Source organism: Nuphar pumila, chromosome 10 (assembly GCF_984573655.1).
Source record: "Nuphar pumila chromosome 10, dmNupPumi1.hap1.1, whole genome shotgun sequence".
Classification (NCBI taxonomy): Eukaryota; Viridiplantae; Streptophyta; class Magnoliopsida; order Nymphaeales; family Nymphaeaceae; genus Nuphar; species Nuphar pumila.
Genome location: NC_143258.1, coordinates 78494343 through 78566431, shown reverse-complemented (window position 1 = coordinate 78566431; position 72089 = coordinate 78494343). Strand labels below are relative to the sequence as shown.

At 37.5% G+C, this 72089-nt stretch overlaps 2 protein-coding genes and 2 pseudogenes across 4 annotated transcripts; 2 read left to right on the top strand and 2 right to left on the bottom strand.

Moving 5' to 3' along the window:
- The first annotated feature begins 18057 nt into the window (after positions 1–18057).
- LOC149826952 (E3 ubiquitin-protein ligase SIRP1 pseudogene) lies at positions 18058–19950 on the top strand (annotated as a pseudogene). The gene is made up of 2 exons (XR_016434824.1): positions 18058–18157; positions 18538–19950. The product of XR_016434824.1 is annotated as an E3 ubiquitin-protein ligase SIRP1 pseudogene (transcript).
- LOC149826951 (pyruvate kinase, cytosolic isozyme-like) lies at positions 19436–28659 on the bottom strand (annotated as a pseudogene). Its single transcript, XR_016434638.1, has 3 exons — positions 28497–28659; positions 21116–21490; positions 19436–21023 (listed from the first exon to the last, which is right to left on the bottom strand). The product of XR_016434638.1 is annotated as a pyruvate kinase, cytosolic isozyme-like (transcript).
- Positions 28660–45885: 17226 nt separating this feature from the next.
- On the top strand, positions 45886–48833 carry LOC149826950 (cyclic dof factor 1-like). The gene is made up of 2 exons (XM_090020179.1): positions 45886–46355; positions 47267–48833. Exons 1-2 carry the CDS (start codon positions 46209–46211, stop codon positions 48608–48610), a joined length of 1491 nt encoding a protein of 496 aa, XP_089876305.1. The 5' UTR covers positions 45886–46208; the 3' UTR covers positions 48611–48833.
- A 2199-nt stretch (positions 48834–51032) lies between these two features.
- On the bottom strand, positions 51033–55939 carry LOC149826949 (zeaxanthin epoxidase, chloroplastic-like). Its single transcript, XM_090019065.1, has 5 exons — positions 55554–55939; positions 52997–53061; positions 52850–52910; positions 52265–52411; positions 51033–51283 (listed from the first exon to the last, which is right to left on the bottom strand). Exons 1-5 carry the CDS (start codon positions 55801–55803, stop codon positions 51141–51143), a joined length of 666 nt encoding a protein of 221 aa, XP_089875191.1. The 5' UTR covers positions 55804–55939; the 3' UTR covers positions 51033–51140.
- Positions 55940–72089: the final 16150 nt, after the last annotated feature.

Here is a 72089-nt window from a genome sequence, read left to right as displayed (position 1 = left end):
TGCATAAGCAACTACCTTTCCGTTTTGCATCAATACAGCACCATAACCAGTTCCTTTTCTTAGCAACTTTGTCATGGGTAAGGCTATTCTGGAGAAGTCTTGAATAAATCTTCTATAGTAGCCAGCTAACCCCAAAAAGCTTCGGATCTCAGACACAGTGGTAGGTTGCTTCCATTGTTGTACAGCCTCCACCTTGCTAGGGTCTACTGCCACGCCATCCTTCGATATAGTGTGACCCAAAAAGCTCACTTGACTCAGCCAAAACTCGCACTTGGAGAATTTGGCATACAATTGATTCTTTCTCAACTTTTGCAGAACCATTCTCAGGTGCTCCTTATGTTCTTCCTCATTCTTGGAATACACCAGTATGTCATCTATAAACACTATAACAAACCAATCTAAATAATCAATAAATACTTTGTTCATTAAATCCATAAATGCAGCAGGTGCATTCGTTAATCCAAATGGCATCACACGGAATTCATAATGGCCATATCTAGTACGGAAGGCTGTCTTCTGAATATCATCTTCTTTTACTAACAATTGGTGATATCCTGATCTCAAGTCAATCTTTGAGAACACCTTAGCTTCTTTGAGTTGGTCGAATAGATCTTCGATCCTGGGAAGTGGATACTTGTTTTTAATCGTTACTTGGTTAAGCATTCTATAATCTATGCAAAGGCGCATAGACCCATCTTTCTTCTTCACAAATAATACAGGCGCTCCCCAAGGCGACACACTTGGTTGTATGAAGCCTTTGTCTAATAGCTCCTGAATTTGTTTCTTTAGCTCTTCCAGTTCAGCTGGCGCCATACGGTAAGGTGCCCTGGATATTGGTGTTGTTCCGGGTAACACTTCTATTCTAAACTCTACTTCTCTCTTTGGAGGTAATCCAGGTAGATCTTCTGGAAATACCTCGGAAAACTCTCTCACCACTTCTATTTTACTCAAGTCGATCTCCTTATCAAAAGTCGCACCAACACTAACTAAGAATGCGGTACATCCACTATTTATATATTTTTCTGCCTTGACAGTTGAGATTACCATTCCACTGTCCAGTCTTCTCCCCATAGCTTGGTACTCAACCGGCTTTGCATTAACTGTAGATAGGATGACCTTCTTCCTTCTACAATCGATGTTTGCATAATGGTGGTATAACCAATCCATTCCGAGGATTACATCATACCCAACCATCTCCATAATTACTAATTGTGCCAGTAAATGGTGTCCCTGTATTTCCACATCAACATCTGGGAGATAGTATTGGCAAGCATCTCTATGACCCAAGGGAGTTAGGACATTTAGTGTGTATGGCATTCTTTGTTCCTTGATCTCTAAGTTCTTAGCAAAACAATTGGCTATAAATGAATGTGTAGCCCCAGAATAAAAAAGAACACGAGCTAAGTGTGAGTTTACAGGACATGTACCTTCTACTAGCTCATTCCCCTTAAGTTCCTCCACCGTGGTGGCATAGACCCGACCTTTCACTTTATTCTCTGTTGGTCGCCCTCCTGTTGGTTTTTTTCTTTCTGCTTCTTGCTTCTTAGGACATTCCTTGATGAAATGTCACATTTCTCCACAGAAGAGGCACGCTCCTATCTCACGGTAGCACGGCTTGCCTGGATGTGATCTTTTGCATGTCGAGCACAGCTCAACGGCTTTGTTTGCTGTAGAGTCTGCTTTATTTTTCTTGAACGGCCTCATGGATCGCTTCTGTGTTTGAAATTCACTTCTTCTTTTGAAGCCATTTTGGTCTTTGCCCCTCTTTTGGGACTTGAGCCAATCCTCTTCCAATTTTGTCGCCATAGTGATTGCGTCGTCTAAGTCTCGCGGTCGACTACTCATGACACGACTCCTCAATCCATCACGAAGTCCCCGAACGAACTTGTTAGCCCTTGTCTCGTCGGTTGTATATGTATTTGGGCAATATCTCTCAAGGCTTCTAAACTTGGCCGCATATTCTTCGATGTTCAATCCTCCTTGTTGCAGGTCTAAGAACTCCTGCATCTTCCTCTCTTTAATGTGAGTTGGGTAGAAAGCGTTGTTAAATGCTTTCTTGAACTCGGCCCAAGTCGCCCGTACATTAGCAAATTTCACTGCCTTCACCATACGCCACCATCGGTCAGCGTCACCTTTCAGGAGGTAGGTCCCAAAGTTGACCTTGCTCCCTTCAGGTACACTCAACACCTCAAATACTCATTCTACTCGGTACAACCACTCTTCAGCCGCATCACCTGTCATTTCTCCTTTAAACATTGGTGGGTTCATGCTCATGAATTGTTTATAAGTGACAGCTCTAGCTTCACATGGCGGAGTTGTTCGCAGTGTAGCAGATCTTCCTTCCATGTTAGTTCCCATTACAGTTTGCATGAACGTCGCCATTGTGTGCAATGTGTTCATGATGAAAGCTTGTTGTTGGGCAGGATCTTGTGGTGGTGGTTGCGATGGTCCTTGTTCGTCACTCCGATGGCCTCGGTAATTTCGCTTCCCAGTAGTTGACATGGTATGAGCTCCTCTCGTGCGAACCATCTATACAATTATATTACGCAAGAGTTTGTTATACTTGATGCATTATGACATAGAAACTGTACAAAACCAACTTTCCATTATTAGTCCCATGCTCCCGATCCTATTTGGTGCAAGGGTCCAAGCACTTTCACAGTTGATTGATAGTTTTTTTTTAAAAATTGTCTATCATTAACTTTAGTAATAATTACCTGATAGGTGGACGTTGAACAATTCCTGACGGTGTGTTAGCTCGTAGGTTGCTTTGATACCAACATTGTAACGCCCCAAATTCATCACAAAATTTTGAACCATTTTTTTTTTGTCGAAACACACGATAGATTTGGGCTCGTTACAAACAAATAACTAAACAAACCATCATATTGAAAGTTCAAGTTCATAGTTTAGGAATCAATAGAATAAGTCTCAAAACATAACAAAACAACCCCAAAACCAAATCCCTAGAGCAACACACTCATCGAGCCTTGTCCAACGCCTCGCCATCAATCAAAACCTGTAACATTTTCAACGGAGAGGTTAGCCTCTCAAAGTACGATAGTAAAGATCAAGGCATATGAAAACATGGCATTGGAGAAATCATTTGTACGTATATAAATATGTTCAATTGCAAATTCATTTTTTTTCCATGTTGTCCCTGGTCCACAAAAGTTAGGGTTGACCATTAGTCAAAAGCCAAGCCATCAATTCCAATAGTCACATACAGAGGACCGCGGTACCCACGGCCGTTGCTCCCACTAGGGCGATCAAATGACCGGGAGGTCCCATAGTGAGCCTTTCAAATTGAGCTCAATCAGTAGGGCTAGTCACCGAGCTTCCCCGTGTAACTATCCAGGTCCCCCTAGGACTACCGGGCTGGGTGGACCAAGGAGACGCCTTGCTCTCCCAAAAGTACAACAAAAATCCCGGAGCCTGGTACCACCTACCCTCTCTGTAGGCAAACAGAAATCCTGACTTATTATACTCCCTCAGGAGGAGTTCCAATTCCCCATTTAGGGTACACGACATATGTACAACTTGGTCCAGGGTACAAAGGATAAGGTGTTTTCACAAACACAAGAGATTTATAATAAAGAAACAAAAGTATAGCACAAAAAAAAAAAGACACATTTTTTTTTCGTGCACATTATCCAAACACCCCCATATAAATTGTCATTGGGATTTTGTTTCAAATTTCCTACTTTATATCTGAACCATAATGAATCGCTTTCAAATATACAAAACCTTTACCAGAGATTTGAAAACAACAACTTTGGTCATTTTAACATAGTCTCATAAAAACCCAGTCAAACGGTCATAACTGAAAAGAAACTGCACCTTTCAAAAACCTTTAACAGATTAAATCTGTCCAAAACAGAGTCGCTTGAGAAACTTTTAGAAAGACTATGTTTGCTGAAAGTTAGAACTCAAACCCATCCAACATCACTCAAGCAACAATTAAGGATTATCTCGATGTTTCCAATGGGCCAAGGCATGCCATAAATTTCATCGGATCGTTGAGATTTGCATGTCGCAAGGTGACCTAGGTTGTATTCATGTTCCTACAGTCTGACAGAAACCAGGATGTCCTTAAAACCATACAGGACCCAATCCGGTCTGTAAGCATGCTATCAACGTCCCTGCCATGCCAAATCATCTACCATCATATGCTATTGATATAATACCCAGCCATCTAATTAAGGTAATACAAAGTACCTGTATTCACTAATGTACTAGTGATACTTATAACTCACGGCTACACAGGAAATCTATACTCATCAAAACAGTTATGTCATAATCTGTCTAAACAAGATATCTCTTGATGACCTCTAAAAAAAAGACTATATACATTTTTTTTGTGTTATATGAAATTTAGAAATTTCATTCTTTCCTTAGTTTCATATTCAAGTTTTCATTAAAAACTATATATATATATATATAACCTGAATCGGGTCCAAAATCATAAAATCAAGCCTCTGTAGTGTTAACCATCCACCATCATATGTTATTAATACAGTACTAAGCCATCCCACAAAGTTAATAAAATGCTTGCCTTTACTAATGTAATAATAATAATAATATCTATATCTAATACATGTTTGCAACCACTACTTTGTACAGATCTTTATTATTAGAATACCTACATGACTTCAAACAAGGTAGTCTAACTGCACCTAACGTCAACCAAGGTCTTATGTTCTTATATATTTTTTTCTATGTTTAGTGACATCTGTACCAACTTAGACATATGTGTACAAAGTCACCAACATACTGAAAACACACCCTCACGTATGGTCCAGTATCCATTAACGTATAGGTCAGACCTTTATTTTTCATTCTTTTGAAACCCAAATGCTTTAAATGCAGAATTACGTTTTAAAAAAAATAAGTAAATAACCCAAAACCTTTCAGTCATATACATGCTGCACATAGTCATAAACCTCAATCTAAACTGTCGTACTTTATTTTTTTTCCTTCCAGATCGAGCTCCGGTTCTTCGATTCCCTATGCAAGAAGATGGCGCACAACCCGTTTCGTTGCACCAGCTCCTCTGTTGATCTCAGATTCTTTTTTTTTCCTCTCTCCTTTCTTTAAAAGTTTGATTGAGGATGAAATTTATTTCCCCTTCTCTCCTTTTTTTTCTGTTTCCACGTTACATCCTTTTCACCACTTTCTCTCTCTTCCTTTATGATCACCTTTCCTTTACTTTGTTAATTCTATGAGTGAACCCAATCTTCCAGCCACCTCTTTTCCTTATGCTAGCCATCAATAAAATCTTATTTCATAAAATTTATTGTTGTAAAGAATATAAAATTTCCCTTGTTCTTAACTACAATAGCTCCCTTCCTAAATGTATTTTTTTTTCAAAACGTGTGCTACTTACCTCCTTAAAATTCAACCTTCTATATTCACCTCCTTAAATTAGGTTTCATTCAATCACTAACCAAAACCAGATTTAATTACTTATTTTTAATGGATCAAACAAGGAAGGAAAGGAATTTACTATTCCAATCATACTGGCCAGAATTATTATCATTATACATATATATATAGGTATATTTATTACACCCATAAACCTTAAAGACGATTTTACCCCCCAATGGTCGATCCATGTAAATATATATATATATATATATATATATATATATATATATATATATATATATATATATATATATATATATATATATATATATATATATATATATATATACATGTGAAAATTCCTAATATGGTTTATGTGAGTTTTACCTCTATCGAGATTCGAACTCCGAGCCTCACCTTTGCTTGTCTCGGTGGTCCACCCAAATGGTTGCATCCACTCTTGCTGATAAAACTTCCTTATTAATATAATTAACTTAATTGAGATATAAGCTCACCAAGTCAAGGTCTAGCTCCATGCCTTAACTATCCTCTCAACATCTCGTCGTAACGATTACACCTCTGCTAAACAATGTACATAAGCACTTAACATTGACAATTAATTTCATAATAAAATAAAGAAAACCACAATGAACATCGGGTTTTTACAGTTCTGACCTATAAGAATGAGGTGCATATAATAATGATTCCTATAATAAAGATAACCCTTAAGACCCATTCTAAAGTGATATCTACCTTGGAGAAAGTAGAAGGTACAACCTCGAGTGATTTCGATCTTTTCTTGAGAGCAAGGTGTCCTAGTGGTCTCCACTCACTCGTAGGTTTTGGAGGCTGAAGTTATCAACATATTCTAGGTGATAGATCCCCAACTATTGCAATTAGTCCAGGATGCATCCTATTTCCGTTGTGCCTTAGTGGTGATTTCTTCGAATCATAGACCGCACACTTTGGATTGAATTCAGTCAGGTACCCGAGTTAAAATACTTGAGAATAATATACCCCAGGAATGCTTCGATCGTCTGCAATGATCATCCCCCATGTACCAAGGTGAATGTTTAAATATCAAAACAAAGACCTTTAAATCATACAATTTGAGGTGAAAATATGTCCTGATAATACAAACAATAACTAAGTATGTTCATTTTCATGTGTTGTCAATACCTTTCTGTGTAATGACTCTAGCCTTAGCTACAGATGAAATGTGACATCTGAGTTGCATGAGTAGAGCTACATTATGGTACTTGAATATGTTTTTAATATTCTGAATTACTTGAAGTTGGTATAAACTTATCAACTGTCAGAAGTTTGACCCTTTAATGAGGTTTTGTTCAGGTATAGGACAATGAATGCAGTGGGGCGGGAGTGACATCAAGAACTAGAACTCTCTGAAAAATCCAGGGCCCAGTCAAGATTTTGTTCATAATATTTTGTTTTTCCCAAGCTCTATATTTTTTAACACTACATTTGATAGTGATTATGTAATAATATTTTAGTCTCACTCTGATATGTTGGATGTTGATTCACTTCTGTTACCTGCCCAAAATTATGAAATTTAGTAGCAATAACATAAAACTTTATTTTCTGCTGCCTATATTCAAAAAGAAAAAAATGAGTTTTTTTTTATAAATTTTTGGGTTTTCAAATTCTGGGGCATGACATTTTATCACTCTGGTTTGTAACCAATTTAACTCTTGTATTTTGAGCATTACATTTGATAATGGATTTGAATATTTTTCAAACTAAATGAGATCATATCTTAGTGAAAAAGGGATAAACACCAACATAGTTGTGTTGGAACGCCACAACAAAAATGGCATTGTCGAACACAAGCACAAAGACCTTCTCAACATTGCTCGTGCCCTTAGATTCCAAGCTGATTTTCTCATACATTTTTAGGGAGAGTGTATTCTTACCTCTGCCTTTCTCATAAAATGTCTTCCCTCCAAACCATTATCTAAAAAAACTCCTTCGAGCTTCTTTACAACAAAAACCCCTAGTACAATCACATCAAGGTATTCAAGTGTTTTTGCTATGCTCATAATATGCATCATTTACACAAGTTTGATAGCAGGGCTCAAAAATATATTTTCATTGGCTATTCTCATGGTCAAGCTGCTTAGAAATATAAGATGTTGAAAAACAAGAAATGTTTTCTAGTAGAGATGTGTTTTTTTATTAAAAGATTTTTTCATTTTCAAAACCAATGTGACAAGGACAATAATGAGAATAGTGTCATTCCTATGGTCACTTATGAATTAGTTGAAACATATCCTAATGTGGAACTAGCTCCAAATTCTGTTCAAGAATTTGAAGGACAAAGTCCTCTAAAAATTAAAATTTTGAAAATCAAGATCATGACAAACAAATCCGGTCAATATAAGAGTCTGAAAACCACTCCAAGAGACACACAAGAAAATCTCAACGAATTCATATAATCTTATCTTTGAGATTATCAATACTACATTGTAGCCCCCATTCTTCAATTAGACTATTCGGGTGATGGGGACAAGAGCCTACGCCACTCTCACTCTCAATATTTGAGTTATGAGTCTTTTTCAGTAACACAAAGTTTTTCTCACCGTCTTTACCCAAGTCCTTGAACTTGAGTCCTTCAATCAAGTTATAAAGTACAAGCATTGTCAATATAGCATAACTACTGAGATTCAAGCACTAGAATTAAATGATACTTGGATTATTACATATCTCTTAGAAGGTAAAAGGACTATTGGGTGTAAACGGGCCTATAAGGCCAAGTAGAGATCTGATGAGTCTATTGAGAGGCACAAAACCCATATCATCAAGAAAGGATATTCATAAGTTGAGGGACTTGATTATAATGAAATTTTTTCTCTTATTATTAATCTTGTCATGGATAAATGCCTTTTGGCCATAGTAGCTTTTCAAAACTAGCACCTCTACCAAGTAGATGTGAATAATGCCTTCCTATATGGGGATCTAGATAAGGATGTATACATGCATTTGTCACCAGGCCTCGATAATCAAAGAGTGTGTGTTGTTTGTCGGTTATGAACTAAAATAATTCTCATGTAATTGGTTTTTTAAGTTAACTTCATTAGCAGAGTTCAGGTATATACAGTCAAAGACAAATTATTCTCTATTTTCAAAGATGACAGGGACCTCCTCTCATGTACATTTTTGTTAGTTTATGTCGATGATATAATCATAGCAAGAAACAACATTGACAACATTGAAAGGTTGAAAACAAATCTCAATGCTAAATTTAAATTGAAGGATGTGGGTCAGCTCAAATAGTTTCTTGGGATTAAGGTGGTCAGATCAAAGCAAGGAATATTTTTATCCCAGAGAAAGTATGGTATTGATATCTTGAATGATATGGGATATCTAAGAGCATGCCCATGTTATTTTTCAATGGGACAACAATTGAAGTTAAACAATGAGGATGAAAAATTTTTAAATGATGGGACATTGTATCAAAAGCATGTTGGTCGCCTTTTATATCTTATAATCACTCGCTCAAATATTGTATATCGAGTCAAAATCCTCAGTCAGTTTATGAACCAACCATGAAAACCATATTTAAATATTGCCTAGCATTTATTGAGATATATTAAGACAACTCCTGAGTAAGATATTTTAATGTCAACGTCAAGTTAGATCCAAATAAAAGGCTACTACGATCAGCATGTCCCATGATTTGCATATTCACATAAGGTTACTACATTATGATGAGAGACAACCCAATATCATGGAAAATGAAGAAACAAAGCATTGTGTCTCAATCTTTAACAGAAGCGGAATATAGATCTGTGACAGTAACCACATGCAAGATGACATAGATAAGATATCTACTTCATGATTTTGGCATCAACCATCCAGAATCAATGGTCCTATATTACAACAATCAAACAAAAATTCATATAGCTACAAACCTTGTTTACCATGAACATACACGTAGAAGTGGATTATCATGCGATTTGCAAAAGTTCCAAAAGAGAATGATCCAGACCGAGTATGTCCACACCAAAAATCAATATGCTGACAACTTCAACAAGGCTTTAAAATGAGATCAGTTCATTCAACTAAAAGGCAAGGTGGGCATGATAAATCCACACGCTCTAACTTGAGGAGAGTGTTAGATTTTATCCCATTTTTACTTCCTAAATTACTTTGTTTATTATTTATTTTTATGCATGGTAAATATGAAAAATGTACATTGTTGTAACTAAAGTTAGTTTAGGATTTCAAATTGCTTAAGTCAAAGAGGAGATAGGTGTAAGGCTATATGCCCATAAGGAGACTGTTGGGGGCTATTCCAACAATAATTATGTTTAAAATACAAAGAGATGTGTCTCTTGGGGCTGAAGGGATTTCTCTCAGGGAAGTGTCCCAAACTTGAACTCTTTACAAGATTATAAATGCAGTGGAATAGTATGGAAACATACGGTTACAAAAAGGCATTCAAATTGTAAGTGAGTTGAGAGTGTGGACCTCCCTGGCGTTTTTGAGCATAACTGCATATACTTCACCCCACAATAATTTTGCATATGTGCATTCAAGGGCTTACATTGGTATCAGAGCAAGTATGAGAGATTTCTGACGGTGCCGAAAGTAGTATGTGTGTGCGGGTGTATTGACGCAGGAATCAAACTCGGCAAAAACAAGAGAAAGAATATTTTAGCAAAATATGGTTAGTAGAAAATATTGTTTTCTGACAAACAAATAATGAAAAGAAAAATCTTGTTTGTGAAAAAGCCAAAGGGTGCTTGAGAACAAACTCTATCTGAACGGTGCCGAAAGTTCTCGCCACTAATTGCCCTGGTGTCGCCAAAAAATCGAGCATCGTTGGAGTCATTAATGGTTGTCGATAAGGGTAAATCGTCCAAAACCGTTTTTTGAGCATAGAAAGCCACCATTTGTGTGGTAGTGTCTGATTGCCCAAGAAAGGGTCAAATCCTCAATCTTAAAAGGAAGAGACAGAGGGAGAGGAGAGTGCCACCCATCGTGACCCTTTGTTGTCCCCTTAAATATCTGCCCTTGCAGAGATCACCTGAATCTGACGAAATCGTCGGTGTTGTGAGAAGAAGGTTGCAGCCATAGGGCTGCCAACATTACCGAGAGGAAGGCTTGAGGTGGTCAGTGCACCGGAGGTCGCTCATTGTGAGGAGCGGTCAAGAGGGGATGGAGCCCCTTGGTCGCATTGTCGAAGGAAAAAAAATGAAAAAGGGGGAAATGGGCTTTTATCTTTGTCGGTGATACCCCAATCCTTAGGCATCGCTGAACAGGCCACCATCAATCATCGAAGGAGGTAGCCAAACCTCCTCGTCCTTGTCTCTACCATTAGCCACAACAAGAGGTGGTCCGTGAGTCACTAGAAAACTCATGCAGTTCTGGCTGCTCACCTTCTTCTACTATCGATGCTCCTCCGAGCAATGGGTGGTTCGATTCAACCCAGAGGCGGCGGCTCACCGAAAAACTTTCACAGATTTTGGCTGCTCGTCGTCCTCTCTCTCATTTTCTCTCTCTAAAAAAAAAGAACAAAGAGGAAACCCTAATTGGGTTTTCCTTATAAGCTTCAATTAAAAAAACAAAAATTTTAGTTTGAAACTGAAATTTACTGAAAATTTCTAAAAGCAGTTTTTCTATTTTTCATAAATTCCAAAACAGTATCTGAAATTTTCAATTCAACTTAAAAAAAATAGATTTTCTGTTTAAGGTTCTGATCTATAAAATAGTACAATGACTTTTCTAAAATTACGAAAAAGTGGTTCTCTTCTTTTCTGTTAAACTCGGGAAATTTTAAATATATATAGCTTGCTGGATAATTAAAAAAAGCTACTGATATTTTCTAAAATTACAGAAAGAGGGTTAAATCTTTTTGTTTAACAAAAAAAAATCAGTTTTAAGTTTTTGTTTTTGTTTTTGTTTTTGTTTTTGTTTTCATTTTTGCTTAGAAAGACTTTTATTTTTCTGAAAATTGCAAAAAGGTGGTTCATCTTTTTTGATAAACTCAAAAATTTCAGAAAGTGTTCTGCTTTATTGAATTTTTGCATAACAAAGCATTTGATATTTTTTTATATTACATATAAAGAGGGTTAAAAACTTTTTGTTTAACTCAAAATTGCATAAAGAGGTTTATGTGTTTTTGCTTACATAAAGCCTCTTCTTTTATTTTTTAAAATTACAGAAAAGTGGTCTTAAGTTTATGAAAACCACCTAGTGCTAAAAGTATTTAGAATTTAGCATTTTGTTTTTGCATATTCTTGCACATTTAATTATCTTATTACATGTTAAACTTATTTAAAAGGATCAAAACTAGTTATATTAATAAATATTAGTTAAAATAAACTTTATTAATTCTAATATTTGTTTATAATTAGAAAAATGGCAAATCGAATAGTCATGTCTGAGTTATCCAAAATTGAAAAACTCAATGGGATAAATTTTGGAATGTGAAGAAGGAAGATGAAATATCTATTAACATATGATAAGACTCTATATGTATTGAATAATGTCAAATCTTCACTAACTGATAAATCAAGTGAAGAAGAGAAGAAAGCTCATAATAAATTTATCAAAGATGATCAACTTGCTCAAGCAACTCTTCTAACATTTATACACGATGACCTCATCTGAGTATTTGAAGACTTTGACACTATGAAGAAAATGATGGAAGAAGTTAGAAAAAAGTATGATATGACTTTAGAAACCCACATTCAACTTCTTCCGGAGCAATACAATTCATGTAGGATGAAAGAGTTAGACAATGTAGTCGATCATATGAATCGAATGTTGGTAATGGCTAAGGACTTAGCCATAGATAGAAATTATATACCTAAGTGAATGCAAATATTCATCATACTAAACAACCTTCCTCCAACTTGAAAGATGGTGTTAATTGTCATGAGATTAAATAAAAATGTCTTACTTTAACTAAGCTTCCTTTGCAATTAGCCCTTAAGAAAGAACACATGTCAAAAGACAGGAAGGGAGAAGTCATGAATACCCAAGAATCCTTCCCAGCAACCTCTCACAAGTTGAAGCTTAAAGGCACATTATTTAAGAAATTTAAGAAAAATAAATTCAACAAGAAACGTCCAGTGCAAACCAAAAACTTCAAGTCAGCAACCAGGGGAGCATGTTTTTCCTATAGAAAAGTTGAGCATTTCAAGAATAATTGCCCAAATAAAACTAAGAAAGAGAATCTAGGAAAATAAGTAAATGGAGAACGAGAAATAGTATGCACTGTGTCTGAATCATTGATCATAGATATTGATCTCTCAAGATGGTGGATTGATTCAGGGGCGACGTGACATGTGTCTAAGTCAAAAGAAGGACTTGTGAAGTTAAAGGAGATAAAGCCTGAAGATCACAAGGTGTGCATGAAAAATAACACCTATAGTGATGAAATCAGGCTAGGGACCTATAGGCTCCAAGTAGAAGAAACCAGTCTCCTACTAACAAATGTACTTTATATATCTTACATGAGAAGAAATCTTTTAGCAGTAAGAGATTTTGCTAAAAATGGTTTCAAAATTTGCTTCTGGGGTGACATGGTTACTATTGAGAAAGATGAAAAAGTGAAGTTCGGGGGTCGCTATGATGCTGACCATGGTATCTTCCATTTAAATGTAACTCCTTTTATAAATAATGCAATAAATATTTCCGATTATATTGATTGTGCATTTAATGTTGATACAAATTTATGTCATTTAAGGTTAGGATATATAAATGTTAATAAAATGAAAAGAATAATTAGTATGAGATTACTACTCTCTCTTAAAAATATAGAATTTGAAAGATGTGAACCATACATATCAGAAAAAATGACTAGAAAACATTTTTCTAAGGGAAGTTGATCATGTGACTTACTAGTTTTGGTATACACAGATATTTGTAGACCCTTAACAATAGAAACACATGAAAAAAAAATCATATTTCATCACATTTATAGATGACTATTTAAGGTATGGATGCATATACCTAATCTCTAAGAAATTTGAAGTTCTAGAAAAGTTTAAGACATATAAATATAAAGTTGAAAGATTACTAGAAAAGAAAATCCAAGTTATTAGATCTGATAGAGGCGGTGAATATAACTCTGACGAGTTTAAGACCTTTTACAATGATAATAACATAACTCCCCATACAACTATGCCTTATACACCTTAATAGAATGACATAGCAGAACTAAGGAATATAACTCTAATGGATATGACAAGGTCCATGTTGGAACATGCAAATCTTACACCCCATGTATATCCTAAATAAGGTTGCTTGTAAAGTTGTAGAGCTTACACCCCATGAATTATGGACTAATAGGAAGCCAGATTTGAGTTATTTGTGAAAGTGTAGGTCACCTACTTATGTGTTGATTCCTAGTCAAATGAGATACAAGTTAGATAGCAAGACTATCAGATGCATCTTCATGGGATACCCAAAATGATCAAAGAGATATTGTCTATATAATCCTAAAAAAAGATTTATAGAGAGTAGAGAGGTAGAATTCCTCGAAACTAAAGAAAGTAATTTTGATCCTTAAAATGATGGTGTCTTTCTGTATATCATAGATGATCCTGGGGTACCTACTCAAGAGTTAGAGCATAACAATTCAGTTGTGAATAATGAGCAAAACTCATAATCAGTAATTGGATCGAAAAGAACAAGAACTCCTCCATCTTATTTGAATGATTATTATACATTCTTGAGTGAGAAATTATGTTATTCTATGAATTTGGATGAAACTCTTAACAACTTGAGTTTTGAAGTTGCAGTTGCTTTCAATAAGTCTGAACTATAGAAAAGATGAGTTGAAATCTATAAAAAAGAATGGAGTTTGGAAACTAGCCACACTGCTTAATGGATATTGGGTAAATGATAGTAAATGGGTTCTCAAAAAGAAACTCAAGGCAAATGAATCTATTGATAAATTCAAGGAAAGACTAGTAACAAAAGACTATTCTCAATAAGAAGGGATTGATTATGAAGAAACTTATTCTTCTATAACCAAACTGACATTTATTCAAATTATTTTGGCATTGGTAGCTTATTTTGATCTTGACCTATATCAATTGGATGTAAAATTGACCTTCTTAAATGGTGAATTAAATAAAATTATTTTCATACAACAACTAGAAGGTTTTGAAATTGAAGTTCAAGAGGATAAAATATACAAGTTAAATAAATCCTTGTATAGACTTAAGCAGTCATCAAGACAATGGTATTTGACTTTTCACAATGCTATAATTGAGTTTGGTTATGAGGCAAATAATCTGGATTACTGTGTATATGCCAAGAATAATCAGAGTAAGTTTACTGTATTATCTCTCTATGTTGATGATATATTAATTGTAAGAAATGACATAGACATGATAAATATGACTAAATCATGGTTAAGTTCTCGGTTTGAAATGAAAGATATGGGTGAAACTTCATATATCCTTGAAATTAAAATATAAAGAAATAAAAAAATGATATTGCTATATCTAAGTCAAGAAAAATATCTTGACCACATTCTAAAAAAATTTAGAATGGACAGTACCAAGGTAAAGGGTACTTCTGCGGTAAAAGGTCTAAAACTAAGTAAGAATGATAGTATAAAAGATTGACAAAAAAAATTAAATGTTCTCTATGCCCAAGCAATCGGAAGCCTGATGTATGCAATGCTTTGCACTAGACCTGATTTAAGTTTTGTTGTAAGTCTAGTGAGTAGATATCAAAGTAATCATAGACTTTCCCATTGAGAAGCAGTGAAAATATTTTTTTGATATCTAAAGGGAACTAAGAAACTCAAGCTATGCTATCGGATAATCTAAAGCTTGTGGGTTATTCAGATGCTGACTTTGCTGGAGATAGAGATGAAGCAAAGTCCACCTCTGGTTATGTATTTATGTTAAGAAGTGGGGCAATTGCATGGTCATGCAAGAAACAAGGGTGTGTGACACAACTTACCCAAGAAGCTGAGTATATTGTCTGTAACATGGCAGCCATATTTGGAATGTGGATAAATCACTTCCTAAATGAGTTGAAATTGGATATTCTTAAAGATCCAGTTCAACTTTATCGTGATGATAAAGTTGCTATAAAACTAATACAAACATGAGTTAATAGCTCGAAAAGTAAGCATATTGAAGTTAAATATTAATATATTCATGATATGCTTATAAAAAATAAAATAATAGTGAATTATATTCGTTCAAGTGACATAGTAGCATATCCGCTAACCAAAGCAGTCACTAAGGCTGTTTTCACTAGACATGTGAGTCAGATGGGACTCAGATATGTCTAAGTGGTGAGTGAGTAAAGATCATTCAGAAAGTATGTATGCAAGGTTCTGGTTGAGAACAAGCATATAAACACAGGATATCCCTTATGGCCAAGTGGGAGATGTAAGGCTATATGGCCATAAAGTGACTCCTGGGGGTTATTCCAACAGTCACTATGTTTAAAATGCAAAGAGACGTGTTTCTTGTGGTTGGAGGAATTTCTCTCAGGAATGTATCCCAAACTTCAAATCTTTACAAAATTATAAATGCACTGGAATAGTATGAAAACATACCGTTACAAAAAGGGGCATTCAAATTGTAAGTAAGTTGAGAGTGTGGACCTCCCTGACGATTTCGAGCATAACAACGTATACACCCCACATTAATTCTGCATCCGAGCATTCAAGTGCTTACAATAGAGAAAGGGATATTGTGAATCCCTTGAGTCAAGGCTACTATAGAGATCTTTTGTAATAGCTTTATGTAATGTATATATTTTGTATTTTTTTTCAAATTGATATTGAAAAATAAGATCTTCTCTGTTGTGTTGTCAACCTCACCTGTTATCATTTATGGAAAAAAATTGACAAATAAAGCCTAAAATTAGAAACTAAGTGATACACGCTATTCTAGATGATGTATGCCATTGTTCAAGAAGCCAACTATATATATATATATATATATGATTCAAAACAGTGATTTTAACCAAAAACACTCCGAATATGTAAATCTAAATGGATATCAAACCAATGATTTATACAAATTCAATTCATTTTTTATCCAAGTACCCAAACACTTTAGATCTGGGTCATCCAATTGAATATGAGTCTATTCAGTTAGAATTGGTAAAAACAAAGACAAATTTGATATCTGTATGATATTCAACCTAGATATAGATTTTATATAAAGAATTTAGGTCCTGATATGACTCCAAATCCAATAATTTACACCTGATCCAATTTGATAATGTTATAGAGCCTGTAAGATTTGTTTTTTTTTTTTATCAAAATCCAATGTTTCACCATTGTGTGGGATCTGGGTTACTCAGTTTGAAACTGAACCTAAAATAATTAACATGAGAAAGAGAGAGAGGTAGGTGAACCCATTTTGGTAACTACCCACCAGAATCTCTTCAAAATGAGGAATTGTAAATACCTCTTTATTGTGAAAGGAGTTGAAAGCAGGTAAAATAGGGATGGCAGTGGACTGGGAGAAAGCGGGCCCCTGCCCCGCCTCGCCCCGTTTGGACCGGGGATGAAGGGTATGAAACGGGGATGGAGGCGGGGGTGGAGGATAAAATCCATCCCCGCCGCAGAGGCGGGGCGGGGGTGGACGTGCACTTTTCCCCGCCCCCCGTCCTCGCCACGATCCCCGCCTAATCCCCGCCCCGACCACTTTTCCCCGCAATATCCCCGCCCCGCCTCATCCCCGTTTGGACCGGGGATGAAGGGTATGAAACGGGGATGGAGGCGGGGGTGGAGGATAAAATCCATCCCCGCCGCGGAGGCGGGGTGGGGGTGGAGGATAAAATTTTGAGGCGGGGCGGGGGTGGAAACCTTGTCCCCCGCCCCGCCCCACTGCCATTCCTAGGGTAAAAGTGAGGATTTAAAACCTTCTGAATCCCAGCCTAAATTCACCATTCCATGCATTCCTTCTACTGAATGGTCATAATTGTCTGTTATCCTCCTAATTCCACCCACAACAACCTCCCAAACACGGCCTCGTGGGCAGTGATGTAGGACATATATCGACACTAAGAGTTTTCTTTTTTAACGTGCATTAAAAGCCAAGCTCCTGTACATACAGGGCTTTCCCTTGGTTTTAGACCGCAAAACATGACCGGCCATAGAAAAGGAAGTTTCTAAGAAAAAACCCATCTAATCCTTAACGACTTTCTCACATCAATCAAATTTTCATTTCCCATGAATAGTCGTGGGTAGGAGTCCCAATTTGTTTAACAAAAACACACAACAGAACAGGATGATCCTCAGACGTCCAGATTGCACATGACAGCATTTGCATGGGGCCCACAGCAGCAGATTGCAGGCCCCACATTGAATGCTGTCATGTGATTGGCTGCTGCCACATACTCGGGGGCACTTAAGCCCTGGATCTCCTCTGGTGGGATGACCCTCGACGTGCAGAATGGTCATATGACTCGCATGAGGAAAAGGTCAAAGCGAGCGCAGTGTGTGGTTTTGTAATAAAACAGCCAAGGCCATCCTATCCAGGTCTTTTTGCCCATTGGGCTGGGATTGGATTCCCAATTTTCTTACAATTTCAACACCAAAATAAATCATCTCGCCCGTCTATTGGTTCAAGTTTTAACCAGGGAAGAGACAGAAAGAGTCGTGTCCTATTTTTACAGTGTAGGGAAAACGAAATTCCAACTCCCTGACGCGTCTCATAAATGAAATGAATAAAAAAAAGGGGGAGGAAAATGGATGCTTCCCCTTCTTTCTTCCTTGCAATCGTTCTCTCTCTCTCTTTCTCTGGATTTTGAAGCAAACGCAGAGCTAGAACAAGAGGTTTATGTTTCTTCTTTATCTCATTATGAATCTATATACGTATATTTTCTGTGAAACTAACCGAATCCCATTACTTTATGGCCGTCACACACGGCTTACTTCATTGTTGCTCTCGAATTCCACGCCAATCATTGACTTCTGGATTCATCCATCGTTATTTCCTTTTATGTTGTTTTTCCTTGTTCTCTAGCTTTCTTAGAATTGAATCTTCAAAAATTTTGCTTTTCTCCATCGTTCTAATGGATGGATGAACACGGAAAAACTTGGGTGTTTTGGTTTCTGATCCTTTGGGCTGCGAGACCGTGATCGGCCTTTTGTGGGGTGGTCGTTTTGTGGTGTTGAAACTTTTTGTGGGTTGTTGATTGTTGTCCGGTCTGCAGTGATGGGTGACGCCGCGGTTGGAAGATATTGGTGCCATGCGTGCTCTCGGATTGTGAATCCAGTGATGGGGGTGGAGATGAAGTGCCCTATCTGTGATAATGGGTGTGTGGAGGACATGGAAAGCTTGAGAGGGGATCATCAGGGTGATGAATCAGAGTCGGATCGCTCCCTCTCCCTGTGGACTCCCATCCTGTTGGGGATGATGGGACCTTCGAGGAGGCGGCGGAGGTTCAGGAGAAGACATGAGGAAGGCGAGGAGGATGAGGAAGAAGAAGAGCAACATCAAGCAGAGGAAGATGAACAAACAGATGGTGGTAGTGGTGGTGAATCGGAAGCCAGTCAAAGGAGGAGGAGGAGGAGAAACGGGCTTGCCATCCTTCAGCTGCTTCAGAGCCTAAGAGAAGGAATGGCACCAGAATCAGATAACGCAGATGCCAACGATCAGGATCGGTTGATACTGATCAATCCATTCAATCAGGCAATAATCCTCCAAGGATCTTTTGATTCGACTCGGTCACAAAACCAAAATCGTAACTCGGGTTTGAACACGATTGGTACTTCATTGGGAGATTACTTCGTTGGGCCTGGCTTGGATCTGCTCCTGCAGCATCTAGCAGAGAATGATCCAAGCAGGTACGGGACGCCACCGGCACAGAAGGAGGCAGTAGAGGCAATGCCCACGGTTAAAGTTAGTGAGAACATGCAATGTCCTATATGTCTGGAAGATTTTGAGACTGACTCAGAGGCGAAAGAGATGCCCTGCGAGCATAAATTCCATTCAGAGTGTATTCTGCCATGGCTGGAGCTTCATAGCTCCTGCCCTGTTTGTCGGTATCAGATGCCGGTCGATGAGCCTAAGGAGTCGCAGGGCTCTGGAAACAATGACAATGATGGTCGCAGGGTGGAGAACAATGAGACAGGTAACATACTGGAGAACAATGAAGCAGGTAACAGGGTGGTGAACAATGAGACACTTAACAGGATGGAGAATCGTGAGTCCAGCAACAGGGTGGAGAACAATGAGACAGGTGCAGAGAGTGGTAGGGAAGAAGGGACTGAGAATGGCAGGAGATTTTGGGTACCTATCCCATGGCCTTTTAACGGGTTGTTCTCTCAGAGCGAGAATTCTTCTCCTACCAGTGCTTCTTCGCCTGGAAATTCTTCTCAGACAGATGAGAATTGATGTTTCATATAAAGCTATACAGTACCCTTTTGATTTCCTGCTTACTCGTCTGTACATAAAGTTTTCTTTGATGTGGATTGCCCAATAACAAAGTGTGTCAGCTTTTACTCCCATCTGGTTTGGAGTTTCTCTGCTTTATATGAATCATGAACAGATCACTAGTATATGTTTTGTCTGTCTGCATGTTTCACTTTTATTAGAAACCATGGAAAAATCATTTTACCTGCTACCTTTTCTTCAGCTGATGACATGCACATGACATTAAATTTTCTTTGAATTTTTATGATTTTGTTTTTTAATTTGCTTAGCTTGCAGATACGTAATTTTGCTTGAATTACACAACTTTTACTTGCATTATCTAGATGACACAACGTGAAGTTAACGTGTGATGACTGAAAACAAGAACAAAAACCTCATGTCCATCTCTTAAACAAAAACTCTCAATCACACAGAGGACTCGCACTTTTGAAATTGTCACATCTTCACTCAAAGTCAAATTTTTTACAAAGCACTCCCTTCATGCTACAATGCAATAATAGAATCTCCATGATTGTAAAGGCCTTCATCCTTGGAGTATTGAAGGGTGAATTTAAGTGCTTGCTCTGCTGATTAAGAATGAGAAGCCTTGTGCATGATGGAATCTCCATGATTGTAAAGGTCTCATCCTTGGAGTATTGAAGGGTGGATTTAAGTGCTTGCTCCGCTGATTAAGAATGAGAACCCTTAGCCAATCCTGCACCCGACACTTGGATCAGCCCTCTAACAGTCAGTCTCTGCCTAACTGGTGATTCATCATTGCAGTGTTACAGTACCAGTTGAAGGAGTTCGTTGTTATCTCAGGTACCATCACTGAGAGAGGTCTTTGGTTTGCTATTAGCTTTGCAGTGCTCAATACTGCCTTCTCTGAACTGACGGTTTTCACTTTTAACTGCTGAAGAAGTCTGATGCATTATACTTTTTAAGACCGAATCATAATCCAATGATGATTCTGCTTGTACGCATATCTTGGCCATGATCTTCACAGCAAGCTCATGATAAGCCCCAGATAATGTTTCACCAGTAAGCATAACACAGTACCATCAAGTACTGGATTTGCTTCTGCATCAGTTGGGCAAGATGACCTGATCATCGACTCCTACTCCTATAACAACTGGTTTTTCCCGGACATTAAATTTGTATGTCATGACCTGCTGCACTAAGAAAAATTACTCAGTTTGGATTTCCAGACCCAAATCTCCTTGAGCCACCATGAATGGATCCAAGTTAGAAAGGATGTCATCAAACTTGGTGACTTTCCTGATTCTCAATCTGTCCTGATCATAATAGTTCCGATATAAAGACTTCATAGGTGATGGGGACTTGAACAGATAATGCAGTTAATATTTTGGCTAAACTTAGACATCAGAAGGATATTCTTGGCAATCCATCCTCAGCAGGTTTCTGACCTCAAAATTTTGAACCTTTCAGAATGAAGGAAGCACCAATCATATCGATCCTGTTAGTAACACCCCATTGTAGGATATCTTCTTTGTTTTTTCTCTGTTAGTGTGGGGTGGTCAACAATGGTGGCTTTTTCCTTTCTTCCAGAGTTGTCACATGACAAAACAGTCAAGAATGATGGTGCCATCAGCGCATAATATGTTGCTTTGGGGCTTCGCATCCTCTGCTAATTTGTCATAACTCATAGATATCATACATTCATCCCTCGATCATGTAATCTGTGGTAATTGCAATCTCTTGCCCCTTCTTGAGATGTATTGGCCCCCATACTTGAGAAAACCACTACCATTAGAAGCAAAGCTAGAACCTTGAATACTTTCTTATATGAAATTCATCATGTATATACCAAATTTTCATAAGACACACATGGAAAACCAAAATTCTGTGTACTGTTTTTATGTAGTAATTAAGAAACTAGCTGATATAGACTTCAATGGATGGAGAAAATCAAACTTAAAGAGAAGGCTATGTATTATGAGGAATTAACCTACTAATCGGCATCCTTAATGTTTGCAAAAAAAAATATTTAAAATAGAAAAGATGAATCTAGACATCGCTAGCAAAAGCAATGGCAACAAGGAAAAAACAAAGAATAACCACGCAAAAATAACACCAACAATTTATATATTGTTAGAACCTCATGCTTGTCCAGTTCTGACAAAAAAAAGAACACTGCTTCAATTGAGAATGCAGACATGAGACAATCTTGTTTATTAGGTCCCTTATTGCTTTTTTTATTTGCTCTATTTGATTTATAGATTTCATTGTCATAATGTTCATTTTTACCTCATACACTGTTACCATATGCTTAATTGCTTAGAGCATAGGCTCTATTTCTATACTGTTCTTTAGTCATAACTTGCAAGTGAGTTTCCTTGTTAGTAATCATGTCCTCTTGTCATTTATCATACTATTTGTGCTGTTCAAGGTGATGCCCTAGCATTCTACTCTGGAGTTTTGCACCCTGAACTTTAGAAGCAAATGAAAGAAAATGTCATTAATGTTTTCCTTCATTATGTTTTCTTTGTTCTACCTTCATTGACCATGTATCTTTTTTTGTTTTAGTGGAAGAAATTTTTATGCACTGGAAACACGAAATATCTCTTTTAAGCAACATTGATGTTACTTTTTCAGATGAATGCTGAACAAAAATGAATTTCTTCTATTATATCAGTCCAATCTTCTCCCGTTAGCATTCATAGCTAAGGCTTCTCACAGGTCATTGTGGCCATATAGTTGATCTATTTCATCAGATACACGGTGTGCTCACTTTGACCCCCTCCTAGAATTGAGTTTTGCAACTTTACATGACAAATAGTCTATTAACAGTTTAACCAGCTTCGCTACTGATACTATCGGTCCATTGATAACTTGGACCTGATCTAGCTTGTGATGGGCTTCTTCCCTACAAACATTCTGGATGCTAATGTTCAATATAATATATTTCAGGTGCTTATTAGGGCTGAACACTGGGCTGGGCTGTTTGTGGCCCGGCCCCTTGAGCTGATTCTAAGTGAGGCTTTTGAGCTCCAGCCAATCCCAGCCTGTGGTCTGCCGGTATCAATATCTCAAGCCTATTTGGCTCCCCTGCTGCTCTTTTTCACTTTGTTTCTCCTCCTGTAGCAAGGCTCCTAGCATGTTTGGAGAAAAAATAGTAACAAGGTTTAATCAAAAAGTTAAAATTCTCTCATAGAGGTCCATGCCAAATAAGATAACAACTGGAACCAAAAGGCAGAAGTTGCAGATATAAATCCCTTACTGGTTTGTAGAAGTATTTTGCTCATAGCTAGCGTAGTTTTAATAAGTTGATTATGTCCTAGAGCTTTAATTTGCCCTGTATCCCTTCATGTTAACGCCAAGTATTCCCAAGTGATTGTTGTTGGGAAGTCTGATTCATGACACTATAGTTCCAGGAATCATCAATTCATCACAAATGAACAGATCATCGTTGGGTAGCTTGAAGCATAGCATGGTTTGATGAATGATTGCAGATGAACAGATCAAAGTGTTACGAGGTTCTGTCCAGTTTGTGGATTTGTGACTTCATCACAGTTGTTGGCTTCATGTGGCACTAATCAGCTTACCACCCGATTTTTCCTGATTCCTAGCTGAACCATGCTGACTATTGTTGGCCTCCAGGTTCCATTGATTCAGGGGGGTCTCAGAACCATAGTGACAGATATCACGAGATTTATGAAAATCTCGCGATAATATCGCGAGAAATTGCCTGAAATTTTAAAACGGCAATTTCTCGCAAGATTTTCAAAATATTGCAAGATTTATTAAAAAAACATAAATGCCATGATTTAAACGTGCTATTTACGCTTTAGACGGCTATTTATCGCAAAAAAAATCATGTATTTTTATTTTTAAATAAATTTTATTAATATTTTCTTATAAAAAATAAATTTTATATTTTTTAATTTATTTTTTTATTACCGAGATTTTGTTGAAAAAAACACGAGATTTATGAATTTTTTCCAATTTCTCGTGAGTTTTTGAAAAACGAGAAATTGCCGATAAAAACGTTTGTCACTATGCTCAGAACTTAGATTTGAAGGGGGGTATCTCTACATCACTGCATGTTGCCTTGGGTGGAAGAGCTGTTATGGAGTTGGTGTGTTTCTGTGAGAATATTTCCATATGTTCCTTGAAAACTGTGATGCTATAATCCAAAATATTTATCTCCAACCAATTTGGTGGAGCTTAATGAGACAGCAAGGAGGGAGGGAGTAGAACGTAGACACCTTGGATGAGAAAGAAAAAACACAATTTGCCATTTTGACGATGGGTTTACAGGTCGATTTAGGAGTCTGCAAGGAACCATTTTTCTGGTTTTTAGACATGTTTTTGTGCTGAATGTCAGAGCATGCGTGACCTCGCGGTTCTCAGTATTCATGCTTTTTGCTTAGCTTCTCATAATTTACATTACGATCAAACTACCAGCACATACTTTTTTTTTTTATGGATGGCATAGGTACGGTACGCTTTACTAAGCCCCTCAACGAATAACCGTCATCATGGGACGGGAATCGATTGAAACAAACGACGGAAAAAGGAGAACACGTGATTATTGCACCATACTCAAATGTGCTTTTGTTGAAATGCGTGCCTTGAGCAGCTTCTCCTGCATATCTACTGACCTTGGATGCCAGATCCGAGGTGCAGAGACCATCTCAGTCTTTGGCCTCATCTGTTTGTTCTTCTCCATTTTCCGTGTTAGCTGTTAATCTTACAGCATTAGGAGAAAGGGAGAAGTAACCGTGTTGTTCAGGAGGCATTTTCATTAGGACCCTGGAAAAAATCATATTTCCGGGAAATTTTGCTTAATCTGAACCTTGTTGCTTATTTACTAAAAAACATATTTTCTCTATCAAGTTTTAGTGGGGTATGCTTACCATCGTTTTTTTAGGTCTATTTAAGACCACATCTGAGCATGAAAAACATAATCTAATACATGTTTTCCACTGTTTGCACTATGATAAAGACATCTTGTAGATTCAGATTAAGCAAAAATTGCTTGCAACTATGATTTTTTGCAGGGTCCTAAGTAAAGATAGGTCCTAATGTTGAAAATCAGGTCACAACTTGGACTGGGAAACATAGAAAGACATGCGCTTACAAAAGGGATGCATCAACTCGAATGCTGAGTTTTTAGTTTTTGTGGCTCACAAAGGTGAAGAATTTTAGAACAGTAGATAGTTCTTGTAAAGAGTAAAGACCCCGACCTGTTCAACTCGTGGTAGTCGTGTCTATTCCCTTGGGCCTTGGTTGACTAGGGTTGCTCGGCTGTGTGCATTCAAATGAGAGTCAGTAGCAATGACCTTGTTCAGTTGGTGGATGCCTTAGGACTCCAATGTTGAAAAACACGGTAGGATATGATCTAAAAAATAACCTATAAACTTCATAAAATTCAAATGCTACAAAGAATATTATTAATCAATTATGACATATCCATATATGATTACAATTAAATATAAAATTTCATTACTTTATTTATGAGAAATAATTACATATCTTTAATCTTTATTTTTTATTTATTTAAAATAATCATAGTAAAGAGATTAGTTATATACTTGTATATAGGATCCATATGGCATGTCAATTTAAATATGCAAATAAAATCTTAATGACCAAATCAACGTTCTAAATTAGTATATATGATCATAACTAATCAATTGAAATATTTAAACATATTGAAATGAATCAAATTTCAAATAATAAAAACTAGCAATTAGAAACATGTAATTATAATCAACAATCATAAATATATTTTAGTTAAGATTAGAAATATGTTCAACCTTATATAAATAAGCAACTAAATATGCCAAAACATAAACCATTTTGATTGTTATGAAATTTTGGACATCAAATAAGAACAATTTATTTTTAGCTTAAAAAAACAGAATTTAGAAAATTAAATAAGCTTTTTAACACATCAAAAATCACTAAATTCAAATATATCGTTGCAAAGTTATGGCTTTCGCAAGCTATGTCAAGTACTATCTGACTTCGAGTATGATCTGACTCAAATATATGGAGAGAAACCAAGTATGAATTTGAATAAATAATATATATAAATCAATAATGATATTAAGAAAGAAAAAAAACAAAGCGTACATTTCACCAATCAAAACTCTCAAATCCATATTGATTGAAAAAGAAATAAAATTTTAAGACACTGCTAGATCAAGTTACTTTAACTTGAACCACTATCAAAATTAAGACACAAGGTTATATCAACTAACTTTAACTTGCACTACCATCAAATATTGAATCAAGCTCAAGTTTTTGTATCCACCCTAAGTTTAGGAACACACAGAATAGGGTGGACCTAAGCACAAGGCTATTTAAAAGGAATTCTTCATTACTCCTCCATAAGGAGAAACCTTTTATTTATAGAGTATGAAAACTTCAATATCTCATTAACAAAAAGAGTCTGTTGATGTCAACCTCCAACCATACTTTTCTAATTGACAAGGTCATCCCTTATTAGGTAATAGTTTTAATAAAAATAACACTCTAAAAGTTATAAAAATCTTAAGATAAAAAAATAAAATTTAATAAACATAATAATTATAAACATATCCCAAAATATGATTTACAAAGAACTTGTTTGGCAAATCATGACTTTCACTCAATATATTCATATTTACTAGTATACTATTTGGGGCCACATTAAAAGATGTATTAAAAATCTGGCCTTAATATAGTGTGCACACACTAATTATCATTATGGCCATCAAAAAATCTTTACTCACCCAATACATACACATACGACATACAATACCAATATAGGTGTCACTGATTATAAAGTTCGAGCAGTCAATCCTATCTTAAAGGCTACTAACGAGTGTAGTTATTAACCATTGTCTCTCAATAGAGCTACTTGTCATCAAGCATATCAAATTGCTTAATTGGCAGAGAGAATGTCAAATCTATGATTTTCTCATGTTGGCATTGTAAGTAGGTCTATCTCTTGAATGTCTTATGTTTAAGAGACTCTACTGAAAAAAAGAAAAAAGAATAAGATGCACTACATCACCGCAATTCACTCAGATTCATACCCATAACACTCATAAATTAAACTGTGAGACATCAAAAACATTGTATCCAAAGTTTTGAGATAAGTTTTTTCTCGTGTCCAAATTGACACAACTTATATAAGTTTTTAGATGAGTTCATCATGCAATCAAAACTGATAAAACTATGATAAGATCGACATTTCATGAACATAATCACTACCATATTTGAATATCCATGAATTGCGTCAAAAGTTGTGCAAGGCCATATAAAATATTCAACATCCTGACTAATGGCCTCCTTTGAGACCCTATAGTTTGTGTTTAATTAATCACACTTGTCTCGGTTTGATCAGGATCCGGTAGAGTCACATGGCTTTGAAGTCATTTAGCAAGGAAACAAATGCATTTAAGCTATGAGGCCCTGGACGAAGTTGTAGTGCAACTAAAGATTTGTCGAGGCCCTCCTTTAGTTTGATGTAGAGCACCAATATCTAGAAAACCTTGACAGGGAAGGTTAGCCCCTCCAAAAAAAAGTAGACGATATAAGGTCAGAAAGGTGCATAGTGGATATGGATTAAAGGGGGCCAAAATCAAAAGACATAGGTAATGGGGAATGAGGCCAGTCTCTCACAAAGCTTCACAGCTCAAGTTCTATTTTCAGACACAATTATCAAATAAAGTGGCGGATGCGTCCAATCTTCCCAGTACTTAAATGGCTATGTTGGGATAATTTTCATGTGTTTAGTCATGGTTCAAAATATCAAGTTTATTCTAAATCATAATATAGAGAACCTGCATCTGAGAGAATTCAAAGAGACAGATCTCATTGAGACAAAGATAAACCATCTACTTGGAAACTCAAGTCAAGTACAGCTGAGTCACGAGCTGCATATTTTGTCTCCCAGCCCTATTCGACTCTATATACCATCTACTTGGAAACTCATAGGTGCAAGTTGAATCTGCTCAATCTGCTTCACAGATTCATTCAACTAGTAATCACACCTAAGACCATGTTTTTCCAATGTAAATATACAATTTTGACTGATGAAATTTTGGTAGATTGTGCGCCTTTGAATTCTGAAGTCCTTGAAAAACCTTCACATTGAAAAAAGAAAGTCTCCAAAACCAGTAAATGTGTTTCTACTAGATGACATATATAATCAACCGTAAGGTACACACAGAGTTACGCACATATTCAACATAAGCTAGACCCATCTAGGAAGAGAATGGAAGCCAGAAGCATACATCATATCTAATGGGGCCCAAAGTAGCCCAAGTTGTCACTATATATATATATATATATATATATATATATATATATATATATATATATATATATAAGAGAGAGAGAGAGACTGGGTCTGGGGGCATACCTGCCTAAACCCTACTTTAGCAAACACAATGGATGTGCAAGGGGTGTCTGAGTGTCCCACTGAAAGGCCTTCAACGGCAGTTGCAGTGCAGCTAAAGCCCCTTTCAGCAGCTGCTTTTTTCTTTCTTTTGTCATTGGATCTGCACAATCCAACAGCAGGGGCGTGGCCATTTTCATTTGCTCATTTTTATACACTTAGGGCACGTTTGGAGGTGGGAAAGATGCAAGAAAGGTAATACAAAATGAAAAATCCGTATGGTTTTTCCAACCCTTCCAAACGAGAGAAAATTTCTCCACTTTTTAATAGGAAACATTCATCCATGGGGCGGGGGAGGAATGTTTCCAGAAAATTTTGGTGGGCTCTCTGCATCGCACTACCATCACCACCACCCATCTCACCACCACCACTACCGCCTACCATCACCCACTTCCCAAAAAACCGCATCAAAGAAGCTCCATCACTATTATCCATCTCACCACGACCACCACCACCATCACCCACTTTCTGAAAAACCGCCCCCTCACGATGATTTTTCACCATCCATCTCACCACCACTACCACCCATCATCAAGTACCTCCCAAAAAACCGTGTCAGAGAAGCTCCACCACCACAACCACCCCCATGATGATTTTCCACTACCACCATCCATCTCACCACTTCCTCTCTCTCATTTTTTTTATATTTTCTATTTTATTTTTCTCATGCTAAGTAAAATAATTCATTGCATAAGCAAAACAAGTAAAAAAATGCATTTAGAAAAATTATCATATCAAAACTTCTCATAGTCAATTTTTTTTTTGTAAAAATGATCAATACTGTACGACAAATGATGTGTTTCCCTAAAAACCCAACACTTTGCCAAAATCTGCTCAATTACCAAAACCACAAATAGAACTTTGTTAAGACCTTTTTACCCTTCACATATGTGAAACTCATGAAGTTTGCATGATATATCGCTCCGCTTGTCAGGTATCGCAAATTCTCACTTAAAAGGAAGTGCACACAATTTTTTTCCTCAAGAAGCGCAAAAAAATTTTGTTATTTATACGGTCTTCTCTATTAATCGTAAAATCGCAAGTACTTTAGTAAAATCACATATTTTATTCCAAAGTCGTGGAAAAACATGTGAGCCTCATTTTTTTTCTTTAACACACTTAAATGTATGTTCGCACATTTTTTTTTGCAGTCTTCACAAAGCGTGCAAAAACAAGTTTTGTGAACCTCCTTATGATCGTAATTTTGCAAATACCTTAGTAAAATCACATATATCTGATACCTATAAAATACAATTTTTATGAGGCAAAACACTTATTTTGTCTTTTCTTATACTTGTCTTTAAAGGTAGTTGCTAAGTGACCACTTTCAATCTTTTCTTGCTTTAACCTTTCCTCTTCTTGCTCACAATGAGAAATGCGCTCATTTATCCTTTTGATAGTTATAACTGACCTTAAATTTACTTTATTGTGTAGGAAGAGATATCAAAACCAGATACACGAGTAAGTCCTTAGACAACTATAACTTTAGTACATTTAGTTTTGAAGCAAGATAAAATATTTTCATAATTTACTCCCCTATGTTTCTTTTTCCTTTATACTTCATTGAAACAAGACTTACAAGGAGAGTGCTTGTCTCAGCATTTTCATTTTTAACAAAATATTTCTCAATTTCCTTAAGGAACTTCTTGGCATTAACTTCTTTAGACATAGAGCCCCTGAAAGTTTTTGAAATTGCATGTTTCATGATTATAAGACTCATGCGATTGGATCGACCTCACTTTTCATGGTTCCTTTTATCCTCAGTGAAACTCTTATTTGTGAGAGCAGGTGGTTGATTCTTTTGAAGTGCAAGATTCAAATCCACACACCCGAGAACAATCATAACATTCTCTTTCCAGTTTTTAAAGTTTGTGTCATTCAAAACCGAGATTAAATTGCTGTTTGCAGATATTATAGAAGCAAAAGCATTTACTGAATCAAGAACAAAACAAACACACCACAACAAGCTCACAGTCAATATATAAATCCACATGTATTAACTTTAATTAACAATTTCAAACTATGGTTAACCCCTTCACAAGATACCCAACATAACATTGATAATTAGTCTTTGGACAAAAATGTCAACTTGTAAGTGGTATTCTTTTTACAGCAATCAAACATAGACAATTAATCATGTCAAACAACAAGTCTTTCTTTAAATCGACTCATTATTCATATGAAAAACTTGATAATCATCCCATATTGATTACTAAATGTACATTTGAACTTGGCCAAATAACAATTTTTCTTTAATTAGGCTGATCACTATTCGCATGAATTTTAAATATACAATTATCTTAATATTTCAAACAAATCAATCTACACAAGAGAGGTTACTTTGGTAACATGTTTCAATCATCTCATTTTAGAATATTAGACATTTATACCAAAAAAGAATACCAAAGTTTGAATTTTACATATATTTGCATGCATATGTATGTATAAAAATACATAAATCCTTAATCTAAATGGTCATATCCAAATTGGGTCAAAAATATTTGAAGTCAACCTACTAAAATGACCCAAAATAGACTTCACAAGCCCTCAAAATGACAAACCTAATGGCTTGAATAAAAAAAAACTTTATGGATCTAAAACTTATGCCTTAAAGGTCCTAGGACTAAAGCTGGTAGGTCGGGTCGTACTAGACCCGATCCAAATCCTGCTGAATATCTTAAAACAAGAGGGAGAGGGGGCGGGTGAGCCGAGTGGGTTGGGTCAGGCTTGACCTGACCCAGGTCCTGCATACCCGATTACAAAGAGAAGGACAGATAGGCTCAACGGGTCGGGTCAGACCAGACTTGACCCGGGTCTGGTCTCGCATGACCCTGAAAGAATTAGGGTCGGGCGGAGGCCAGACTTGGCCTCCCGCCATCGGGTCCTAACCGCCCGATGGTGGCTAGGGTGAACGGTTGGCCCCAGCCAATCATCATGGCATCTGATGAGGGCTACCCGGTGAGGGCCATCCACCCCTCCCTGTCGTCGGGGATGCATCGAGGAGGGTCGTCCAGCCCTCCTCCTCTACCTCCTTACTATGCAGGCACCCAAAGGTGCCTTCGCTCTGTCAAATGACATTTGGCAGTTAGTCAAACACCTTCCATTGATCTTACCCATCGCCAGAAGGAGGAGGGAGTCGTTGAGCCCCTTTTGTCAACGGTGAGTAACTGGGGAGGGCCATTTGGTCCTCCCTCTCCTTCTCTTTCTTGTGCAGGGACCCGATGGTGCCTGTGCAAAGTTGAACGGCGTTCGACAGGCTGCCCAACGTCGTTCGGTGGCCTAGGGGCTGCCAGAGGGGTGTGCCCCCACTTCGGTTGCAGTCCCTCTCTGCCCTCTAAAGGGACTGCCGGCTCGACAATATTAATTTTTTTTAACAACCCCTAATGTCGGCAATCATGGGGGGGGGGGGGGGGGAGGGGGAATCTAATGATATTTCATCTCTCATATGAACCAGACAAAAGTGTTCTCATGTAATAAGAAATCCTGAATATCTCAATGATTCAACAAGAATAAGGATTTTGATATCAATTATTGGAAAACTTAAAAAAATAATCCTTATTTATCCTTAATTTGTTCATGCTAAATCATTAAAAAACCCAAAATAAAGCATAGTGTGGAAGACTACCCGAATCCATCGTTATACTGGTAGATCTTGATGGAGTTTTGATCTTCCAAAACCTCTATTAGTGACTTTTCCTTATTCTCTAATCTAAATGATAGAGGAACAATCTCTTTCTTGATTGAGGAGGGAAAAGAATCTGCCACTATGTATGGTTTTGGGGACCAAAACTCATTTGTAACTGCCACATTGTCTTTTTTCCAATTCAGCCCATTATAAAATTGAAAATTGACATATGAGCGCACATTAAGTATCTACAAATTATTATAACCATACTCTATGCGATGTTATATGGCCCAACCATATAAGATCACTTTAAATGGGCCCATACCTTAGATAATTTATAATGAGTGATTAATTGCATATATAGGCACACACAAAAATATCTAACAACAGAGAGTTCGACAATAACCTCTGGCCCTTCTGCAGGTTCATGATTGGTTCAAGCGTAGAGAGCGAGGGTAAGTGCAGCAAGCTTGTCGTCCAGCATATCGCCTATATGGAGGACACCGCAGTCTTCACGTTCTCTACGGCCATCAACCTCAGCATGGATGCTTGTCGACCTTTCTCTCAAAAGCTCAAGAAGGAACTTTGTGTTAACACGACAACTCTTCTTCTTCTTATTTTTCATTTTTTATCGGGAGTGGTTTTTCTTACTAACAATCATAATGAGAAACTTGATTTGCAAAACTGAACATATGGCCAAGGCTATTAGCGGCTTTATTTGTTCCTTCTCTCTTGTATATTTCATTCACGTTCGTATTTTTTCTTGTTTTCTTTTTTTTATCATGTAATAAGAAGAGTGAGCGAAGTTTCTTTGTTTCATTCATTCTGAAACATGTGTTTGTTGGGCAATGTAAATAACAAAAAACAAAAAAAAAAGTCAATGTCGACGATAAATATCATCAGGTTTTTAAAAAGAATTATAGTCAATGTTGATAATAATTGTCACTGGCTATATGATTTTTAATATATATGATAATAATTATCATCGACTTAAAATAACATAGGGAACAATATTTATCGTTAGTTTTAACTAATATAGCAATGATATTTATCGTTGGCTATTTGAACATATATGATTTTTCAATATGAATATGATGATAATTATCATTGTTTTTAATAGAGAACCGATGATAAATATCATCGTTGATATTAAATATAGTTGAATATTTTTATCATTGAATTTAATTAATATAATCGACATTGATTATCATCAGCTATTTGAATATATATGATTTTTCAATATATAAATGATGATAATTATCAATGACTTTTAATATATAACTGACAATATTTATTGTCAGCATTAAATAATAAAGGCGATGATATTTATCATCGTTTTTAACTAATATAGTCAATGACAATTAACATCATTTTTAAATACTATTACTGATGGCATTCTAGAGCTGGCCGTTTTATACCGACTATATTATATCATCAATTTTTTTTATATAAAAATAGCGATATATAAATATCATTGAAGATAGTAATATAAAGGACTGTGAAAAGTCGATGCTTGGAGCGACGATAAATATTGTCGTTTATGTTATTGGTCACCATAAATTATATATTGTCGACGATAAATATCATTGGCAATGACTTGTTTTTTTATAGTGGTAAAAGGTGAATGTAGGGTCTCTTTGTGTTTGTTAACTTTACTAATACAAGTTATTGCATTATTGTCTTCTATTCTTTTTGTCTTAGCGCTCTCTTTGTGTGCTTGCGTAACTGCGCCAGTGCGCTTAATGAGCGACACTTAATTTACATTATGCACTTGGAAGGTTGTTCCGGTGTTGGGATGCATCGAAGAACGTGAGGCCTTCGCTTTTAGCCAGTGACAATTGGTGTCACGAGCTTACTTTTTCCAATAAGCTAGTGTGGCCAGCGTGACAGTCCTTCCTTACCGCTGCAAGCCTTTCTATCACTTTGTCACGGGCATAGAATGCTTTGCAAACTTATGACGTGCTAAGTTGCCCAAGGTGGCTAGCCTAACGGCTAAAGGCCGCATACCAACATCTTTCTATGTGCTGAATCATTTTCATTGGCCCTATGCGCAGCTGCCTAGCGAAAACTGATCAAGCGTATTTTCAAATGTGCATTTCATGTAGTCCATGCCGCTTAGTGCATAATCTTCTCATACCAACTATTACTTCCGAAAGAGGCAGAAACTTTGCATTAGCCTTACATGCCATGAAGCGTATTGCAGCTCCATGCGTACGACATTGCAAAACCTCACCACTGAAGAAACAAGACCTTGTGGCCCTCAGTGCGAAGATCAGTTAATGATTAAATACCATAGCGAAAAGTACTACCTAGACTCATTTGCCGGTGCCTAAGCATTCACTCGTCTAGCCCTGAGTGACCATACTCAGTTGGAATCACCTAATGTGATCTCTGGAAGAATTAGCCCTAACCCACATGAATCCCCGTATGTCCAACCGCTATGAGTGAGACAATCTTGCAAGCTGAGAGGTCCTTAATCAAATCTCAAAAAGCAACATCTTCTAATCCGTTGGCATTGCTTAATCGAACAACGCTCCACGTCTATGTCGCCACACAACGATGCACTAACGATGAAACTGATGCATATCGCATGTCGTGCTATCACCGCACATTACCGATTAAGCAAACACATACCGCCGTTCCTACACTCGATGCATTTTCCACTCAGTAGAGCTCCGCACTACATATGTCTCATTCTGAAAGATCGGCCCAGGACAATTGGTGCCCTTCGTATTAAAAACAAATGAAAGTTTATATATTTTTTCAGTGATTATACTCTGCAAATCAGAATTTGTTTTCATAAATAAATAAAAACGTGGGGGCCGCTGTAGCTATATTTGCACACAAACTTATCCATACTATTTTTTCAGTCCAAATGTGGACATTCACACTACATTTACAGTAACCGCTAGAGAAGAAAAACTAAAACAGTGTTTCTCCAAATTATCGCAAAGTTCCCTTCAATAGTAGGCAATTGCATGTGAGTGCAAAAAATTTTGACACCATCGCATCGAAACTTGTGGGTTGTGTGGTAACATGTGCTAACTAGCTTTGAGGCTGTTGGTGTAGTGAGGTGAGGGCTTGGCCATTAGACAGGTGGTCAATGGTTCTATTCTCATGGGCTTCACCCTCTTTGCATATTGCCAAAGCATGACGACTCTCGGGGGCGAGGGATGCGCCCAGTTTTTCACCGCCAGAGAAGTGACTGTAAGCTGGCAGGGTTGACCAGTGGCCAGGTCTCATCGAAAAACAAACAAACAAACATGCGCTACGATTTCATCATCATAGGTAAATTCATGGCACAAAGGCATCAAATGAGATGGGTGGATGATGAGGTCGCACTAACCTCAACGAGGGGTCTTGGGTTCGGATCCAACGGGGATTATCCTCTCACCTAGCCTTTATTTTTTTTTGTTCGATGAAGAAGCAGGGGGAGTAGGCTCCCTTTTTTTGTTCAACTTTGAACTTTGCAACACGCTTTTTAGCCCTGGTAAAGTGAGCCCCTTCACTTTCCAACCATCCCTCTTGTCATTGGCAGGTTCATCAAAAGGGAATTCATACCCTAACCCACCCTCCCTCTTGTTTTCAGTTCCTCTCCCCAACACACAAAAAAGATATATAAATCAATGGAGGAAAAGGCAAAACTACGTTTGGACCCACGTGCCACTCACAACCCCTCCGCAAACCTCTCTTTTTTTCATCTTTCCAGCAACAATGAGAGAGTAGAAGGGATGCTAATGGTGGGATGCCTGCTTTTCTGAGGGCCTGTTTGTCATGGAAAGTCGGTGCTTTCAGTGGAAACACATTGATGGGCGTGCATTTCTGTGGAACCCGTTGTGATCAAACAAACAAAGGACTCTCTTTTCGCGAGGAAAGAGAGTCCAAAATATATGGGATCCCCCCATTTTCAGCAAAAAGTATTCTCGAGGGTGGTGGCCCAATTCTCTTTCCGTGGAAAGAAAAGAGCGGAAGAAGGTGCATTGACAGCGTCTTCCGTGAATGCAAACAGACCCTAAGGGGGCATTTGCATGTCACGGGAAATTTGGGTCTTTTTATGAAAATGCAACGACGGGCGTACGTTTCTATGGAGCCCACGATGCCAAAACAAATATGGCATCACAGATTTGCATCGGTGAGTGTGCCATTTACATGATGGCCCCCTTTTTTCCACGGAAACGATTCCTGTGAGGGGGGGGGGGGGGCAGAGCCGGACCTGTAAAGAGGCCAATGAGGCTTGGGCCTTAGGGGCCCATTTTTAAGGCCCGAGCTCCTTGTAGTATTATATTTGTTTAATGTGAATGCAAATTTTATTGTTATTTTGATTCTTTAAAAAAAAAAATTGGAGGCGCTGCCCCCCTCCTACTATTAATAGGGGGCCCATTTTTTCCCTCCGCCTCAGGCCCCATAAAACACAGGTACGGCTCTGGTTGGGGGGGATTCTGCGGTAATGGAAAACACGAAAGCGGTGCCGCGGCACCCCATCCCGTGACATGCAAACGACCCTAAAGTTGAGCTCACGACCATGAGAGAGAGGGAGAGAGAGAGGGGGGAAGAAACCCACACTTTATTTAGGGGTCCACAAAATATGTGGTTGTGGTTGCTCTGCTCTATCCCCACGGACCCCCACCAAGTCCCTAGTGCCCAGCTGTTGTGGGCCCCGCATGTGCCCCCGATTTTTTTAAGCTCACCAAATTCTGACCGCATAGAAAGGAGTCAGGGTCAGGTGACAACACGTCCTATTTTTTTGTGCCTTAGGCACCTGAACACCCTCCATTAGGGGTGGCAAAACCTGACACGGCCCGCCAACCTGACCCGCGAATCTGAGAACCCGTTTACCCGACTCAACCCATTTATTAAATGGGTTGGCCGGTCGTGTTGGGTTACCCGTTTATTAAACGGGTCGGGTTCGTGTTTGCCACAGCCGACCCGTTTAATAAACGGGTCGGGTTCGGGTTGAGGTATGCTGACTCGCCAACCCGACACGATTGCCACCCCTACCCTCCATCAGGTCACGGGCCCCACACCTGACATGCCCTATCCCCAAGATAGAGGGTGATCAGATGCCTAAGGCACAAAAAATTATGCCATTTAAAAAAGAGGGGGAAGACAAATAGGAAAAAAAATAAAAAACAGGGGATGCCCATACTTTTATTTTTTATTTTATTTTTTCAAGAATTTGGCTTGAACGAAGTGAAGGCTGGCCAACCCACCCAACTTGAGTCTGTGCCTTCCTGAACCCACATGAGCTAGGGAAAAGGCCCACTTCCCCACCAGATTGGCCAGATTCCCACAAAAGTAGATATTCATTGTGTGGTTGGGACTGGAAGCTCATGCAGTAGGACCCACACTGATATCCTTTTAATCGCCACCTCCTGCATTGAGAATGGCTAGTGCCACAGGAGGAGTCTACCAGGTCAGCACCCCCACTCTTTTATAAACTGGAGCTCCACTACTGGACAAACACGTGGTGATTATCCACAAAGACCATGTTTGTCATGGGCATAGCCGGAGTGAGGCAAACAATAGTTTTCGCACTTGGCATCCCTCGAACTCTAGGCAACTGAACCTAGCATCAATACATATTTCCTCAAACACGTGTAAAAATACAATGGATACTTACTTTTGCTAAGACTCCTCTTCGAAGATCCTTTAACCATGTTGTCGCATAGCCGATCATCACTTGTGCATCACCGTTCCATACCGACCAGCACTTTCAACCAAAGAGCCAAATGTGCATTGCCACTCTCACAGGCAACTGCACAGTGTCACCAAAGCTATACCATGTCTCTACAACACTACATCTCAATGTTCGACACGGGTCATAGAGAGCATAACGCATCACTTAAGTGTTGTTGATGCATACACTGCTCTTGAGTTCCATTCTGAGTAACCGTTTTAAAGATATAGTCATCCGAAGGTAAAACGCACATAGATGACTTAGCCTTGCATGTCATGGAGCGTATAGCAACTCCATGGGCACCGCCCTCACAGAACATCATCTACCAAAGGAAAAGGTTTTTCAACATTTATTTCGAAGATCAGATGATAAGTGATATGTCATAGCAAGCAACGCTACCCAGATTACTCATCGATGCCTAGGCATTCTCATCTAGCTTGAGTTACCATACTCGGTTGGAACCACCTAATGTGATTCTTGGAGGAATTAGCCCTAGCCCGCATGCACCCCCTATGCGACCAACACTATGCGTGGAATACTCATTTAAGTCGATAGGTCCTTAACCAAAGTCTTTAAAAGCAACATCCTCTGATTTGTTGGCATATTGCTTAATCAAACAATGCTCCACGTTTGTACCGCCACACACCATCGCATCAACGATAATATTGTTTCCTATCGCATTCCATGCTACCACTACACGTCACTAATTAGCCCAACGCATGTTCTTACACTCGATGCATTTTTTACTTAGTATAGCTTCGCACTGCACATGCCCCATTCTGAAGGCTCAGTCTGGGACATTCTCCCTCACCCAAACCATTGTCATCCTCGACAATATCGATGTAGGTAAGAACATAGTCTTCACTTCATCTTGTCAGTTTTTCTTTTGTCCAACAACTTTGGTCTTCTTTTCTTCAACATTCTCTACTTGTTCTTTTTCCTTCTCTTTGCTCTACAAAATCCATATTACGTTGAAATTCTCTTTCAGTGTATGCTCCTCTTATGCATGACAAATACTCTTTCATCCATTAGGCTTCTCCTTTGCTCTGACTTCACAACTTACGTATCATACTTGTGGCCTACAAACTGATTGCCACTACAACGAAGTCTGATTCAGAGGTTTCTCTCAATTTGACTTCCCCTGCAAGTATTCGTCAAATGTCCCTTTAGATGCTCACTTTAGGTTCTGTCAAATCCACTTCGGTAGTAACCAGTGGAGGGTATGCCTACACTTCGCTCCATGGAGTGTCTCAGGTTTGCCCCAAGATCCATCTTAAGCAACAACCAGGGAAATCATTCTTGCGTTGCACCCCACTATAAGAGACAACTGAAGAGTCCACTCGACATTATCCTCAGCATTACGAATGATAGTCGAACTTTACCTCGCACTGCCCTGAATCATGAGCAACAACAAAAAAATTTGCTCTATGTTGCCCTCAACTCAATGAGTGACATTCGAGCTTCACCTCACATTGTCCTTAATACACTAGGCACCCTCAAACTCAAAGGTGTGCTTTCCTTGGCTTCAACCACTACAAGAATTCTGCAGATTAGCGATGGACTCTATCCGACAATAATCCATCGCAAATTCGTCGCCAATCCATTTAGCGACGGCTTAGTGATGGATAGAATCCATCATAATTTCCTGGTCACTAATTAGCGACAGAACTGATATGTTGCTAATTCGCGATGGATTAGCGAATGTCATGATTCATCGCTAAATAAGGATTGATTTGGTTTTGCAATAGATACATATCCGTCAATAATCCATCGCTAAAGTTTAACGATGAATACGTATCCATTGCTAAATTCCGTTGCTGATTTATCGACGGATTCACGATGGATTATATTCTGTCGCAAAACATCAACTAATTCAGTTTTTGAGATAGATAAATATCTGTCCCTAATCTATCACTAAATTGGTGATGGATATTAGCAACGGATATTGTCCGTCGCTAATCTGTCGCAAAATTTAAAAATAAAAATAAAATTTTTTTATTTGAAATATAAATATCAAGAAAAAATTTCTCGTTATACAATTTATATAACATGTGTATAAAAAACAAAGTACACATGAAAAATACATATATAATGCAGGTGAAACAAATTTAACACAAGTTATAAGTGAAACAAATTTAATAACCCACTATAATCATCACCAAGTTCTAATTAGTTACAAGTAAACATATACAAAGAATTTCGTTTGAAACAACAAGTACGTGAAACAAATTCAACACAAGAATCTAATCATCGCCAAGATTCAGAGCATCATCCTCTTCATTGTCTCGATCTGCCCCTTCATCCATGCCTCCATCAACTCCTCTACACTAATAATCTTCAGCATCTTATAAGAGAATCAAAATGTTAGTATTGATAAACAAAATATAATGAAATAAATAATATGCAATACACATAATCTAAGGCAATCAAAGTAACATGGTTGAATGACACATAGACTAGCAATAACTTTCATAGTATGCAATCATGCTTATATGTGTTCTAAGTTTGTCAAAAAACTTTTATAGTGATTCAATCATGCATATATGTGTTATAAGGCAGTCAAATAACTTTGATAGTGATGATATCATTCTTATGTGTGTTCTAAGGTTGTCAAAAAACTTTCATAGTGATTCAATCATGATTATATGTGTTATAAGGTAGTCAAATAACTTTCATAGTGATGCAATCATGCTTATATATGTTCTAAGGTTGTCAAAAAACTTTCATAGTGATTCAATCATGCATACATGTGTTATAATGCTATCAATAAAAATTCATAGAGATTCAATCATGCATATATGTATTCAATCATGCATATACTAGCTTGAAATCTAACAACATGAAACAAATGACATGAAACGTTATACCTGACGAGCACTAGAGTTCATGTTGAATGCAGACGAAGTTCCCCTGTCCCGAAAAAAGTTGCACAACTCATTATGGACAAGGTTGAGAATGACTTCATGTAAAAAGTTACGCATTGTGTCCTGAAGAAGCTGGCGGACACCATCCCAAGAAACAACAGGGTCAATCAAACGGTGGGAGTTAATGGTGGCGGGAGAACTCTGAGAGCCCTTACTGCAGGAAGCAATGACTGGTGTGGTGTTCATGTTACTCTCAAATCCGAACACACGACCCTTTTTTGGTTCATCGGTTGCAGTCACCCATGCTGCAGGATCAAAAGGCGGATGCTGAGTGGAGTCATCGCCATATCGCTCTACCATCTGCTGCTCGTATGACTCCTATAAAGTAATGATTACATTATAAATTAACAATTAAGAATTACAATGTTTATGATAATGTAATTCATGGTAACTTATATATTACAATGTTTATGATAATGTAATTCATGGTAACTTGTATATTACAATATTTATTAATACAATAAATACATACCGTTGTCGCTCTCACCTTCTCTGATATAAACTCTTCCGTGCTCTTACGTTTATGTGTTTCAATAAACACACTCTTGTAAGGCACCATGCCTCCTTTTTTGGCTTCCTGCATGGTTAAATGATAAAAAAATCAATTAAAAAGTAAGCATAAATACTTATAAATTTGCCAATATATATTGATGAGTTACCATTTTTTTTTTATGGCTCCCAAAAGTCCTAGATCCACTTGTGTGTAGATGGGCATCGGATATCTTCGCTCGGTTTTGTACAGCCTTTGCTGAGCGATTTCAAAATTCATGGCTCATCCACTTGTCGCACATTGCATCCCAATAATTTGTCCTGATAGTAAAATGGTCATGGCCCTTTCACTACAGTGGATCATCTATCCCACTAGATGCTTTTATTGCTACAGTCTTCATATTGTGCAGCATGTCGGCAAATCGACTGACAGCTACCTTCTGCCACACCTATCTCGCGTCCTGCTCCTTCTTCGCAGTCGTGAAGCAATTCGAAGCCTACAAATAATTTTAGAAAGTTAGTACACATGACTATAATAAAAAATTAAATAAGAAACACATTAGCTATGATAAACGATTATATACCATGAATGAGGACCATAATCTTTCCAACACTTCCTTCGAGTACTCTTTTCATTGAGCGACCAATCCTGGTAGATGCTGAAGTAGTGACTTCCTATTTTTTCGTATTACTTCTTATGGCTCGAACCTTGTGTTGCACATGAATTGGTACACATTAACAATCGACTATCAATATACATTATTTATAAGATAAGTATTAGACAAATGTCAATCAAATACTTACTGGCGACTATCGATATATACTATTTGAATAAGTCATCGTGTGTCAGACTGAAAAGACTATACATTTGGCGTTGTCTCGTGATGTGTATGCATAACTGGTGTAGGTGGGTCATGTGCAGGCGAAACATCATCTACAGAACAATGAGTTAGAAATTCACACAATGCACATTTAAACTAATCAAGTATATAATTAGTTAAATGATATACCTATCGAAGCAACCCATGAAGACGAAGGCTGAGACTGACTACCACTGTGTGCTCGACCACTGTGACTTCCATGAACCATATTCTAACAAATAAAAATGTTATTTAGATCAGTTACATAATTCTTGATCTTATCATAGATATGATATATGCATGAAATGTAAAGATTTAAAGGTCCTACATGAATCAGTTTTATAACTATGCATGAATTGTGCATGTACATGCTAAGTATGCATGAAATGTAACATGTCAAGAGAGAGAAGTATCACTTCGGCTAGGAGGAGATCAACATCATTGACCACGTTATGAGGCATGGTTTATTGTGCATAGACAGGCAAAAGATAAGAGCCATCCAGGAATGAAATCCGCCAACTAAGGTGCCAAATTTGTAGTCATTCCTTGGCTTGGTGAACTATTATCGGCGATTCATCAAAGGCTACTCCCTTATTGCTGCGTCCTTCATGAATTTGCTGAAGAAGAATCGGGTATGGCTCTAGATAGGAGCATGCCAAGATGCCTTCGATGGCTTAATGAAGGAACCAGTGTTGCGGTTGCCGGACTACTCGAGACCCTTTGAAGTCCACACAGATGCTTCAAACTTCGCCATTGATAGAGTTATTATTCAAGAGGGTCATCCGATTGTTTATGAGAGTCAGAAGCTAAAGGATATGGAGAGATGCTACACAGTGCATGAATGTGAGATGATAACTATTATGCACTGCTTCAGGACATGGCGACACTATCTTCTAGGTGTCTAGTTTGTCATCAAGATGAACGTCTTCACGAGCATTTCTATGAATTCATTGTTAGCCTGCCGAAGATAAATGGCTTCAGCTCCACCCTGGTGGTGGTGGATTGCTTCTCTAAATATGCCACCTTTATCCCAGCTTTCAAGGAGTGCCCTTCAGAGAAAACTTCATAGTTGTTTGTAAAGCATGTGGTGAAGCACTAGGGTGTACCAAGAAGCATTGTAAGCGATCACGATGCTCATTTCATGGGCAAATTATGGCGTGAAGTATTTTGGCTACTCGACTTCGATTTGCTATTTTCAAAAAGTTTCTACCCACAGACTGATGGACAGAGCGCATCAATAGACTATTGGAGCAGTACCTCAGGCACTTTGTTAGTGTCAATCAGAATAACTGGGTAAAGCTCCTGGATGTGGATCAATTCTGCTACAATCTTCAGAAAAGCAAGTCTTCAGGCCACAACCCATTCGAGATAGCTACAGGACAGCAGTTGCTGACCCCGCACACTCTAGCCGTGCAGAAAAATAGAAGGTCATCCTTTGCTTATCAGTTTGTTCAAGATTGGCATGAGCAGATCGAGCGGGCTAAGACATTTCTGCACAAAGCGACTAAGAGGATGAAGAAGTGGGTGGACAAATATCGTCGGCTTGCTGAGTTTCGTGTTAGAAACTAGGTGTTGGTGAAACTTTACCTAGATCATACAGGCATCTTTCGTGGACGACACCGCGGACTAATCAGGAAGTACGAGAGATCATTCACCATCACCAAGAAAGTGGGCAACCTAGTGTACAAGCTGGACCTGTCCCCAGACTTCAAGGTATACTCGGTGTTTTACGCGTGCAACCTGAAACCATTCTATGCAGATGAGGGGGATCCATAAAGTAGCATGTCACAACGCGCTCCTATCTTGCAAAGGGCCACAATAGCACAACAGGGTGAGAAACGTCCCAGCAAGATCCTTCGCCACAAGTCAATTACTTGGGCAAAGCAAAAAAAATATCTGATGCAGTGGGAGGAGCCAACGGAGCCAACATGGGTGCCAGTATTTTGGATGAAGAGCTGCTACCCAGCCAAAGTCAGAGCCTACCATCAAACAAATGGCGCCGAGGGCGGCGCATGATTTAAAGGGAGGACACTACAAGAAAAACATTGATTAGCAACATACGCTATCTATCGCTAATCCATCGTTAATCCATCACTAAACAGTTTAGCAATAGATTGGCGACGGATTGCGTCTGTCGCATAATCCTGGTCGTTAATTAGCGATGGAACTAATATGTCGCTACTCTTATTGCTAATTTGTGATGGATTCACGACGGATCATGTCCGTTGCTAAATAAGCACTGATTTGGGTTTGCGATAGATTATATTTCGTCGCTAAAATAGCAACGAAATATAATCTATCACAAACCATCAAAAATTCATCGTTGAATATTAGCAACAAATATTATCTGTCGCTAATCCATCACAAAATTTAAAAAATAAAATAAAAAAGAATCCCGAGGTGTGTGCCTCAAGTCGAGGCGTATACGCCTTGAATTTTTTAGTCAAATGAGGGTAAAAGTCCTCATTTGACCAAAAAATAAAGTTTTTTTATGTAGTTTTAACTAAGTTGTTAGTAAAAAATTGAGTCTGATCCATAAGACACCGGGTCTCAAACATAAGCCTCGGGGACCTGCGTCAGGGGAAGCCCCCAGACCCCCCTTACTGCAAGGGCGAAAACTCTGAATCGGGCTCCACAACTCATCAGTTGGACCTATATTAAAATGAGTGGGTCCTCATGAGGGATTCTAGCTCGGCTCGAATCCTAAGTTGCAACAAGTATGAGACCTCTATTTGTCTCAAATATGAGAAGAGATCCTAGCTACAACATTAAAAGAGAAAATGCATACTGAAAAGATTTTTGTCACTCTTTTTTCTTTTATTTTCTTAATGATTCTTTTCTCGTAGTGTTTTCTTGGGGTAATCAAATGTAGACAAGGTTCATAGATATCAAAATCAGTAAAAATGGTTTGTCATTGTATATAATATATTTGTTAAGAGCTTGGCAAATGAGATCTTTTATAACACTTGAAAATTCAACAATGAAAGAAGAGAGAGAGAGAGAGAAACAAAACCTCTCTACAAGACATGTAAAACAAACATCGAATTAATACAAATATAAACTTGATGAATATGATGCTCAAATATCCAAATACAAATAACAAGTGAAACATTGCGGGGGTGGGGGGAGCATACCTGAATAAGTAGAAGTTGAACAATGGTCCGACACTTGACATCGCTAATGGCAAGATACATACTCTGTTCGCTTGATTTCTTCATTTCATCATCAGGCATGGTTGATCCAGAAAACTCACCCTGTTTGCTGGAAGAGACTTTAGAGCTACTAATCACATGCACACTGTTCATTTTATTTAGAACCCTTGAGAAATCAAGAAGAGTGGTAGTAGTTACTTCTTTCAGTGATAAAACCACTTCTAACCACTTATCCTCGAAAAATAAACCATCTGTGTGGCTCATAAGACGAACAAAAGCTGCAATACCAATGCCAACAAGGATTTGATGAGGTCGTTTTATGAAACTTATCAGCAACATTAGCACTTTTTGAGCAAAGGGTTAACAGAGTTGTAAAACTTAACAAAGCGATCTACAACAAGTTGTAAAGCCACTTCGTCAACACCTACACAAAATAGTAGACCTAAATCGTCAAGTATGCAACAACACCAGAGTCCGATGCAAAGTTATGTCATCATACACGAGAATACGAGCTCCATGTGCATAAATATGTGGAGCTCATTCGCCCCCTCCCCCCAACACAGACGTGGGATTCAGTGAATCATCCGGGGGAGTACATACACCACCCTCTGGAAAAGTTGGGTGGTGGTGGAGAGGGCCTTGTGCTGCAGGAAAATCTTCTCTTTCTTGCAATCACCATCAATCAATCCCCTAAAAGAACACTATAAAAAATAAAGCGGAAAAGGGCAGGGCGATGTTTTTTTTTTTAATATTCTACTTTCTTTTACGATACTGCTGATTATTACCGCTCTTTTTTCTTTTATTCGTTAGTTGTGTAAAAGATATCGGGGTCCCAAAAAGCAAGGCCTGGTGGTGGCAGTGGCATCAGAAATTTTTTAATGCGGAGCCACTAGAACTCGTGGCTGAGGGTGGCCGAGGGGTGCTGACTAGGCTGCCACGATGGGCTCCAACAACCCCAACTCCGGGTGAGAGGGACAGTCATTCTCTTCTCTTCGAGTTTTACTTTTAACCCTCACACGTGCCTTTTTAGCAAAATCGTACTGCTGCTTTTTGGTTCCGCTCTTCTTTATCCGACTTTTGGCTTTGGGACCGGGGCAACTTCTCCCCGGCCTCTTCAACTTAAACCCTTTAACCTTCGTTGATACCGCTGCCTCTTGTGTGAGACAAGGAGAAGGAGAAGAAATTAAGGACGGCGCGAGCAGAAGCAGCGGCAACGACGAGGACGAGTGCTCCTCCTTCCTCACCTCCTCAACCTGTCTAAGCACAATTCCGACCATCCCCCTGTTTTTATCGACGGCTCGGAATTCGGGGAAGTTTGGGAGGGATATGTCTGATAACAGGGATCCGGCCATCAAGCTGTTCGGCAAGACCATCCCGATCCAGGACACCAAGTCCGACTCCTCCTCGACAGGCGGCGTAGTTGACCACCTGCCCGATGCGCCACCAGAACCACCACCCTCCGCCAATGACAAGGTAATTTCCTCTCTCTCTCTCTCTCTCTCTCTCTCTCTCTCTCTCTTGTTGTTTTTCCCTTGGGTAAAATTTTGGATCTTGGGGTTTGTTGGATGAGATGAGTCTCCTCTCTGAGTTTGTGAAGATGGACGGGGTTCCAATTCATAATTGTTCCATCCTCCTAGGTCTTCTTCCTTCTCAGGGTTTGAGAAGCCTCTCGCCGTTTCTTTAGAATTGGAGCCCCGAGGGGCTTCCGGCTTCCGTTCGACCCCAGCAAAAGGCAAGTCCCCTAACAACGATTGCACCTTTGAAATGGAATGCACTAGAATCATTTGGGATGTGCTTTTAACGGATATCCTCATACACCATAAACACTCCGAAGGAAAGGGATTTAAATTTGGGGCTTTGTGTTTTTCAGGGACATTTTTCGATCCTACCTTTTTCATTCTTTTTGTGCGAATATTTGGAATTTTAAGCTTTCAACCATATCCCGGCTGTATATTTTAACCTTCCCTGTTTCTGTTTTGGGTTTGTTTCCCCATAAGAGAAATATTTCCATTTTCGTGAAGCTCCATCACCGGTACAGGTTTCATGGTTTGCATTTATTCAGCCTTTTTATTTCTCCCGTTTTACTTTGGGAGTTGGTCTCCAGCGGTATTTTATATTCTAATTCTTCTGGTATCTTTATGATTGTAGAGTTCCTACATATAACCGATGCCATGTTTATGCCATTTCTTGCATGAATTACATTGTTCTCAATTTTTTTATGCCATCATGATTGAGCTCGTCGGAAAGCGTCGTTGTGGTAGCAGCCGAATCTTTTATTCTGGGATGTAGCTGATCCTTGTTTGGGAGAAATTCGTGTTCTTGGTGGTGGCTGAAAATTGTTGATACTTACTCTAAGCACGGTGGACTTGGTTTCAAATTTTCAGGATGTATACACAGAAGCGAGTTCTGATGGTCCGGCAGTGGCTTGCCTGGAAGAGCCCTGCAAGCCCACTACTTCTTCGAGTTTGGATGATCCCAAGGAAGAAGAAAAGAGGGTAAAGGATGCTGCCAACCTGGACACTAACAAAGTTCTAAAGAAACCTGACAAAGTGCTCCCCTGTCCCCGCTGCAACAGTCTTGACACAAAGTTCTGTTACTACAACAATTACAATGTTAAACAACCAAGACACTTCTGTAAGAATTGCCAGAGATATTGGACAGCCGGTGGGACGATGAGAAATGTGCCAGTTGGTGCTGGACGGCGTAAGAATAAGCATTCTGCATCTCATTACGGGCATATAATGTTGTCTGAGGGCATGGCCACAGCCAGGGTGGACTCAACAGATGCCACCCATCATCAGGTTATCCCTTGTGGTCTTTCACCAACTGCAAGCGGGCTGAAGAGTAACGGCACTGTGCTCAAGTTCAGACCTGAAGTACGACTCTATGAATCCATGGCAACGACGTTGAACCTAGGGGAGCAGGCTGTGGCTAAAGGGAGTGTTGAGACGGGCTCTGCTGCATGTGCAGAAAATGGAGAAGAGTCGTCTTGTGGGTCTTCAGTAACATCTCCAACTTGCATGGAAAACGAATTGCAAGAGAAGTTGGTTAAGATGCAACAAGGAGGAAATGCAGGACAGTGTAAAGGCCCTGCTCCTCATCTTCAATGCCAAGCAGGAGCTCCATGGCCGTACCCGTGGAACCCTGGTTGGAATAATGTTGCTGCCGTGGCAGCTGGACGTTGCTCTTCTGAATTGGTCTATGGACCAGAAAATCACAATTCTAGTTCAGTTCAATGGACCACACCACCTATAGTTGCTGCCCCTGCTTTCTGTGCTCCAACTGTTCCTTTTCCATTTGTGCGGGCATCATATTGGGGTTGTACGCCTGGCTGGGCTGGTGGAACATGGAACCTGCCATGGGTGGGGTCTGCTGCCGGTTTGTCACCTTCTTCATCCGTCAGTAATGGTGGCCGTTTGGGAAATGGTTCTCCGACTTTAGGGAAGCATTCTAGAGATGAAAACACGCCGGGTGAAGATAAATCAGAGAGGTGTCTCTGGGTACCCAAGACCCTCAGAATTGATGATCCAGATGAAGCTGCTAAAAGCTCTATATGGGCTACTCTAGGTATCAAACATGAGCGTGGTGAAACCATCAGAAAAGAAGGAATCTTTAAAGTTTTTCAACCCAAAACAGGAAGCAAGGGTCCTACACCCAATGCGTCTCCATTCTTGCATGCTAACCCTGCAGCATTATCGCGATCTCAGGCTTTCCAGGAGAGCACGTAAGAGGTTTGTCTCTGCAGCTCTGTTTCTCGGGAAAGATGGCTTCCATTGATCTGTTTCTTGAGAAACAACTCTTCAGTTTCATGCTTTATGCCACAATATGATGCTCTCTTCTCTTGTAAAAATTAAAAGGTTATTGGGATAGTTCCATCTTTGTCATCCTCAATGATGCTATGGAGTTTGAAACTTGATGGAGATCCAGTTATATGGGTGGCTTGAGCTACATAAGTTTTTAATATAAATATTGAAGACGACAAGATATTTTAAAAATATCACCTTGTGAACATGGTTTGGATAAAGGAATAAAATATATTCGTGATAGTCTCAGACATCAGTTGCTGAAAAAAATGCTGGTTTGTTGTGCCTGTTGTTTGCTTCTATTTCTCTGCATGTGATCCTGTCTGGTCGCATTTCGTTAATCTCTTCAAGGGGATTAAATGTCAGCATTCTATAATGGAGCTGTTGTAATGATTTTTCCTATCTCGAGGCTACAAGGTGTGGTATTATTTGTCGCGAGCAAAAGGGGAGCTGATTTCCCTCGTCTTCTCGTTAGATTAGATGGAGTTATTTGGGATTTAAAAGGAGCTAATTTAACGCGGACAGATGGAGTTGGTTGGTCCAAAGATGAGTGGGTCTTTACTAGTTCATTCTGTTTGCTATCCAATCCATCCGAGCCCTTTAGGGAGTACTCTTCACACATTTCATTAGATGCAACGGCTCGAGGGCTTAAGAACAGGAGCCACAAAAAGATACAGTAACACATGGGGCTGAATAGATCACATCACATATGGAAAGAAAGGGAGCAGCAAGCAATTACCAAACAATCAATGTGGGGCATATACTTTTGTTGGGTAAGCTGAGAAAGCGAGTACCGGACAGCTTGTAGAATCACAACAAACGGAGTTGTATTATGATGCATTCTCACCCATTGAGGGGAAAGAAAAAAGCCAATGCCTCATGCCCCTTCTTGGTTGATGCCTTGAATCATACATGCACTCTAATTTTGTTGGTGCTCTTGGAGCAAATTGCATTGCTCTGTATCCAGTTAGGACTACTGTGAGGAGTTGTCACCTGCTACCTTTTGAATCTCACTATTGTATATTGGATCTGGGTAAGATACAGGTGATATGCCAAAACACATTTTTTGTGCTTTCAAATCAGCACAGTCCGTGGCCTTCATCTTTGTGTAATGATGACATAGCTCTTTGTGGTTGGCCCCACTGTTTGCCTAGTGAATGATTATTATGAAGGCCACGGATGACGACGGTGATTCCAAACCACAAAAAAAGAGACGTCACCCTATCAACAGAGTGCCTTTTGAACTTGGTCTGTCAAATGAGCTCAAGTAGGACAGTGGGTTCAAGATGCTGTGGATCTGGTCGTTTTGGGTGCGCTCAGTCTAAGGAGGTTTAGTTATAGCTAGCTTGAAACCCTCTGGTCAGACCGTCTCCTGCGTGTGAGATTGCTAGTGGGTTCAGGGCCTATAGCCCCATGTATATCTCTGTTCCTAGAGATAGTGGCAGAGCAACTCTTTTAACATTTTCACTTTAAAAAGATCTGATCCATTTGTTTGTATCCTTAGAGGATGGTGTTACTGCGAGTAAATGCAGAATAGAAGACATGGATTTGTGATTGGTCTTCAAGTTATTATATACAAAGTCTGGATGTGTCATGTGTGCACACAATGTGGACCTGCGCGTTTGTTAGGTAGGAGAGGAGGCGATGCTCTCGATCGTTACACATATCACCTCGTTCTGCCTTTCCAGAGACAGGAACCAGCAACAGCATCGCCCGTTTTTTTGGAGGGGGGGTGGAGATCAGAGCATGAAGATGTTCATACAGACAGCAGGCCCGTTGTAGCAACTAGAATTTGCCTTCTCATTAGAAAAGAGAGAGCCGCCCCCAGGGCCGTGGACTTTCACCCACCTCTTGATCTCTACCACAACCCTTTGATTTTTGGTTTTTTGTTAAAGGCGGAGAGAACTTGGAGCCACTAGCATCAAGTTGCATGCACCCGCCTGACTGGACGCCATGGACAAGGGGAGCTGGGGCTTGCATCAAATCAGTTCCACTCATCCCCATACTCCTTGGATTTCATCGATGCAAGTTGTTCTTGTCAAATCAGACCCAAGGTTGATTCTTATTAAACCAAACCAAACATGCAGAATCCATCTATAAGGTCAAATTTGATTAAAACAACTTACATCATAAGATTTATTTTCTCAATATATATATATATATATATATATATATATATATATATATATATATATATATATATATATATATATATATATATATATATATCTTTTCCTAGCTTCATTTATGATCTGACTTATAGAACATGCAATAAAACATTGAAAAGTAAAATTGTCCATTCCTTGTCTAAGAACTAAGCCACACACACACATGCACGCACGGAGATAAAGAGGACATCTTGCTTCAGTTGAATCATAAGTTCCATAATGTCAAAGGATACTGAAACAACTAAGTTCTTATGATGCAACAAAATATTCAGAGAGTTGTCTAGCTCTTAACCCAAGGTTTCTTTATTACCTGCTGTGTCAAGAGCAGTCTCGATGTTAACATCAGTTGTCACTTGGCTACTGGCTGTCTCAGTGAGAGGATCCACATTCTCAATCTTTGAAACACGGAACATTGCTAAATGCATGTCACCTGACATCAGGAAAAATAATAATAATAATAATAAGTGCCCTCACAGGCCTGGGTCGGTTTATCCAAATCTGTCCATCTCAGGTTGCAGGCTTTCCATCAACATGAGTAGATCAGATGACTAAACCAAAGTTGGTACTTTGTCATGAGGGCAGTATCAGAGCTGTTCATGCTCATGCCATATCTTAGTTTTGATTGCATGAACAGGAGAACTCTGAAGACGCTTTTGCTGAGCACTGACAAAACCATGAGGGCAAGGACCTTGGATAGGCTTAGGCTATGTCACACGGACTCGGCTCCAAGGTCGCCGCGGGTGCGGCTCTGACTCGGTCAACCCGACCCTGGGTGTGGTCAACGCACCCAGGGTCATTTTGGTCCAGTTTTTGGAAAAAAAAAATTTTGAAATTTTTTTTTTGAAATTTTCTGGGCTACAGCTGTAAGGAAAAAAACCCATCACAACTAAAAAAACCTGTACACTTTCAAGTTTTAAGTACAGGGCACAACTCAAGTTTTTGTGGTTTTTTCCTGTATGAAGAAAGTGAATTATTACAGTGTACGAAGAAAGTGCCCAAAAGTGAATTATTCCTGTATGAAGAAAGTGTACAGAATGCCTTCACAACTCATCACCTGTCCCCTAATGGGCACAACTTTGACCGAGTCTTATATATATATATAAATATATATATATATAGCCGAGTCCCCGTGTCCAAAATTTTTGAAATTGCGCCGCACCCGTGTCGCACCCGCACCCGCACCCATGTGACATAGGGCTTAGGTAATAGTAGGGTCTACTATGAGAACCTTGGACTCCATGGGATTTGGGCTGCTCATCCATCCATAGAAAACTTTAGCAGCACAGCTACATCAGTCTTAGTTTCCTGAAGCGCCTAAGCCCATGGCATGCCCCTCTTCTCTTTCAGTTTGATTAAATGAACAATACGAAATATAGAATGCCAAAAAGTTGCCAAGTTGCTAGTGGAATACCAAATATGATACGACTTCCAGATGTCAAAATAGCTGAAGCACCAGGACTGAGCCTTATATCATCAATGTATGTCCCATTAGTGCTGTCCAAGTCAGTTACAAGAAGGTTTCCTTCTTTCTTTTCAAGCCGAGCATGCACACCTGAAACTGTTTTGGTCCACAAGCACAAAACATAGATGATTCTTAAAATTAACCTAAGAACCAAATACCAATTAAGCAGCATTGTTGAAGCAGGAAGGAAGGATTCCCATAAATTTTGATTATTGAACATACATATGCAAAACTTAAGGGTAAGATTTGTTAATCCATGCTTTTTCTCAATCAGTGAGCCCTTTAGTTCAAATAAATAGTGGAATACTCAAGGACCAAGAATCCTCAGCTGGTTTTTCACATTTTTATCAAGTCATGGTAAATGACAACTGGTGACTACAATAAGTCAAAAAGTCAATGCATATTTGACCTGACTCATAAGTTGTGAAAGTCACCAACGTTCAAGAATAATACTATAAATACAATTGTTCAAGGCCTTCCAAAGGATGAACATTGTCTTCAAATAGCATTTGAGTCTAGGATGTGATGGAATACCTGTAGCAACTGGAATTACCATATCTGCTTTCTCAGGAAGACGACCAACAGTGACAACATTCTAGAGATTTTGCACAAGAAGCCCACTTTTACATGTAAATCTTCAGGTTATTCATATAATCAAATAGTCATCATAGGAGCACTTACAGAACCCAGTTCAAATGCACTTGATAATGGAACTCGGAAGCCCAGATGCCTTGTATCCCCATCACCTGATCAGCATAAAGGATAACAGTAAATCCAATTAAAGATGTGAAAACTGTTAGAATATGGGTGCTCTTTATATTCACACACACACACACACACACACACACACACACACACACATATATATATATATATATATATATATATATATATATATATATATATATATATAGGTATATTTTTGTGACTGTAATATTCTTTACCCTATAGGGGTATTTTTGGTGTTTTGACCCTTGTAATGGGAATCGCTCATTAGAGGCTGAACCGTTTCTTTGTTTTTGTTTTTCTTTATTTTTACCTTTGATTATATTGTCAAGGGCGTTATTGTCCTTGACAATATAACCTCAATATAGGCGTTAGACATTGGGAGTCGCCCTCAAGCAAAGAATTAAGTGAATACGGCAGGTAAACGCGCAAAAAGAGACATGTTTGAAGTGTTCAAGTTTGACTCATTCTTGTGGTGAGCCAAGCTGAGTTTGAGTTGGCTTGTTTAGAGAAAAAATACATTGTTTTAGAGCAAGAAAGAATAGCATTACAAAGAAATGAATTGTTTGAGAGCTAAAAGTAATAAGATTTTACCACTGAACCTATTTTTTGCAAACCAAATAGTTCAAACTTCAATCATATGATCTACATATACTATATGATGTAAATATATCCAAAATATAATTTTTACTATGTAATGAGCTTGTACAAGCCGAGCCCAGTACCTAATGTTCATGTTCAGCTTGCTGAGCTTATTTTACAAGTTTGAACAAGATCATTATGAGCAGAGTGATGAGCAGCCCAGCTTGTTTCCCAGCTCTAATGGTAAGCATTCCAAGATTGAGGTGTTCTCTACTCTGCACTTAGTTAGTTATGGTCCCCAAGTGGCAAGGTAAACTTCAAGATTTTGCTAACATGCATCCATCTGTGTATAGGCTTTAGCATCGAACTTATACTTAGCCTTCCAAGAAACACTAAGCTTGGTTTGGCAATGCCTTTGTCTGATTTCATGTTGGTCCTCACCTTCAGCCTAACCTAATCTTCATTTTCATTTTGAATGGAATTCTTACCTTAAGAGGGTAGCTGGATACAGAAAAGATAGTCTTGTCAATCTGCTACCTGCATAGGCATCATTCTTTGGTATGAGCCCTCTGGTTCTATTCTAATTCCATCTGAGGAAAGGGAGGAGTCGTTTCTAGATTAGATAAATAAGGTTGTTGACTAGAGCTTTATGCAACCCTTTCCACCTTTGAACCATCTGCAAGATGAGGTTTTCTTATTCTTCTCCTTTATAATATGTTGGCTTAAAATATTTTCTGTAACCATGGTTAACCAAATCAAGCTTCATTTCCTTGCTTTTGTCTAAAAGTTTGTCACTGGTAAAGATTATAGAGGATAAGAGCATCCTTTGATCATTGCATTCAGGCTAAGTAGCATGCTCTGCATACTCTGTAGGTCAGGCATTATCCTCTGGAAAAAGGCCCTAGTGGGGGTCAATCCTGAGGAACAGAGAACAGAATAGGCATTTGAAGTTGGGGGTTAATTTTATCTTTCCAAGAGGGTTTAATCCTACTAAATATGTTCCTGAATTTATGACAAACATTACCACAGAATAAGGTTTTATCTCTGTAAATACACAAACTATAAGTGGTACGTTTTATATTTTTCGAGTATTCTTGGCATTCACAGTCAAGCTTATCAGTTAAAAACTGAGAAATGACAGTAGTGAGACTAACTTATTTGCCGGAGATAGTACCAGCATGAGCATTAGCCAAATAGCCAGGGATATGAATTATTCACATGATGTCCATTGTCTTATCCTCGCTTAGAACATAGATCTCCTCTCTTTGGTTGACCACATGCTACAACATGTGTCTTCCTTCAATCAAGCCCTAACCTTATGAATCTTTATTGAAGCTGCATTTTCAATAGCAAATATCTTTAATTTGTCCTCGGTATAATATTTGAAAGGACACCGTAATGAATTAGCTTTCATTGTCAGCACATTAGCACATGACTACAGGTTTGCTACGTCAAGATATATCTGAATTTGGTATTGTCAATGAACTTCCGGACTGTTATTTTTCTAAGAATAATCTCTCCAGCAGTTAAAGATGTACTTTAGTATTCGTTTTTTTTTCACTCATGGGGGTAAAACGAGAGAAAAATAATCAATGATAAAAGAGAGACTGATGACAAATTTTGAGACTTAAATTCCTTACAACATTTGAGCACCAAACCTAGATTTCACAATAATGAAGTGATTACGGTACAAGATTATTCTAGAACAGGAAGAACAAACTGCAAGCCGAAAGCAAAAGGAGGAGCTATCAACAAATGCCCAATTCGTCATAGCAGTCACCCATGTGCCAGAAATGCATCAATTACTAAAACCGTAATACAGAGATGGCAAAATTGACAAGAGTACCAGTAATATACAGTGGTGTGTTGAAACTCAACAAAAGAGTGACTGATCAGAGAGAGAGGGGGGGAGAGTCGCAGAGACCCATACCAACAGGCTCGAGAAGCCATCTGTCTGCTGTGAGTGATGAGGGCGGAATGTCTTGAGTGGCAGAGCGGATGACGGGTGCAAGGCCTCGGGCACGCTTGGCCCCCAACCGAAGCGGCCGAAGAGGGACCACAACCCATATGCCCCTAGGGAAACAAGCAGAAGAAGAAGAAGAGAGGGAGCGGGGAAAGAGGGAAGAAGGACGGGAGAGAGCCCCCCCGCATTTAAGGTGAGTGAGACTGGGAGATTGCATCTCTCTTCCGCTTTTCTTTTTAAACTTGTTCCTTTGTCAAAAATAAAGATGAGAAACGATGTCTCCGGTTTCGAGGAAAGGATGGAGGGGTGCCGGACCTGTGAGAGAGGGAGCCCCTTCAGAAAAATCTATTGGGCCACAACGGATAGCAAAATCCATGTCTAAATCCACCATAGGTTCACTTTGTAATTACGAGAACACCACTGATTTGGTGAGCCAATGGATTTTTCTGACAGGCCTCACCAACTTTACTGAAAACACTTTTATCAAAAGGTAACCTAAATTTATTGATTGTTTGTTGAATTATTAGAAGGGACGGATGTTCAAATAGGCATCTCTCCAACGAGGTTATCTCAATGTTAGATTATTTTCATGAGAATTTGATAGAGCCCATTTTAAATTGTGCCTTTAATGAAGACCTTTCTCAATGTTCAATCCTTACCTTAGCAACAATCAGATGAAATTTAAAAAATAACACTATTATCATGTGTGAACTTATTGACTGAAATATGATTCATTTTTATATTAGGCACATGGAATATTTAACTAAGCATAAGAGATGAATCTAAAGCATTGTTTTTTTTTCAACATTCAAATTAAGATATAAAAACTTTAAACTTTATTTTGAAATCTCTTCACCTTTAAAGTAGCCTCTGATTCTCAGAGCTTAGATTACAAGTGAGAAGAAGATAAGGGCTTGAGAGTTGATTGGATCCTCGTGTTTTTTTGGGCTTCCTTAAATACACTCACTTTTACATCTTATTTTTTTTCTATATTTTCTTTCTTTCCTTTTCGAACTTACATAACTTCTCTCTTATATAGAGTTGTTTCATTAAATTTAGCATAACATGATGAAAGTTATTCTATCATGGATACTATTTTTGCTCGATGAGTGTCATCTGTATTTGTAACCACACCCATACTCTTTGTCTTCCTACTTTATGGGTATCACCCACAACATGGGTAGATGCTTGAGAGTTAGGGTGATACATGACTGATTTACTGCAACTAGCACAAGTTATCCCATTTTACCGTAACCAGCAAGTACAGTAAGGAAGGTTTACCATAACATGTGTATTTATCTTATCATGTTTAAATGAATATATATTTGATAATTTGGACACACTTGTACACGTATTTAAATTATTTATTTATTATTATATATATTATATATTATATATATATATATTGTGCAAATTTTTGCCCCTTGATTTCTTTATGTTTGAATGTAATTTCAAATGTAAAGAAATTGCCTTCATTTATTTAGTTTTTGCTTTTTTGCTAAATAAATTTTATTCATTTGGATCATGGAGTTGACATGGGATCCATTCAGATTTAAATCTCCATTTTATTTGGGTTTGAATTTTGATCCATAAATTGTATATAATTTGTTGGATTTGGGTTTGTATTTTTTTTTATCATACAAAATCAACTCTCACTTTTTGGACTCTTTACTTTTTTATGAGAAATCTTCAACATTTTATAGGATTTACACCCTCTTTTTTTTAGGTGTGTTTTCTTATTTTTTAGAGCTTCTTTTAGTGCCCAATGTTTTGTATTTTTTATATTTATTTATTTATTTATTTATAATTATATTTATCCATGACTTTGATAATTTAGGTTACCAAGTTTAGAATTAGAAAACATGAGACCCAACATCTTTTTGTAAGGTTCTCGTCTTTTGAGCTGGTTAGAAACCTAATTAATTGAGATTCCTTTCACATTAACATTATCACAAAGACCCTCTTACTTATCTCTGGGAAAGTCATCTATAAATAAGCATTCCTTAACACCAAATGGTAAAAGTCTTCCTTGAGTTAAATTTTGATTCATAATTTGATGCTACGGTCCAGTGTTGAGTTGGTCGACGAAGGACACCAGTCAAACCCACATAGGTATGTATGTGAACCATTTTTTTTATTCTTTTTCTTTTTTTATTATTTCTTTGCTTTCTTTCTCAATCATAGATGTTGGTTGAGTAGGAGTCCCTGTATCCACAGTTTTTTTTTCCTCATGATTAAGTTTCCCTCTTTGTTATCTTAGATACTGAAAACTTGTGATCAGAAATTTCTTGGTTATGACCTTAGGTTCGGGTTTAGGATTGGCCATGACACTTGGATTGGATCTTTACCCACTTTCTTAAAGGGTGTGAGGTTTGGATTTATTTTACTTTTTGGACCCGAAATAGCTTGAATTGGATCTTCACTTGATTTCTGAAAGGGCATGAGATTGAGATCTATTTCTTTTCTTATTGAACTCGAAAGAGCTTGAGTTAGATCTTAACTTAGTTATCAAAAGTGTGAGGTTTGGATCTATTTTTTTTCTTATTGGACCCAAAATGGCCTGAGTTGGTTCTTAACTTATTTCTGGAAAGGGCGTGAGGTTTGGATATGTTTTTTTTCTTATTAGACCTGAAAGGGCTTGAGTTAAATCTTAACTCACTTCTTGAAAGGGCATGAGGTTTGAATCCATTTTTTTCTTATTGAACTCGAAAGGGCCTGAGTTGGATCTTAATTTACTTTTTGAATGGGCGTAATGTTTGGATCCATTTCTTTTCTTGTTGGACCCAAAAAGGTCTGAGTTGGATCTTAACTCACTTCTCGAAAGGGTGTGAGGTTTGGATCTGTTTCTTTTCTTATTGGATCTGAAAGGGCCTGAATTGGATCTTAATTCACTTCTCAAAAAGGTGTGAGATTTGAATATGTTTCTTTTTTTATTAGATCTGAAATGGCCTGAGTTGGATCTTAACTCACTTCTCAAAAGGTCGTGAAGTGTGTATCTATTTCTTTTCTTATTGGACCCGAAAAGGGCTTGGATTGGATCCTCACTCACTTCTAAAAAATGTATGAGGTTTGGATCAATTTTACTTTTTTTATTGAACCTAAAAGAGCCTGAGTTGGATCTTCACTCACTTCTTGAAAGGGCATGAGGTTTGGATCCATTTTACTTATAGGACCCGAAAAGGCCTGAGTTGGATCTTCACTCACTTCTCGAAAGAGTGTGAGGTTTGGATTATTTTTTTTTCTAGGACCCGAAAGGGCCTAGATTGGATCCTCACTCACATCTCGAATGGGCATTAGGTTTAGATCCCTTTACTGCTTGAACCCAAAAAGGCCTGAGTTTGATCTTCACTCATTTCACAAAAGGGTATGAGTTTTGGATTCATTTTCTTATTAGACTCGAAAAGAGCTTGGATTAGATCCTCACTCACTTCTCGAAAGATCATGAGTTTTGGATCCATTTTACTTCTTTAGATTTAGAGTTTGCAAATTATGGATCTGGACTCGATCCTCAAAAGGGCTGAAGATGGATTTGAACCAAAAGATGTGTGGTCATGGATCTGGACCCAATAGCTTATAAGTGTTGCATACTTTAGTTAGGTCTGCAAACAATATGTAATATTTGACCTAAACCATAATCATGAATAGCAAACAGGTGAATCAACGTCAACAAGCTAGAACTTCAACCTTGATACTAGCATCCAATGAATTTGTATTATCCACCAAGAAGATAAGCTTCTTAAAGAGCACATTAACATTATTATGAGATGTTTAGCTTATAGCTAATGTCGTCAGCAACACCGAAGCCAAATGATTCAAGCCATGAATAACTGTTTCTTTTTTTTCTTTTGTATAGAGAATTGAAAGGAGCTAAACAAGGAATGTTTGTAGAGCAGGTAGTTAAGGAAGTTGATTGGTGTCTCGAGGAGGATTCAGAATCAATGTGGAATAAGATAGCGGGTGGTATGAGAAAAGTAGCTAAGGAGGTATTGGGTGAGTCTAAAGGCGGTGCACCACTAGGTAAGGATACATCATGGTGGAACGAGGATGTCAAATTAGCTATTAAGGTTAAAAGAGAGTGTTATAGAAATCTAAGTAAGAGTCGTGATAATGAGAATTCGGAGAAGTATATGATAGCAAAGAAGGAAGCTAAAAAAGTTGTTCGAAACGCGAGGGCTAAGGTATATAAGGAGGTTTATGACAAGTTGGATACCAAAGAAGGCGAGAAGGATATTTATAGGCTTGCAAAGATGAGAGATAGGAAATCGAAGGATTTGGGTATGGTTAGATGTATCAAAGATGAAACGCAAAGGGTTTTAGTCAAAGATGAGGAGATTAAGGAGAGATGGAAAGATTATTTTGATAAGCTATTTAATGATAGTCATGCTCAAGATCTTGGAGACTTCTCCATTCCTTTTCATGAGATAAATCGTGACTTCATGCGCAAGATTCAAAAGAAAGAAATTGCAGAGGCTTTGAAGAAAATGAAATCAAGAAGGGCAGTTGGCCCAGATGGTATACCTATCGAGGCTTGGAAATGCTTGGGAGAGAAAGGTTTAGAATGGTTGACAAATCTTTTTAACTTGATTTGGCGAACAAATAAGATGCCTAATGAGTGGAGGAAGAGTACTTTGGTGCCTTTTTATAAGAATAAGGGTGATATACAAGATTGCACAAACTATCGTGGTATAAAACTCATGAGTCATACTATGAAACTTTGGGAGAGGGTGATTGAGTCTAGGTTGAGGAAGGTTGTCATGATATCGGAGAATCAATTTGGTTTTAGGCCTGGAAGATCAACTATGGAAGCTATACATCTTCTTAGACAACTTATTGAAAGATATAGAGAGAGGAACAAAGATTTGCATATGGTTTTTATTGATTTAGAGAAGGCATACGATAGAGTACCTAGGGACGTTCTCTGGTGGACAATGATGAAGAAAGGTGTTTCTCTCAAGTACATTAGTATAATTAAAGATATGTATGAAGGAGTAGTAACCAATGTCCGCACTTGTGGAGGGGTGACAACCAATTTTCCGATAACGGTTGGGTTACATCAAGGATCTGCTTTAAGCCCTTTCCTATTTGCGATAGTGATGGATGAGCTTACGAGATCAATTCAAGAAAATGTACCGTGGTGTATGTTGTTTGCTGATGATATTGTTTTGATTGATGAGTCTAAAGCTGGGGTTAATGCTAAGTTAGAATTATGGAGACAGACATTGGAAGCTAGAGGTTTTAAGTTGAGTAAGAGTAAGACTGAATATATGGAATGTCGGTTTAGTAAGCAACGAAGTAGTGATGGGAGTGTAGTGAAGCTTGGTGAGCAAGATATACCGGTGAATGATTATTTCAAATATTTGGGATCCATCATTCAAAAGTATGGAGAAATTGATGGAGATGTAAATCATAGGATAAAGGTTGGGTGGATGAAATGAAAAAGTGCTACTGGAGTGCTGTGCGATCGTAGAATGCCATTGCGGTTGAAGGGAAAGTTTTATAGGACGACTATTAGACCCGCTTTACTATATGGTACGGAATGTTGGGCTGCCAAGAGACATCATATTCAAAAAATGAGTGTAGCTGAGATGTGGATGCTTAGATGGATGTGTGGAAATACAATAAAAGATAAGATTCGGAACGAAGAGATACGTAAGAAGGTAGGTGTTGCACCCATTGAAAATAAGATGCGAGAGAATCGTTTACGGTGGTTTGGACATATTCGGCGAAGGCCTAATGATGCTCCAGTTAGAAGGTTGGAGAAATGGGAAAATATATTAGTTAAAAGAGGTCGGGGTAGGCCTAGGAAGACTTGGATGGAGATGATAGGAAAGGATATGAATGCTTTGAACCTCACCGAGGACATGGCGTTGGATAGAAATGATTGGAGGAAAAGGATTCATGTGGAAGACCCAAAATGAATTTCTTTTTTGGTTCATATCGCTGACCCCAATTGTTTTGGGATGAAGGCGTAGTTGTTGTTGTTGTTGTTGTTGTTGTTGTTGTTGTTGTTGTTGTTGTTGTTGTTGTATAGAGAATTGATATTTGCATAAATTTTGGAGTGCTTTAATTTTGTATTATTGTCTTTAATGACATTCTTCATTTCAAACCTTGGGCGCTTTTTTAACAACTCCTTGGCATTTTTCAAGCCCATGAACAAACCATATTTTTTAGGCCATATATAAGAATGACCTAATAATTACTATGCAATTTAGCCTCATGCAACAAAGAGAAAAAACTGTTTAACTTAAACTGCAAGGCAATTTACAAGATGAATTTTCATTAGCAGTTTATACTCGTGGATGGAGTTACTATATTTAAAAGTGAAAGCAAAACTATTTGATGCCCCTAGGCAGTTTATACTCATGTGAGGTCTTTCTTGGAGTAACTATCTATATAGTTTATACTCATGTAGTAAGAGTGGTCTGCATGCAGTTTAGGCTATTACGGCAAAGAGTGCTCTTCATGTAGTTTAGGCTCTTGCGGCTAGGAGTGTTTCTTTTCATGCAAAATATTTTTTAAAAAAGCAACCATTTATGACAGAAACAACATATTCACCATCTAGAGATGTCATCTTATAAGCCCCATTTGCAAACACCTTCTGGACCATATACGGTTTCTCTCATTTGGGCTCAAATTTACTACAAGAATGTTGAGATGGAATAATAGGGCATCACATCATCAACGCTAAAGATCACTTTTTGAATTACCTATATTTTACATTCCGATCATAGGCATTAGTCATTCTTGCTTGATAAACTTGTAATGATTGATGAGCTTGCAATCTTTTTTCATCTAAAGAATTGAGTTCAACATAACAAATTTGAGCGCTTTATTATTGAGTCAATGAGTTGCTAAGTGCTACCCTTAAGGATTTGAGCTAGACTTTCAAAGGTAATATTGCTTCAAAACCGTAAATAAGAGAATATGGGGTACAAATGGTGGTTGTTATGTATGTCGTTTGATATGCCCAAAGAGCTTCACCCAACTTTTTATGCCAATTTATTTTGTTGTCGCCAACTATCTTTTTCTAAAACTTTCACAAAGTTTTATTAAATATCTCAGCCAATCCATTTGCTGAGGGATGATAAGGTGATGCAAGTTTTTGCTTGATTTTGAACTTTATGCAAAGTTTTTCTACCACTTGATTTTAAATGGAGCCCATTATCAGAAGTTATTGACTTTGGGATTCTAAATCGATAAATAATGGTGGTTCACAAAAAATTTGCTATTATTTCTTTATTTTCTAAAAGGTATAACTTTAGCCCATTTAGAAAAATGGTCAGTAGCTACCAAAATATATTGATGATTTGCTGATGATTTGGGAGCAATAGATCCAATAACATCTACGCCCCAAGTTGTAAAGGGCCAAGATTAAGTCGTGACATGTAGGTAATCATGTGGTTGGTGTATAAAGTCACCATGAATTTGGCAAACCGTATAACTCCATGCAAATTTAATTGCATCTGACATCATGGTGGGCCAATAGTAGATGATTCTCCATAATTGATTACCCAATTTTGGATTGGGTTGATGTGCGCTACAAGATCCATGATGTACTTCATGTAACACTATAGTAGCTTCTCTTCTTGTGAGACATCTCAAAAGAATTCCATCATAAGATCTTCGATAGAGGGTGTCTTTTAACACTACAAACTAGGGGGCCATCTTTCTTATTCATATATGCTTTTCTCGCTCTTGAGGTAATTACCCATTTTATAGGTAGTCATAAATAGGTTGTTGCCAATCCTTTTCAATGAATTGTACTGTTACCATATTAACTATGGCTACCTCATCCTCATCAGGAATTGGGGAACAACTACTTTGTGGACTTTGAACTTCTACAAAATTAGAATATTGTATATTATCTTGTATGTTTCGAGAGGAGATTTCACTTGGCCATGCTTGATAGGCCACTCTATATTATGCCCGGCTAACTATGGCAGCTCTTCGAGAAGGTCCTGCTTGCCCTATTATATTGCCTTCATGCTCAATATGTCTTGGCATGGAATGAGGCCTAAATGGTATTGGCATATGATTATACATCCTGACAGTTTGAGTTCCTATGCTTATCTAAAATTCACTTTTTTCTGGAATCAATACCTTTTTGGCATATCGAGCTAATTGTAGAGCATGATCAAGTGAAATTGGGTCATTTATACCAAAAGTTATGATATCAAATGAATTTGCTAGTTCTTTGAGTATCCTATGATATATGGTAAACCGAGGTCATTTAATGCCATTTAAAGCATCAATGCGTACCCTTTTAACTTGATAATCTCTATGGATTATGAGACACCAAATTCTTTCTTCTTTTTTTTCAGCCATTTTTAATCCTACTATTAATTCTTTATAGCTTGCTGAAGGCAAATCTATTGCACTTGTGAGAGTGAAGGCATGTAAATACTCTTCTGCCCTAGATAGGATGATGCCAACATATCCTCCTTGCGTGTATATCGCTTTGTAATACAATTTCTAAATAAGTTATTCTCTAGCAATACCACTCAGGTTTGTGTCATCCACATAAGTGATGATGTTCACAGATGCATTAGGAACATGTTGCTGACTTGGTTCTGGAATTTGCATTTCTTGATCTTTTGGTAGTGTGTGATACAATGCCACCGAGACTTTTTCTTGTATTTTCTTGCTGATGTCAAATGTTGTTTCTAACTCTGCAAGTGCATCTGCCTGAGAATTAAAACTTCTCAGTATATAAGTAATGTTGGCTTCATCAAAATTATTCAGTGAACCTTTTACTTTTAAGTAATGAGGCATAAGAGTGGGTTTTTAAACCTCATATATGCCTTTTAATTGATTGATTATTATCTGTGAATCACCATAAACTTCAAGTTTCTTTATTTTCATGGTACCTGCAATTGATAATCCTAAAGTGAGAGCAATATACTCAGCCTCATTATTAGAACAAGAGGTAGAAATTGTATATGCATGGGGGTATCATAGCATTTTTGGATATAATAAATATTACGCCAACTCCAACTTTGTTGTTTTGTGATACCCCATCAAAATACAATTTTCATAAAGGCTTTTCTTCTATAATGAACACATCTTCATCTAGTAGATGACACAAAGGTTAATTGTCTAGGATTGGATGGTCAACAAGAAAATTTGTCAATGCTTGCCCCTTGATTGCTTTTTGGTAGACAAAGGAAATGATAAATTTTGATAACATCATTGCTCATTTTGCAAATCTACCAAACAAGATTGTTTTTGAGAGCATATGCTTAAGGGGGTCTATTTTAGAGATTAGTTGGATCTCATGTGCTAGTAAGTAATGCCTAAGCTTTTGAGTGACAAACATTAGTGCTAAGCAAAACTTTTTAATTGTTAAATGCCGAGTTTTTGCATCTACCAGAACTCAACTAAGGTAGTGTAGAGCATTCTCTTGCCCCTTGTCATTTTGTTGGGCAAGAAGTGCACCCAACAATTTATCTAATGCTTTAATATATAGGATGAGAGGTCACCCTTTAATACGAGCTAACAACACTGAAGGTGATAGCAAGTATTTTTTTATGGCATCAAATGCATTTTGGCATGACTAGTCTCATACAAATAGGACCCCTTTTTTGTCAAATGTGAGAAGGGTTGACACCTACCAACAAGATTTGATATAAATCTTCTGATATAGGTTAATTGTCCTTGCAGACTTCTTAATTCTTTTATGGTTATTGGTGGAGGCATGTTGATAATAACTTTTATTTTAATTAGATCAATTTTAATACCTCTATACTGGACAATAAAGCCAAAAAAAAATCCTGAATTTACTCTAAAAGCATATTTTGATGGGTTTATTCGGAGCTTCATCCCACAAAGTCTGCAGAAAATATTACGCAGATGAGCAATATGATTATCTTTATCTGTAGATTTGACAACCAAGTCATCAACAAAGCACTCAACAATTTGATGAAGTATGTCATCAAATATTACTTGCATTGTACATTGATAAGTTGCCCCTATATTTTTTAATCCAAAAGGCATAATTGTATAACAGAATATACCTATTGGTGTTCGGAAGGTTGTCAACTTTTCATCGCCTAGATGCATTTTAATTTGGTTATATCCTGAAAACCTATTCATAAAGGATAAGATTTGGTGTTTTGTTAAATCATCCACAAGTAATTCAATAATTAGAAGCGAAAAGTCATCCTTTTGGCATGCAACATTTAGATCCCTGAAGTCAACAAAAATCTTGATTTGGCCATTTTTCTTTCTTACAGGCACAATATTTGCCAACCAAATAGGATATTTGACTTCACGGATAAAACCTACTACAATCAACTTTCTAATTTCAAGTTTGCCTTGCTCAACAAGTTTTGATCGCATTCTTCATTGGGTTTGTTTGATCAGCTTTTTACCTAGTAAAACCAATAATCAATACAATGCAACATTTGCATCTAATCCTGGCATATCTTGTAAGACCATGTAAACACATCTTGAAACTCCTTTAGTAGTTGTAAACACCCTAAATTTTTCATCTTCACTCATAAACCCTTTCATCTTGCCACTGGAGACCACTCTCTAAATCTTTCAGGAAACCAGTTAGTTGACATTTGAGCCGGGGCCATTCAAAGCTCGAACTTTGCCCCAAATTCAAATATTCCAAGAGACAATCTCCATTATGGCTCAATTTCAATCATCAATCTTTACCTTCAAACAGAAATGTTCAATTCTTTGTTTCTGCCAGGGGTCTGGGACTTCAAATCCCTTATCCATGGTTTTGTATTTTACATCTCATTTCATATCATTCTGTATCATTTTTATCATTGCATGCCATTTCATGACATTTCATCACATTGCATCTCATTTTTGATATCCAGTACTTCTGTTTTTTAAAATCTTTCAATCCATATTCGAGTTTTAAAACTTTTCTTTCAAAATCAATTCTAAAAACTTGGGTTTTAGATTGATATTTTCCATTTGCCAACCCCCTGGATCTTATATTTAAAAATATTTTTTTAAAAAAATGATCTGGATTCATTTTAAACTCAATTTTAACTGAACTCAATTCTCAGATGAGACCCATCTGGGTGGTGTCACTTTCGGATGATTTTTTTTCATTTGGATTTCTCAAAATTTTAGAGTTCTAGTTGGATCAGGACTCTATCTTTTTATCTTTTTTAACCTTTTTAAAATTTTATTTTAGTTCTAAACCAAAGGTAGTCTTATCCCCCATACATTTCCTATCATTTTGACCAAAATCTCAGAGTCCCAGTTGGACTAGGACTCTTTTTCAAAGTATCAGTCAGATCAGAACTTTACTGTTCACTGCTATTTCTACCTGTTTTTAAGAAAACATTTCAAAATCTTTCATTTTGGCCAAAAATTTAGTTTCAGTTAGACTAGGACTTTGTCCCAGTGTTTCAGTCAGACTAGGACTCTATCTTGATTTTATCTTTATTTATGCTTTTCACTTGTTTTCAAAAACCTTCTCATCTGACTTTTAAAAGAACAAAAATCTTAGAGTTTCAGTCAAACTAGGACTCTATCATAGAGTTTCAGTCGGACTAGAACTATGCCTTTCATCTCTATTTTTACTTGTTTTCAACAAAATCTATCAAAATCTTTCATTTTAGGGTCAAAATTTTAGAGTTTTAGTTGGACTGGGACTCTATTCCAGAGTTTCAGTCGGATCAGGACTCTATCTTTTGTTGTTGTTTTCACCTGTTTTTAAGAAAATCTTTCAAAAGAAGTTAAAATTTTAGAGTTTTAGTCGGATCAGGACTCTGTCCCAGAGTCCTAGTTGGATTAGGACTCTAACCCTGACTTCAATTTTGAGAGAATCTTTCAAAAAAAAAATCATTTATCTTTTCAGAAACCAAATTTCAAAATTATTATAATTTTATCACACAGTTTCAAAATTTTGGGACTCTGTCATAGAGTCCAAGTTGATCAAGACTCTGACGCTGGTCTTGTATTTTGCTCATTTTCACTAGTTTAAGAACAGATCTTTCAAAACCTCTTACTTTTCTTTCAAAAACCCCAAAAATAAAGCGTTTCAAAATTTCAGGACTTTGTCCCAGAGTCCTAATCGGGTTAGGACTCTATTCTGAATCTTATTTTTACTTTCAATTCTACTTATTTTGAAAATCTTTTAATTCACCTTTCAAAAATTAGTCCATTTGCAGAGTCCCAGTTGATTCAGGACTCTATTTCAGAGTTCCGGTTGATTTAGGACTCTAACCCTGATTGCATTTTCTGACTTATTTTCATTGGTTTTGAGAAAATCCTTCAAAAACTTCTTCGTTTGGCTTTCAAAAACCTAAATGTCAGAGTCTTAGTTAGTTTAGGACTCTAGTCTAGAGTTTCAGTTCGTTTAGGATTCTATTTTAAAAACTTCCAATTGTCATCCGGTGATTGCAACTCTGTTTCAAAACCTTTTTCAGTCTTTATTTTAATATTTTCAAAACCCTGATGTGGGGCCCACTCAGTTGGCGCCACATCCGGAGGAGTCTTGATCCATTCAGAACTCTGATGGACTCAAAACTTTCAATTTCAAAACCAATTTTATTCCAAACCTCTTTTTGAAAACCTGTATTTTAAAGTTTTAAAAATTGTTTTTGAAAAATCAAGTGGGGCTCACTCTGGGTAGCGCCACACTTGAAAAAGTTAGGGTTAGCCTAGGGTTAGTTAATGTTCCAACTAGATTAGAAAAGAGTCAAAATTTACTTTAAAAAAAAAATCTATTTTTACTCTAATATTTTAACTTTGCTTTATTTAAAGTTTTAAAATCAAATGTGGGCCCATAGAGGTGGCGCCACATTTAGTTTGGTTTTAAGATCCGATTAAGAGTCTTAGTTAGGGTTGACTAATTAGGGGTTAGTTAGGATAGGATTTCCAGCTCGAAAAACTAATCCCCCCCCCCCATATGATTTATCCAAGTCCATTAAGGAGAGTTTTTAAAAATTTAAACTCTTTAATTAAAAGTCTTGAAAAGTTATAAAAAGGGGACCAAGGGGGTTGACCCTTAGGTTTTTTCTCTCCTTCTCTCCCTCTCAAAACTGTGATGCTCTCTTCCTTCAAGCTCTCCTCCATTGCAGCAGCCTCAAGGTAAGATTTCCACCATTATTTCTTAGTTTTTTAGTATTTTATTTAATACTTTATTCATTGCCGCCCCCCATGTTATGGGATTCAAGCTTCATTTTCGTTCAAGAATCATGGAGCTAATTCAAGAACTTGATCTAATATTGTTCTATGATGTATTTTATGTTTTTAATTTATGAGAATAGATTAGATTAACATTTTTTATGTTTATGCCAAAGAAAAGATGAGATTCGCCCGTTCAATGGGTCAAATCCCTCTTTCGAAGGCTAAATCAAATTCCAACCATGCTTTCCCTAATTTTTTTTTTATTTCATTACATTAATGTTTATTTTATTCAGTCAAGCATCAAATCTAAATTCGTTATATTCTTTATTGTTTTTTCTTCATTATTTTCCATGCTTAGATTAGGGTTTTTTATGTTTCAGCGATAATATGTGATTCTCGATCCTGGGCATGCGAGAACAACGTTATTTCATGTTCGATTTTTTATTAAAAAAAAAATATTTTTTAGAGTTAAATCATGAACATGTCAGTGATTTCCTATAAAAAAATTGGATTATTTTGGGTTCTGTAACCTTATTAAAATAATAGAAAACCAAACTATGTTTTTTAAACTGTGAAATCGCTATGTGGATTCGAGAACAACTTGATGAGGTGATATATCCCTCATCGAAGATCCGATTGATGATCTGTAAGTTGAAGTGTCTCTTTTATTCTGTCTAGTATTTTCTATAAAATTTTCAATTTTTTATGCATTTGTTTGCTATTTTCTACTGAAATAAATCAGAATTGATTTAACAGGGCCTGTTATGCATTGTCTAAACCCTAAATCAATTTGTGTTGATCGTATCTTCCCCACTGAAGATCTGATCGATGATCCATAAAAATGAGTATCTTTCTCTGTGTATCTACTGTCATCTTCTAAAATTTTATAATTTTTGATTTTTTTTTTATATTTCTCTACACCCGAAATCAGATGTGTTTATTTTAACTCTCTACGTATTCACCAGAATCAAGTGTATATTATCGAAACGATATCTCCCTAACCAGAGATGATTTTTCCAATCTGTAAATGAGAAATCTTTGTTTCTCTGTTTAGTATTCTTTATAAATTTTTATAAATTTTCATGGTAGTTTGATACCCGATTCGGGTCTGACATTATGATAGATACATGCCCATGGGCACAATTTGTGTATTTTAGCATTTTATGCAATTTTCAACTATGTTTGAAATATCAACTATGGAAGCTATACATCTTAGACAACTTATTGAGAGATAGAGAGAGAGGAACAAAGATTTGCATATGGTTTTTATTGATTTGGAGAAGGCATACAATATAGTACCTAGGGATGTTCTCTGGTGGACAATGATGAAGAAAGGTGTTTCTCTCAAGTACATTAGTATAATTAAAGATTTGTATGAAGGAGTAGTAACCAATGTCCACACTTGTGGAGGGGTGACAACCAATTTTTATATAACGGTTGGGTTACATCAAGGATCTGCATTAAGTCCTTTCCCATTTGCTATAGTGATGGATGAGCTTGCGAGATCAATTCAAGAAAAAGTGATGTGGTGTATGTTGTTTATTGATGATATTGTTTTGATTGATGAGTCTAGAGCTGGGATTAATGCTAAGTTAGAATTATGGAGACAGACATTAGAAGCAAGAGGTTTTAAGTTGAGTAAGAGTGAGACAGAATATATGGAATGTCAGTTTAGTAAGCAACAAAGTAGTGATGGGAGTGTAGTAAAGCTTGGTGAGCAAGAAATACCGGTGGATGACTGTTTCAAATATTTGGGATCTATCATTCAAAAGTATGGAGAAATTGATGGAGATGTAAATCATAGGATAAAGGTTGGGTGGATGAAATAGAAAAGTGCAACTAGAGTGTTGTGCGATCGTAGAATGCCATTGCGATTGAAGAAAAAGTTTTATAGGATGACAATTAGGCTCGCTTTACTATATGGTACGGAATGTTGGGTTGCCAAGAGACATCATATTCAAAAAATGAGTGTAGCTGAGATGCATATGCTTAGATAGATGTGTGGAAATACAATAAAAGATAAGATTCGAAACGAAGAGATACATAAGAAGGTAGGTGTTGCATCCATTGAAAATAAGATGAGAGAGAATCGTTTACGGTGGTTTGGACATATTCGACGAAGGCCTAATGATGCTCCAATTAAAAGGATGGAGAAATGGGAAAATATATTAGTTAAAAGAGGTTGAGGTAGGCCTAAGAAGACTTGGATGGAGATGATAGGAAAGGATATGAATGCTTTGAACATCACCGAGGACATGGCATTGGATAGAAATCATTGGAGGAGAAGGATTCATGTGAAAGACCCAAAATGATTTTCTTTTTTGGTTCATATCGCTGACCCTAATTGTTTTGGGATAAAGGCGTAGTTGTTTGTTGTTGTTGTTGTATGTAATTTTCATATTAAAATAATGCCAAAAAATATATATTTTTTATTGCAGTTTAATTTTAGGGTTATCAGAACTATCCATGTCGATTTTTATTAATTTTTGAATTCATTTGATATATTATTTGATTAAATCATGAAAATAGGGTGCCCGCAGAGTCCCGATTCGGGTAAAACACTGACAAAAATCACTAATTTTATAATATTTTGATTTTTTTATAAAAAGTTTTATATTTTTAGGGTTTGATCATATTTATAATCATGCTAGGGTGCTTCACACCCGATTTGGTATTTATTTGAATCTATTTGAGCCCTAAATCTAAAGTTTTACAAAAAACTTTTCTGGAAACCTTGATTTCAAGGCCATAGTCTTATTTTCAGTAGCATTTTTGTTGTTTTTCCCAAAATTCTAAGTTTTAAAATTATTTATTTTTATTATTTCTTCAATTTTATATCATATTTTATCATGTTTATCTCAGGAAAACATGGGAAAAGACTTATATCCAGATAAAATCCAGTAATTTCCATATATTATTGAATAAATCAAGAAAAGCTGACATATTTTTATTAACAAGTTTTCTAGTTTTATAGAGACATTCAAGAGTGTATTTTCGTTTCTTTTATTTTTCTTTTTATGTAAATTATAATTGTAAACATTGGAGTAAGAATTTAATGTCCTGCTTAGAATAGGAATGCATTGCATATAGTTTATTTCTTTCAATAATGTCAATGTCTGATGAATGATGATTCATGCATATTCGAACTCACCACGGTCTACATGAATGACATGTGTACTAGTTTCTAAAGAGTTGATAAACTCTATGGGTTTCGTATTTGTGGTCATAGTCAGAATACGAATAAAACTCAGATTTATCATCTTTTTTTAAGCCACAAATGGCCTACACTCTTAGGCATTTTCAGAAATCATTGCATATTTCAAAGTTTTCTTAATATTTTTTTATTTTAGAATCAAATGAACTATATTCAATAAATATTCCTAGCCATAGTTAGGGATATGT

What these genes read in the sequence shown, in the direction of transcription:
- LOC149826950 (XM_090020179.1), top strand. Translation starts at nt 46,209, where the DNA reads ATGTCTGATAACAGGGATCCGGCCATCAAGCTGTTCGGCAAGACCATC. An exon ending in CACCCTCCGCCAATGACAAG is followed by an intron (nt 46,356 to 47,266) that starts GTAATTTCCTCT and finishes TCAAATTTTCAG; the next exon opens with GATGTATACACAGAAGCGAG.
- LOC149826949 (XM_090019065.1), bottom strand. Translation starts at nt 55,803, where the DNA reads ATGCAATCTCCCAGTCTCACTCACCTTAAATGCGGGGGGGCTCTCTCC. An exon ending in GGTAATTCCAGTTGCTACAG is followed by an intron (nt 52,412 to 52,849) that starts GTATTCCATCAC and finishes GGACCAAAACAG; the next exon opens with TTTCAGGTGTGCATGCTCGG. An exon ending in TGGAAGTCGTATCATATTTG is followed by an intron (nt 51,284 to 52,264) that starts GTATTCCACTAG and finishes TCCTGATGTCAG; the next exon opens with GTGACATGCATTTAGCAATG.